The following is a 72,089-nucleotide window of genomic DNA, read 5'->3' on the forward strand; positions in this document are numbered from 1 at the left end:
AAGGAAGGGAAAAGTTGGAACAAATGGTTTTGCAATTGTCAATGCAGAAAAATTACCCATGCATATATCTTGTAAATAAAAAGCTATAATAAAAAAATAAATTAAAAAAAAGATTTGTAAAGCTGTTTACATATATTATCCCATTGGATCCCATTTTTACAGTTGGGGAAACTGGGGTAGGCAATAGTTATATGACTTGATTAAGATCACATAGTGAGGAAATGTCTGAAGCTGGATTGGACTTGGGCTTTCCCAATTCTAGACTTATTTATTGGTCTATCCAACCTAGCTGCTGCCTAAGTTGCTGGTGCTTACAGTTGAAACCTCTGCTCTTGGTTCTTATTTGCAATTGAGATTGTCAAGTTAGCTCAGCATCCCCAGCTTACTTCTCTTTTAGAGAACTTGGGCTATGTTGTGCCAGTACTCTCTGTCCTGATTGTTTTGAAGTAGTTCCTCTAGGCACTTGCCTAGCTATTACAATTGTATCTTTGGGGTTGGTTTCTCTACCCTGACCTTGGACTGACTGACATTTGGACTTATTCCTTAGTAGAAAGTCTTACAACTATGTTCATTGTTTTGTTCAGTTGGGTCTGACTCTTCGTGACCCCATTGGAGATTTTCCTGGCAAAAATATTGGAGTGGTTTGCCATGTCCTTCTCCAGTTCATTGTACAGATGAGGAAATTGACTTGCTCAGGGTCACATAGCTACTAAATGTCTGAGGCTGGATTTGAACTCAGAGATGAGTCCTCCTGACTCCATCCACCGCAGCCTCACCCAGCTGCCTCCACTCCTTTAGCAGAGAACATGATAGAGACTGGAAAGAGGATCTGGAGATAGAACTGGAAGACATTTTTTTGAATCTTGATTCTGCCACTTACTATGAGTGTAATCTTGTGCAAATCAAAGAATCTCAGAGTTGGAAGGAATCTCTGAGGCCATCTAGTACAACCAATCCACTCTACCCCATTCCCAATAATTGCTTATTCCATTTCTGCCCAAAGCTCTCCCATTAGGGCCAGTCCACTACCTTCCAATCAAATGAAAGAGGATATTTAAAGTCTTATATAAATGTTGAAGAGGCAGTGTGGGATGATGAGTAGGGCAGTGGACATGGAATCTGGAATAACTAGGTTCAGATATTCATTGTCTCTGTAACATTGGGCAGGTCATGTGACTTCTCCTATGCCTCAGTTGCTTCATCTCTAAAATAGCCTCTAAGTTACCTTCCAGCTGATCCTAAGATCCCATGTTAGCTATTATTATTACTCCAAGTCAGCTGTCATTGTTAGGGAGGTTCATGAAGTTGACCTTGAGTTTCCCAAAACCATATAAATAATATAAAAAATATATATATTTGTGAATTTCCATAAGGGAAAAAATCTTCTTAGTACTGATTAAATGTAAGAACTAGCAGAGATTTTAGAGTTGTGGAGTTAGTGGGCATATGCTAACAATACCTTTTTCATTTACTAAGTGTGTGACCTAAAGCAAGTAACTTTCCTTCTCCAGGCCTCAGTTTCCTCCCTTGTAAAAATGAAGCAGTTGGATTTGATGACCTCTAAGCTCTGACACTATGATCTTTCTGTTTGTCCTCATTTAGCAGAGAAGGAAATAGAAATCTAGAGATGGAAAGGATCAAATGGGGTGTTGGAGGCTGGAACCCATGTCTACTGGCCCAGGCTGCCTTCTATTCCATGTATACAGTCTGTACAGAAAATGATATCACTGTGGCTCTTGCCTGGTTGGTACGCAAACGATGGGTGCTTAATCCATGAAGCATAAGGCATGGTGCCAGTAAGCGAGATGCTGCCCTTCCCAGAGGCAGGGGGATGGTTTACATGACCTTCCTCCCACTCACCGGGCTGTAGGGGCCAATGAGGTGGCGGTCCCTTTAAGAGCTCTGGCCGCGAGGAGTAGGCGGTCGTTCTACCAGCCAATCCTGGGCCGATTCTGCCGAGTCTCCGCCCCTCTTCCCATGAGCCCTCGGGAGTGGCCGGGGACAACAAACGGCATCTGGTTCGGGGGGCGGATGCAGTGGCATTGGGGCTGGGGGAACCATGGCACTAGGCGCCTGGCGGAGAGCTCCCGTGCGCGGCAGCGGCAGCGGCAGCGGCAGCTCGGGCTCTCGAAGCCCTGCGCGCGGGCGGCTGCTCTGGCTGTTGTTGGCAGTTGGCGCTTGTGGCTGGGCGGGTGCCCAGGACGGTGGCGGAGCCGGAGCTGTAGGGGCCATGGAGGAGGAGATCGTGTCCGAGAAGCAGGCGGAGGCGAGCCACCGGCAAGACAGCGCCAATCTGCTCATCTTCATCTTGCTCCTCACCCTCACCATCCTCACCATATGGCTCTTCAAACACCGACGGGCCCGTTTTCTGCACGAGACTGGCCTGGCTATGATTTACGGCAAGTGCCTCCCTTTGCCCCCCATCCTGCCCTTTGCGACCTCCTCCCCTCCTTTCCTCTCCCTCTCCTGCCACGTCTCCCGTGGGAAGGGGAACCACCCCTTGGTCCGGGACCGCGGCTTCTTGGGGTCCCTGGGGAGGAGGGCTGCCCAAGTGATGGGGTGGGGAGCCGCGCCTCGTAGCTTCTCTGAAATTGTATCGGGGTTCCCTGCCTGGGTGGAGGTCTGGGCTGGAGGAGTCCCCTCGTCAGTTTTGGGGATTCTCTGAAAAACTGATTCGACCTCTACTTGTCTTCTCGCACCCACTCGGCTGTCTGTCCTCGCGGCGGACGAAGGGAACATCTTTTCTCACTCCCGGTGTGGTCAAACTTAAAGCTAAGGGACCTCGGGGAACCGATCTGTTGATCCATAACAATTAGCTGCGGCTCCTTAACAACCTGTTGGCTACATTCTAGTATGAATTTGTTAGAATCCCACGCCGGAGGTTCGGATTGCCCCAAATCAGCTAACGAAAGAGTTAAAAGTTTTCCCAGGATGGTTGTTACTACACAGTGATCAAGACGGTTAATCTAAAACTAATTATAAACACTACACATCTACAGTCGTGAGATTATTAACCCTTTACGAGTGGTTTCGATGGCTTTCTAGTCTGTTGTGTTTTTTCCTTTTCTTTTTGGTTAACGGGAAAGGAGGGAAGTAATGGCAAACAGCCCCCTTGGGAGAAACAGATCTGTCTCGTTCCTAAACTGGTGCCTCTAGAGAGGTTTTGCTGACTGTCTTAATCAAAGATGACTCCACTGAGTGATCACTGTGTCTATGGGTCTTTGTTTATGTCTGAAGAGATCGTTTCCCACAAATAATCCCCTTTACACAGCATACAGGTGAGATTGTTTTTTTTCTCACTTGTGGCTGTGGCAGGGAGCCCGCTAAAGGGAGCCCTTTGCCTCAGACTCGAAGTCAGTTGAAGACTTTGGCTCCCAAAGAGCCACTCCATTCATGAAATGTTTACCTCTGAGTATGTATCTCAACGAGGATAAGAAAAGGTGATTTTTCTGTGAATTTCAGAAAAATGCACAAACCCTTGTCATTTTCCCTCATAAAGTAATGATTTTCTTAGATTGGAGCTCATCATGGTTTTGGAAACTTGGCTAACTTTTCCATCTCTTTTCCTTTATAAAGACTCCTGAGGGCATAATCCCACTGGAGCCTTTGGGTAAAATTGAATATTGGATATTTTGTGCCATTTCACATGCAATCTTTTTATCCAAGTAAATGGTCTAGATATCCCGGTTTGTACATCTTGCTGTAGTTCTCAAGCTCCATTATCATTATTAATATTTGTTGGGTACGTACAGTGTGCTAGACACAGGAAATAACCCCAAACTGGAAGACAGTCTGTAATCCAGTTAGCAGGACAAAATGAAGACACAAACACAAAAATATTAGTGTCATAAGGTTCTGTATGCCAAATGCCAAATTCTTCCTTCCTAGGAGGATTGGGTTTTCCTAGTTTAGGTTGGAAGGAATGCTATAAATGCTCAGTTGTATGTTGGAAGCATAAAATCTTTCTCTGATCGTTTTAAAATGTTGCATTAAAAAACAGGTGGGTCACTGTTAACCTTTGCTAAATGGTTAAATGATTAAGCTTGAAGAGCTAAAAAATTTCAGTTGAAAGGATTAATTATGGTATTCACTGAGGACATAAAATCAGTGAGAAGCAAGGAAAGAACATCTATTCGTCTGTTTTGGGAGGGGGCGTTTTTTCCTCTTGTGTTGCCTGATGTAAGAACATTAATTCATTTTTCATCAACAAGCATTACTCAAAGCTGGGGGAGAGAAAGAAAGAATAGGGCTAGATTTTTACCCTTTTGAAGTTTAGGGGGATACAAGACAGGTTAAAAAAAATCATCATTTGTATTTAAGTATATTGGAGAGGAGCAGAGTGCTGTGAGGGAGCAGGTCCTACTGGGAGGTTCAGGAAAGGCTTCTTGAGGTGCCAGCTAGCCAGGGCCTTAAAAGATGGGGGTCGAGTTCCAATCTGGCCTGAGGCCAGGAGTTCACTCCAAATATAGTAAGGCACTCCACTGACTAGTCCCCCTTGACTGTTGGTTTTTTTCCCCCATTACTCTTAACCTCTCAAGGTTTCTCAAAATGTAAAATGAGGATTAATCGTATTTATCTACTTCTCTGTCTTTAAGGGTTAGTGTGAGCCTGAATGAAAGCTTGCAAAAATTCTTCAAATCCTCAGCACTGCCCAGAGTAAGCTTGGTTTGGGTTTTTCTTTTAATCCAATTGAGCATCTTTCCCAGTTTTTTTCTTGCCCTTCCCATATCATCTTAACTACTGGTACTTTTATTCCCTTCTTGCCTACCCTCCAGCCTTTAAGATTGAAGTCACTGATTGTTTTTTTCTTCCTAGCTCTGAGTTCATTTTTCTATTTGAATCCTAGAAATTCTTTTTAAGTATTTAACTCTTTTCTTTTCTTTTGAAAAAGTAAGGGTATTTTTGGTGAAAACTAGAGTTTATATAACCTAATATGGTTAGTTGGTTGTCCATATTACACTTTAGAAATCTATGCCATTGAGTATTTTGTTCAAATAGCTAGCTTTCTTAAAGAATTTAACATCGTCACAGCCAAAAATTGTTAAGCTAAGTTGAGCTTTAAGTTGATCTTCCACTATGATAATGAATGCTAATTTGCTTATAAATAGTAATAGAAAAGGTCGAAGCATATTTCTCTTTGCCTTAAGCTTCAAGCAACCTAAGGGTCGGTCACTTAGCATGATTCACTGAAAATTGTTCAGAGGGCAACAAAAATGAGGAATTCTGCCTTTTTTCCTGACTGTTCTCTATGTCTGGTGAGACTGTGAGGTCTAATCCAATAGCCTTAAGAGAAATGAACAGATCAAAGGGTTTTTTGTACGTATTTTTTAAAGACTATAAAATGTAATCTGCTTTGGCCATGATTGATGTCTCAGTGATAAGATGTCTCATCATGGGCATCCGAATCTTGATTTCTCCTTCTTCAGACTAGAACAATGAACTGAAGCCAACAGGATGAAATTTAAGAGGGATAAATGTCAATTCCTACATTTTGGATGAACCCCCCCCCAAATGTACAAGTAGAGGAAGGGGGGATGTGTTAAATGAATTATGGGTGGAGGTGGGAAATTAATTTATTTGATTGCATTATGAAATGGGGAAGTGAAGTCGTAGATTCTATGAAAAGATGATTTGTAAGATATTTTCTCATTAGGTAATCTTCCTGCTCTATTACTTATATGCTACTCTAGAAATATTGGGGTTAGTGATCTGTGATATTACACTGGAGAAAATTCCCCATCTGTCCATCCCCTGCTTATGAGGATGTCAGGTTCTCCGATTTAGGAATTGAGCAGTAATTTCAAACATGTTTGTATTTCAGTCTGAGTACTGACTCTTAAGCTCAGGCTTGGCTAACATCATTGATTTTTTTTTTTTTTTTGCATTGAAAACCAATGAAGTTTTTAGGGGATTTAAGAAACTGGTTGATGCCCACAAGGTACTTATAGCATTCTTTCTTTTTAAATTATAGGGCTTTTGGTGGGCTTGGTGCTTCGATATGGCGTTCATGTTCCAAGCGATGTTAATAATGTGACATTAAGCTGTCAAATGCAGACAAGTCCGGCTACCTTATTAGTGAATGTTAGTGGAAAATTTTATGAATATACACTGAAAGGAGAGATCAGTTCACATGAACTCAATAACGTTCAAGACAATGAAATGCTTAGGAAGGTAAGCTTCTAATAAGTTTCTTTTGGATTTTTTTTTTTTATTCTAGCACTAAAGTGTTGCAGAGGGAAAAATGATCAATGTCTTTAACACATTATAAAAGACTCAGTGAACTCTTTTAATATTCATGGTAAAATGTCAATTAACTATAATGCTTGGGAAATTTCATTTTCTGATTAAGGCATAACTCACTAAATATTCTATTTTGAATTGTGTTCCAAATATTTCTGTTTTCCTGCCTTAATCTTTCTCGTATTCAATTGTTGCAATGCTTCAAGGTGCTTAAAAATAATAACTTCTCATGCTGTAGCACTTGACAGTTTATCAAAGAAGTCTCCTTCCAACAACCTTCTGAGGTAGGTAGTAATGTGAGCATTAGCCTCATTTTTCAGATGAGGAAACTGAGGCTCAGGGATGTTAAAGGAGTGCCTTGCCCAAGGTCACATAACAAGTAAGTACCAAAAACTGAGATTTAAATACAGTTCTCTTTTTTAAAAATCCAGTCATTTCCTGATATATTTCTTCCCTCCAACATTGAACCTTCCTTTGGAACAAAGGAAAACAGTTAAGTGCAATTGACTGGCAAAGCAATCACGTCTGGAAATGTAGGCTACATTCTACTGAAAGGAAAGGATGTGTGTTCCATCTTTCCAGCAGTTATTTCACCACATGTACTGCCACATCAGTTCCTGGATAGATGGATTTGGATATATGGATTCTATAGGGGACTGAATTGAATCTCTCTTGTCACTCTCCTCCTCCCCTCCCTCCATGCACACAAACACTCCAGAAGTTACTTGCCTCTGCAGCCATTTCCCATTCCCAACTTGGCATTTTGCTTCTTTTCCCTAGCTTTTCTATGTCACAATTGCTTAGGCTGTTATATTCCTCTCCTCCAACTTCTCTGTCTTCTGCCCTTTGGAAAACAAAATAACTCAATGTCCATAAAAGAAGAATCACCTAGTGCTTGTCATGGATGTTACTTTGAACTCGGTGTCTTCTCAGGTCTTCTCTGTTGGAGACCAGCCAACTCTTGTCCGCCTTAGGTTCTCTCTGTTGAATTTTATTTGTTTTAATGATGAAGTAACACTCCTGTAAGTTGTAATAACATGCTTGCCATCTAATAGTAGAAGTGATTAGGTTTTTTTTATCATTCCGGTAATTTACAGAGTGGCTTAGTGTGAGGTCTTACAAAATATTTTCATTTTAAAGAACTTAAAACCTTTTTTTTTTCTGATTTTTAAACAGGTAACTTTTGATCCTGAAGTATTTTTCAATATCTTACTTCCTCCAATTATATTTTATGCAGGATACAGTCTGAAACGGGTAGGTGCTTCTACATTTGCATGGTCCATAGTGGGTACCAAGTGTTTCTGAATTCATTTGACTTTTCTGTGCACATTGTGTTTGGAAATCTTCATAATGACTAGATCTTTCTATAGTCCCGTCTCATCTTTTTTTTTTTTTTTTTAAATTTTGTTATCTTTTCCTGTGTGGACCTTTGTTGCCTTTTTGCCCTTATCCCTTTTAACCCACATAATGCATTGTATATTAAAACCTGAATCCTGAGTTTTTGTTGTCAGCCAGTATTGGTATGTGTCCTACAAATGTTGGTCAAATTGAGTAACCAAAGACCTTATTTTTTAGAGACATTTCTTCCGCAACCTTGGGTCAATCCTAGCATATGCTTTTCTTGGGACAGCCATTTCTTGTTTTGTGATAGGGTAAGTATTTGTAGCCTGAGATATTTAAGCTGGATTTCAAGATCTCTCTAAGATATATCTATATATCTATATATCTTAGATATATATATATATATATATATATATATATATATATGTTTGTGCATGTGTGTATATATAGCTTGTATAGCATCATATTTCTGAATGCAGCTAGAAATGTTTGCAATTATACATTCACTCATGTTTCTCAAAAGACTGGACATTGCTTCCACGTTCTAACAATGACATGTTTTCAGAGTTGCAATCACTTAGAAGATACCCAACTAGGTTTTCCCCCTGCCTTTTCCACTGTTCTAAAATTCAGCAGCAGTTTGTGTGTGTCTGAGTGGTAAATATTTTTACCGAACAGGTCAATTATGTATGGCTGTGTAACCTTGATGAAAGCAACAGGACAGCTCGGTGGTGATTTCTATTTCACCGACTGCTTATTGTTTGGCGCCATTGTGTCAGCAACCGATCCAGGTATGTCTTCTAAGGAACAGCCTTTTGTGCCTACTTTCCTTTTTTGCAGTGTGGCTTCTGTTTCATTTTATCTTGTAGATTTTCTCAATCCAAGCAGTAAAACCACAGTCTGGGATTCTCTGTGGTTTAAGCATACACGTTGTTTTACTTGTACTTTATTGACCATTAAATTGGATGCTATTTAAGACTCGAAGTTTTTTTTTTGTTTGTTTTGTTTTTTTTAATCTAGGATCATTCGTGATGGTACGTGTCTTTTTACCTGAAAGTGGGAAGTGAGTTAAATATGTTCATTAAATTAGTAACATCTAAACAGTTTTTCCACATCCCTAAGAGAATAGTCACCTAAAATCTTTGCAATTTTTAACTTCTGGCTTTAGAGTTTCCAAATGACAAAGGATGTGAAATGATGGTTCCAAATCATTTGTACCAGGTACAATTTTAACTCTACTGGGTACAGTTTAATTGTGTTGGGAGGCTTTTGTTTGCCTGGCAGAAAAGGTTTCTCCAAGATTGGATTTATGCTTACTAAGTAAGAGGTGTTTAATACAGAAAGGACTGCTTCCCTTGTGCCTTTTGTGTCCACGCTACCAAATGCTAGTGTTGCCAGGTCAGTTTAATTAGAGTGAGCGGGATTGTAGTTCTTTTCCTCAAGCCTAAGTTTAATAGATGGCTACATTCCATTGAAGAATAAAGGAGGCAAGAAAGTACAGAGGCCAAGGCTTTGGCACTCAGTCAGAAGCTCACTCTGCTACACCTTTTGGTCTCAGTTGGAAGAGTCTTGTTCATTTGGCCTTTTGACCTTGTGAATGATAATTAATAATAATTAATATGTGAAAAATCCTAAGGTTACCTCTGAAAAACTCTATGGGCTTTATGGAAAAGGGAGGAAAATGTGTCCTTTTTCTGGTATAAGCTGACCTTAAATTAAAATCAGACAGGATAATGTTTTGAGGCCAGCAGTTGGTATCATTTAGCTTTTAAAGATGGAGCTCAAATGATTTTCTCAAAGCCCTCCAGGGCTTTCTGCTTAATGTTCATATGTACAGGTGTCCATACAAAATTATCTTAGCCCAGGAGGCTCAAACCTTATGGCTGTCTGCAGCCTACAGTTTGGTTCCAATATATTAGCCAGCCAGCTAATATATTGCACAGCCTCCCTTACTGAAAGAGATTTACCCATACTTTTCAAATTCCCGAGGCGGTCAGAGTACTTATTAAAGGTGATCAGTTTAGCCTTGTTGTTTGAACCTCCTATTTTTTCATTTGCTTGCAAAAGATAGCTAGTTAGATGGTGCAAACAAAACTCTTTTTTTCTTGAATCTGCCAAATAGGGGATTTTATGTTTCCTTGAACTAGATAAACATTCTCTCAGTCTTTGCCTTGGACCATGGGGCTAGCTTTGTCATGTTATAGCAGCTCACCTCCAGAGAAGAGAGCCGTAAGTTACTGTTTAATATTCTGGAAGTTACTCTTGTGTCCTCTTGCTTTGCTGTTATGATATCTGTACGTTCCAGTTGAAGTGCTTTACAAGGGAAATTGCATCTTTTCAAAATGCCGGCTTCTCATTTTTAGTTGCCTTTGGAAGAGGTTCTAGCATTTTCGGACTACATTAATCTTTCATGGTAGCCTTGGTTTATGCAGCAAGTGGGCCGTGCATGACTCAGCAGTGGAGGTTATAATACATATGGCTTCAGTCTCTTATTTCTCTAGGGTTTCCATATAACTAATTTTTCATTGTGGGTGAGTTCCTTCTTTCCTGCCTCCCTCCCCCTTGCCCCAAGGTGTCAATGAATCAGTATCATTGACTTCTTTTTATAGTAAACAGCCCACCTGTTATTCTGGCCATTATCCTTGATGGAAGATTTTGACACTAACCAAAAACCAACATTATCCTTGTTTATTGTTCATGAAAAGCATTAGTTTTGATATTTGGGGATCTTATAGAGAAAACAAGCTACAAGGTAAAATCCACAGTGGGGACTGTCTATTTATCTGTCTATCTCTCTCTATTTCTACTAATATATGAACAATATTCTACAACATAGAAGAGAAATGATTACTTTATCTTACAATAAAGCTATGAGTAAGATCTAGATGGAAAAGAAACTGAAGAAGAGATATTTTTGAAGCTCATGTTCTTTGTGTGTTCATACTCAGTCCTCTTGAGTATTAACAAAACTCAAAACCTTTTATTTTAAGCGGCTTTGGAGATGAAAAAAAATTTTTTTGTATGCATACAATCGAGGGAATGGTGTTTTTGATATTATAATAATATAAAAGGAAATGTTGGCACACATCTAAATTTCTGTTATAAATTGTGTTAGAATTTTTTGTGAAGGAGTGAATTTCTGATAACAAAAATCAAGTTCATGTTATGATGATTAAAAAAATCAATTGGGGCAAATGTATTGATAATGACTATTTTTTTTGCAGAAATAGATTTGTATATTCAACTTCAAATCTAATGAAATGATATATATTTTAATTCTATGAGAATGAGGACATCCTTTTTATATTAAAAGATTACTATTAATGAAAAATGTTTTATTATGTTTTGACAATAGGTTTCCTTTCCAGATAATGACTTTTCTTAAAACATAAAAAATTTTTGTCTTTGTCAGTGACTGTTCTTGCCATATTCCACGAACTTCAAGTTGATGTTGAACTCTACGCGCTTCTCTTTGGAGAGAGTGTCCTTAATGATGCTGTTGCTATAGTATTGTCTTCGTAAGTGTTGGGTTTTTGTTTCTTAAAACTTGGGTGTGAAGTATTATGGCATATGAGCCACAAATCCCCTGTCTAATCAAATGCAATCTGAATCAAATTATTTCTAAACTGCAGAATTACTTTGAATAAAATATAAACACGTGGGCATTACCTAAGTTACCTCCTATTGTTATAATTTCTAGATTACAGTTGCTATGCCAGTTGATCTCCTCCCTCCTCCCATAGTAGGTAGCTTAGGAATTTAGGAATTCTGAATTTCCTGCATTACCGAGCAAGTCCCCCAAGGTCCTCTGGACTTGTTCTTTCCATATCTGGGGGTAAAAGAATGGAGAGGACAGAAGCCCCTTATATTTTTTTTCTTTCATTCCCTTTTGTCCTCAAGTTTTGCCTCCTGGGTATAATAGAAGAATGGATTTAACCATCCTAAGTACCCTCTTTTGCCTTGCTATCAAATGAGAAATCATTTTTTGGGTATTGGCTCTCCCGTACTGATTTCATTTCCTCCTCCTGAGTTTTGTCATTTAAGATTTGGTTTGATGTGGCAGTAAGTTGGACCAACAGATTTCAATGAGTATAGTTTTGGAAAGCCTTTTTCCCCATCTCTCATCCTCATCACTGAATTTTCGCAGCTGTTCACAGCTCATATATAGTTAATTCAGGAAATACAGCATAAGACTAATTTCTTACAGAGATTTAAACAATTTCATTCCTTTGGTGAATCTAGATGCAGAGTCAAAACTGTGCACTAATTGGGAGAAGGAAAAAGGAATTACAAGGCTTCTAGCTGTGTTGTTTTCTGAGTTGCTAAAAACAACACATTCCTCCCAACAAATGTTCATTAAAGGACTTGCTGTGGGTGGAAAGCACTGTGCTAGTTGCTGAGGGAGATAAAAAAGTTTAAATAAGCATCCAGCCTCTGTCCTCATGCAGCTTTCAGTCCTATTAAGATCCCAGTTTTCTGGATCATTTGTATATCTTGGCTCACTGCTGCTGATTTCAAAGAAGAAAAGAGTACAGGGGGGAGTTAACTTCTTGGTTTTCTGTGCTCCCTGAAAATGTCCCTGGCAAACAGTCTGTCTTTCTCATTGGCCTCAGGGCTGGAGAGTTGGGGAGGGGGACGATGGTAAAACAACAACCCAAAAACACTTTAGTCCTGGCTCAGATGTGTTCTTGCTTTTTTCCTATTTGAAGTCAGCAATATTATTTTATAAATTTGGATTTTAAAAAATCATCTGGGAAGCTTTAGGTAAATAAATTGTTAAAATTAAATTTAAAATTTAAATTTAATTAATTTAATTTAATTTTTAATTGTTTAAGTGTAAATATTGGTAAAGAATATTTTTTTTTAAATCGACTTGTCATTATTGGCTGGATGCGTCTGAAGATGCCCTCTTTGAAGAACACCAGGTATAATAAGAGCTTAAATTTCTTTAGCACTCTGAGCTTGAGAAGGTACTTCCCTCACCTAGCTCACCCCCCCCTTCTCCTTCCCCCTGGAGTTAAATGCCAGTGTTCTCCCCATTTTATAGATGAGCAGGTTCTATGCCCACTTGCCCATTGAGAGATGAAACTCAAGCTTCCATAAGCCAGTGCTCCTTGCCTCACACCCCACTGCCTTTGGAGAGGCTGCATGATTGTCTTAACCCAGTTGGGTAAATGAATTCCCATCTCCAAGCAGGAAAGAAACAGACCGTGTCAGGGTTTCATTGGCCCCAGGACATTACCAGCTAGAGTGCTTGCTAATGCCTTTAGCAGCACCCTTCATTTGCTTTTTGGATAGTTACAAAAACCCCAAGTCTGGGATGGCTGGGAGTAAAAGAGTTTGTGCCACAAAGTAGTTAAGATGGATTTGCCCCCATCTATCACCCAGCATCCTCTGCATTAGGGAAAGGGGAGCAGGCCCTGGGCCTGAGTTTTAGAAGTAAGAAAAGGTAAGGGAGGCCATTGAGAAAGACTTAGTTTCAGGAGGCTCAAATTATGCCCCTGTGAGATAAGGTGTTGCTTAAGGGTGAAAACCTGAGCTACAGCTTCAGTCTGGAGGCCACTTTTTTTTTTAAATGAATGCAAGCCCTCCATCTGCTTTTAACCTGAGGTTAATCTTCATTTTTCAGTGACATTTTGTTTTGGGTATGAGTATATAGATGAATGATCGGGATGATTCATTCCGATCATCTATACTTTGATAAGGGGAAAGCTGAGGAAGATCAATCTTTTCAAGCCAAATTATAGGTGTTTTATTGGAATCATTACTCTGAAAATATCCCTCGGGAAAGGGAGCAAGCCTTTCTTATCACTGGTTAGCTGTTGTCTATCCTGTTATCATGGGTGTCTCTCTGTAGTAGACAGACCCAGGCCATTTAAAAAAAAAAACTCTTCAAACATTAATTCATTAAAGTTTCAAACATTAATTCAAATAACTATATCAGTCATTTGATCAATATGATGTCTCTCCATCAGAGATATTATGTTACTTTGAAATATTTCACCCACATGTTTACATTTTTCGTTTTGAGTCTGATTATGAAATTTAATATCAATTTTCACTTGCCTTGATTTTTTTATTTAAAGCTTTTTCTTTTCAAAACATATGCATGGATAACTTTTCAACATTGACTCTTGCAAAATCTTGTGTTCCAAATCCCTCCCCCCTTCCTCCCACCCCCTTCCCTAGATTTGCCTTAATTTTTGTATATTTTGTTTGGTTTTAAGCACATTTTATTGACTTAAACTGGTAGATGAGTCTTGTCTATGCAATATACCAAACATGTTTTTATACTTGTAATCAGAAGCATATTGCAGTAACCACGGAGAGGATAAAAGGAACATGTGTTTTGTCTGTTTGGAGGGTTCCCTGGCCATTCCCTTACTTCCCTTTCACCTTTTTTTGATTCTATGATCTGACAGGATTTCTTTTTATACCTCTAGTAACTAATTAACTAAATCCAAAACTGATTTAGGAATAGAGTGTTGTTACTGGGGACCCAGTTTGCTTTTTAAATCTGTGTCTGTTTCAGAGGGTGAGTACTGCCAAAGTCGTGTTCGACCCAGATTTGGGTTAAAAAGTTGAGGTAGGGAAGGCATCCTGTCAAATGTCGGGGGCTTGACTATTACAGAGTGACTTGGGTAGTTAATATTCCAGTGGGGTGGGGGAGAAATGGATTCTGCTGGAGGTGCTGACAAGTGGATTGTTATAACTGCTTGAGCTCAGTGAGCGGTCTCTATGGGTCCTCCTCTCTACAAAATGTTCATTCCCCTGTGTAGCTCTGGGGGTGGTTCTTACGGCTGAAAAGTACTTCAAGCAAACCAGGTTTGCATCTCGAGCAGTGTTGATGTGTTGATGCCTCTGCTCAGAATAAGTGGGCCCAGTTTTCATTATCTTGGTCACATTAGTATGTAGGGTTGTGAGGCACTCAGATGCTAAGAGCGCTCAAACAGAACTTTCTTCCTGCTCCGTGTTCAGATAACTGGCTGGAAGGAGAGAGCTAAAAGCTTAATCCAGTTTTCATATGCAGTACAATGGCATATACATACATACATATATATATGTATGTATGTATATGCCATTGTACTGCGTATGAATATATATATATATATATATATATATATATATATATATTATTTTTAATCTGTAACTAAAATTGCCATTTGAGCCAAAAGCTGAGGTTTTCTTGTATGCACATGGAGATCTGGGCAGGTAGGCTATTTGGCTTGGAGTTACTGAAATTCTTATTTCAGTAACTCCAAGCCAAAATAGCCCCTTTCTCCAGTGCCATCCCCATCTTGAACATTAGTTTTCACATAAGAATTGCAAAGTCTCTTTCTTCACTTCTTAAATAAGTGAAGTCTTTCCCTTTTTCAGTTCTATCGTGGCCTATCAGCCAGCTGGAGACAATAGCCACACATTTGATGTGACAGCCATGTTTAAGTCTATTGGAATCTTCCTGGGGATATTCAGTGGTTCCTTTGCTATGGGAGCTGCCACTGGAGTGGTCACAGCTTTGATATCCTTTCTTTGCTGTCTGGGGAAGGTACTACTGTGTCCAGCATTTATGCTTTGGGATTTGAAATGTAGGTAAAATGTGGGCTTGTCTTATGATTGCTGAATCTCAGTCATTTTTTTTTCTTTCAAAAGACCAGATAACAACTTTGACCAATTTTGCACCAGGGAAAAGATTTTTGTAGTTTTTATATTATTATAGGGGTGAATTTTACAGCAAAAGAGGAATTTGGTATATTTCCACCCCTACTTCTTTTTTTGAAGGTTCCAGAACAAATTAATGTGAATTTATGTACAATTACGGTATTTTCTGTCTTAAAATGCCTCTTAGTTCTTTCCCACCAGAATCACATGTAACTTGGCACTTCGGTTAATGAGAAAAGCATGAGAAAAGTGGCTGTGGTGTCCAATAGGTCACATATATAGCTTGGGTAAGGAGAAATCTGAATAGTTTCATCTTCTCCTACAATGTCAGACCAAGAGGGTGGGAAGGGAATAAGCATTTATTAAGTGCCTACTATGTGCCAAGAACTTTATAAACATTGTCTCATTTGATCCTCACAGCAACCCTGGGAGGTGAGTATTGTATAATCCCCATTTTATAGATAAGGAAATGGAGGCAAACAGGTTAAATGACTTGCCTAGGGTCACACATCTCAGAATTATCTGAGGCTGGATTTGACTCCAGACCCAGTACTCTGACCTTAGAGAGAAGTGTCCAATCCTCTCACTTCTTACATGGGACTAATGGAAGGGACTTGCCCAAGTTCATGTGGCAGATAATTAGTATAGCTGGAATCTCAGTTCTATTAATAATTTACACATTTTGCTTAAGATTTCTCCCAAGATCTTTTAGTTTGCTTTTGTGGGGGAGGTAGTACTCTTTTCTCTTGGAAGGTAAATGAAGAGAACCATTTGAACATCTCACTGTATGGGTAACCAACCAGAAGCAATCGTTTTGGAGGCAAGTTATTTTTGTTCTTCGGTTTCCCCTATGTGTACAATGCTTTGATTACTTCACTGGGCGGTTATAGAATAAGATGAGCTGTGAAAATGCTTTGGAAAATCAAAAAGGCTAATAGAGATATGCAGTTTTAGCTTGGAGACCATCTTGACACATGTGCAAGAGAGCTTAGTTGTAATTTATTCGGATCTGCTGCTCTTGCCTCTACATTCTGTTCTTTTCTCCACAAATTTGGGAGAAGACAATAGAAGACTATAATTGACTTTGACTAAAAAGAATATGGTGACCACAGGTTTGCTTTCTGAAGGAGAAGCTGTGGGTCCCCCTCTCAGTCAGAGTAGGGGCTTCCTACCCTTTGGGATCCTGTACCCCTTGGAGAGGCTTTTAAGACCTTTTCCCAGAACCCTGTTTTTTTTTAAATTCCCAAGAAAATCAATTATAATGAAAAAAATTTTTTTAATCCACTGACTCCCAGGTTAAAAAGCCTTGAGACCCAGGTGAAACTTTTTTTTATTCTTTTTTGTTATGTTAATTAGATTTTGTTTTCATAATGTGGGGGGTGGGGTGAAAAAAGTATATGAGCTTGCCAATTTCTTATGCTGCAATGAAAGTGCATTTCCTCATTTTGAGATCAACCTTAACAGTCTTACGTGACGAAGTTCACCAAACTGCGAGAGTTCCACTTGCTGGAAACAGGCCTGTTCTTCTTGATGTCCTGGAGTACTTTCCTTCTGGCTGAAGCCTGGGGTTTCACTGGTAGGTCATGTTACCTTTGTGATTTTAAACATTGAGAGGGAATGGCTGGGCTGACTCCTCCTCCCTCCCCCTCCATCTTCCTCCGTCCTGTTCCTTCTCTTCTCCCCCCCCCCCTTTCCTCTCCCACCAAAGAAAGTCGGGAAGAGTGAGCCCCTCATCAAATACACAAACACGTTTCTCTAGATAGTGGTTCCCCCCCCCCCTCCATTTTTGCTTTAGAAAGTAAAATTGCTTTTCACATGAAACCATGGGAGAAATGCAGAATTAAGGGGACCAATTGTCAAAAAAAAGTTAGGGAGTTCCTTTTTTGCTAGTATGAGTTTCTTAGCTAAATCTGGACTTTGTCCTCACTGCAGGCGTAGTGGCGGTCTTGTTTTGTGGCATCACACAGGCACACTATACGTACAACAACTTGTCTCCGGATTCTCAGCATAGAACCAAGCAGGTAAGAGAGACCTGGGAACTCATATCAGAATGGTCTGCTTCTTTGCCAAGCAGCGGCCTTTGGATTGGATGCCCAAAGCGCCCACGGCTTGTTTGCCCAGTCTGGCCCCTGACTGTTCCTCCCTTGGGTGGGCGGGAGTGGGGTGGACAGGACCATGAGCTCTCTTGGTCCCTTCAGATGTCTCCATTTGTAGCAGCCTAGAGGAAGGTGACAGGGGCTGCTTCTGGGAGGTCCAGTAAGGACTAACTTGCCTGTCCCCTCTGTTGCTGTCTCATCACTGACATCTCCAGACATGCTGCGGCCATGAGAGCAGTGGTGGCCCAGCTCCTACAGAGGCGTCTTGAGTGATCCCGCAGGCAGGGTATCTGTGAGGATCCGGCAGAGCCCAGACCCTCCAATTTGCAGGCTAATGAGGGAGGGAGGACAGTGGATGAAAAATGTGCCAGATACAAATTTGTACTTGATTACAGCCGTGTGGAAAGAGTAAGTGTTCTCAGGCTGCTTAAGTGATTAGGACCAGGCGGGATTAGTTAGAAAGGCTGCACTGACTATTAGTGAAGCGGCAGCAAAGGCATTTTTCTTGTTAACGAATTGAGTTTGTGGCTCCAAGAGACACTGTTTTTCCTTTCAACTTGGAGACAGAGTACTTTTAATCAAGTGTTTTGTTTTTTAAACCTGGGTTGGCTTTTGTGACAGATTTAGCTCACCTATGAGACCAGTATTTTGCTGGGCACAGTGAAGAGATGTGAAAGAGAGAGACCAAGAAGGGGACAGATGGAGGGAGGAAGAAAAATGCAGGAGAAGGAGAAAGAGAAATAAAGGGCAGAAAGAGAAATAGGAGAGAGGCAGAGAAGGAAAAAAAGAAAAGCAGTGAAGAAGGGGGCAGAAACAGAAAACAAAGGAGAGTGTTAGAGGGATAGGGAGAGACAGAGAAAGGAGCAGAAATGGGGGGAGAGAGGCACTAATGTGAGGGAGAGAGGAGAGTCCTTCATTTTTAGCCCAGGTAGTGAGAAAAGTCTCATACAGGTGTGATCCTGATTGTCCAATACTGACTTGATGTGCAATAATAGGATTCATAGAAGGCAGGGCTCATCATAGTGTGGATGTGTCAGGAATACTTCGTGGAAGAGGGAGAACTTGAATTGGTTCTTGAAGGATGGTAAGATCTGGGACAGGGGATGGAGGGTGGGACGAGGAGTGGGGAATGACAGTGCAAGAAAGTGCCCTATAGGGAGTAAAACAGAAGACCCACGCTAGGGAATGGTAATTACAAAAGTGTCAGCCCAGCCCTTTTCATGCACAACCTTACCTGAAAAAGGTAGAGGATGGAGCTCTCTGTGCCTTGAATTTAGACACTCAAAAATATACATTAGCCACTGTGAAGAATACAAAATAGCCAAAGCTGTGATGGCCTTCCTTCCCGTCTTTCAGGGAGATAATCATATCATTGGAGACTAAGCAGTGTCTCCAGGCCGAGTTTGGCGACATGATAATGAACTTGAACCTTGATCCCGAGCCAACAGGACAGAACCTTTTGAGTGTTAGCCTTAGAATCCAGAGAGTTCTGGATTACAATCCCACCTCTCTCTGACACTTAGTAGGTTGGAACCCATGAACAAAACCCCTGACTTCTTGGAGCCTCAAATTCCTCATCCATAAAATGATTCTACTTCTTCCACTGCCTAGCTCCCAGGATAGTGAGAAAGCAACAGCAAAACATCCCAGCAATCCAAGAAGGTGAAAGGGTTTGGCAGTGAGGAGCCCCGTTTTGAACGGAGTTGTAAATTAATATGAATGGTGGCTTAGGAAAAATTCACTGGGTGGAAGGTAATGGAAGAGTAGCCAGATGATGATGGAGTAACTAGAGAAAAGGAAATCCTTTAGGAAGCTGTTAATGTTAATCAAGGTGAGAGGTAATTGATAGGAGTCTACACTCAAGTCACAGCTTACAATTATGAAAAAATAATCATTATTAGTTTTGCAAGGATGAATGTTGAAAATTATCTGTGCATATATTTTGAAAATAAAAAGGCTTTTAATTTTAAAAAATGATTATTGTGGTCCAAGAAACATTCCCAAGAAAAAAGTATAAAAGTCTTCTCCTTCCTCTAGCCAATTAAGTTCTGTAATGAAGATCCAAGGATGACGAGGAGAATGATGATGCCATTGGGTGACAGAAATAAGGAAGTTGGAAAGGGGGAAGCTGGGTCTTGATCATCAAAGATTGACTCCTGGAAATTTGGGGATTTGGAGTGGGCAGCTGCACATATTTGTCTTCCATCAGTTTTTAGGATATGTGAATGTGTTCTGTGTGATTCAAGCATAGTTGAAGAGAATGGAACTTTATATCTTCCCTAGAAAACATTTTTAAAACCATTTTTTTAGTTGTTTGAGCTTCTCAATTTCTTGGCGGAAAATTTCATCTTCTCGTACATGGGACTGACACTCTTCACTTTCCAGAACCATGTCTTTAACCCAACTTTCGTGGTAGGCGCTTTTGTATCCTTGCTCATCTGGTGGTATTTGGGGAACATTTTGCAATTGCCCTGTTTTGGATTGGGAGGGCAGGAGAATACATTTATAGTATATGTATATACAGTTTTCTTAGGCCAAAAATACTAGGAATTTCCATTCTCCCCTTACCCCCCCCCCCACCTTGTTCTCAAATTTGTTCAAAGAGATAGTGATTTCTAAAGTGTATCTTAAGCCAGAAATTCACTACATTTCACCAAATGGCCAACTGCCCTCGTTACAAAAATGTTAGTCTGTAAAGTCAGCCTGGTTGTGAACAACAAGCACAGGCCTTAAAACAGGTAATGGATTACTAAGGAAGAGGGGAAAATTGCCCACTAAAGAAGCCCACTAAATTAACATGTTTCTAGACCACAAGAAAGACTGGATGAGGTAGGAGCAGGCAACCAAGCTGGAAACAAAAAAACTGAAGAAAATCCTCTCTCTTCAGTGTTGCAGGTTGTCCTTTGATCATCCCAAGGAGTGTTCACTTGGGCATTCTCATTGGCTCCGCTAGACCCCGAGCTTTGCTTTCCCTTGGCCTCTTTGACTTCTGCATTCTTGTCCTATGTAGCAGAGTGACAAAGACAATTCTATAATTAATTTATGAAAATAAGGTGAAATTATTAAGTATCTTTTCCTCTCCCTTGAGTTCTGTGTTCCTTAGGCCTTTAGGAAAGAGATGAGAATACTCTTCTCCCTAAATTTCATCTGCTCACATGGTAAGCCCTTTCTTACCAGCCAAACAGGAGGGCCACACTTGGATCAGGCCCGTTCCAGATCTTAAAAGGGCAAGGTAATTAAGGTTCCCCATTCTGCATCTTGGGGAAGGGATACTTAAGAGGGAATAGAAGTCAGTGCCTAACAAATAGGGCAGAATAACATTTTCATTTTGCCACAGGATTCCTTAGCTATGGCTTGACCAGGCAACAAGCTTGTTCTGAATTCCATAGTTTAGAAACATTGTAGTGAGATTGGATAGCCTTGGAGTCAGCCAGCCTAAGTTTGAATCTATGTGGCCTTACCAAGTCACTCTTCATCTCTCTGAATCTCATTTTCCTCATCTGTAAAATGGGGACAAAAGTACTTATAGGGAAGTGAGAAAAGCCCTTTGAAACCTTATAATTATAAGTTATTATTCTCCATATTACTTAAATCAATTTTCAACTGTTAGCCATCATATTATAATAATCATTGCTAGCTCATGATGAGCTTTTAGTCCAATAGAACCTCCCAGAACTGCTTTTCAGACATGTATCGCCTGTCTTATTTTTGTACAATTGATTTTTCTTTTAACCCAAGTGTTAAGTTAGGGGAATGTCTGCCCTGAGCATGTGAAGCTTTCCATAGCAAAATGAGCAGATGTGAACAGTTTGTTCCAATAGTCACAAAGGCAAAGGAAGCAGGCATTATGGAGTGTTTAGAGCTTGGTCAAACATGGAGGATGCCAAGGTCATCCACTGCATGCCAGGCCAAGACTAGTTGTCTTGCCACTGGATTTCAGGTGACTGGAAGAAAGAGTGAGGCTGATGACTTTGGACAACTCTGCCTCACTTAAATCCAATTCATACACAAGTCAAGATATAATCTCACGATGTGATTGGTCCTCCTAGAAAAGGACAAAACAAGCACCATTTAGCCTATGATTTCAAGCTTTTGCCCTCTTTAGATCCCAATGTATTAACTATCCTTCCCAGCTTTAACTCCTCTACAAATTTGGTAAAGAATGGCATATTTTTCTTTTACCTAAATCCAATAATGCTCAACAAGATGGAGCCCCAGACTAAGATTTGGGTCCAGTTGTCTTTGCTCCATTAATCAGAAAGATTTCTTGGTTCTCATCAGTCATCCCATTTTGAATCCATCTAACTGTACTATAATCCAGGCCACATCTATCCATCTCCACAAGGATATCGTGAAAGATCTCATCTGGCGCCTTGCTGTAATTCAACTGTAGCACCAGCCTTCCCTTAGTCTAATAATCCTGTCAAAAAAGGAAATTAGGTTAGTCTAGAGTGATTTGTTCTGGTGTAACCATGCTGGGGTTTAGTGATTACCTGCTTCCAGGTGTTCACAAACTGTCCCTTTTAATAATTTATCTTGCTTTAGAATTTGAGTTCAGTATCTCAGACTTTCACCCATCACCATTATCATCATTTTAACAATTAAATTTAAACAAGTGAAAGAAATTGATCCTTAACATGTTAATGTGTTTAGCTTGCCATTTTCTTGGGAAGAGCTGCCAATATTTATCCTTTATCCTTTTTACTTAATTTGGGCAGAAGAAATAAGATCGGATCAAATTTCCAACATATGATGATGTTTGCTGGTAAGTATGTGATTCTCTTTTTTTTTTGCCTCCCCAAGCCACCACGCAGAATACAAAATGATCCTCTAAATGGAAATGGCTGCTGGTGACATCAAATCCTTTTAATTATTGAAGTGACAAGAGAGGCAGCTGTGCTGTAGTGGCTTAGAAGTGCTGGGCTTGGAGTCAGGAAGCCCTGCGTTCCAATCTTGCCTCAGATGGGTTGCCATCTGCTTTGAAACTGGAGCACTTTCATGTATTTAGAATTTTATGGTGAAATGTCCAAAAGTCCATTAGATTATAAACTCTTTGAGGGCAAGGACTATTTTTGCCTCTTTTTGTATCTCCAGAGCTTAGAACAGTGCCTGGTGCCTACTAGATACTTAAGAACAGTTGATTGATGGAGGTTATTTTGTGGTGAATTATGCCCCTTTGCCTACTGTGGTTATTTTTCCTCATTTTATCTCTCATTTTCTAGTTTAATTGGATCACATTCAGCAAGCATTTATGAAGTGCCTACTTTGTGTAAAGCACTCGGCCATAGCTATGGATGCAAAGACAAAAACAAGCCAGTCCCTGTTTACAAAAAGCTTTCATTGTACTGGATTTGGAGGAGTGGGAATATATTTCTATGTAGAGGAATGTGTTTTGGCAATAATGTCATTGACCTATTGTAATCAAACCCCACCACATTTTGACACTTAACTGCTCCCTTATAATGTTTTACTTAGTATTGTTAGGTAGGAAATAGGAGAAGAGGACTTGGGAGATGAAGTGGGGAGGAGAAAGATGAATGATGGTTAGCACTGTACTAGACTTTATTTTTTTTTAAAAGGTTATTTTTTATTATTTCCCATTTCTCTGAAATCCTTTGGCTTCTGTGGATTTTTTGGATTAACCTATGGGTTAATCGCATAAAACAATCCCTTTTCCTTTCAGGTCTTCGTGGTGCGATGGCCTTTGCCTTGGCCATTCGGGACACTGCCACCTATGCGAGGCAGATGATGTTCAGCACTACACTCCTGATTGTGTTTTTTACTGTGTGGGTGTTTGGTGGGGGCACCACGGCCATGTTGTCTTGTCTAAACATCCGGTAAGTGCAAACTAGACAGATGCCTTGCTGTTTTGATGTTAAATTACAATTCAGACATTTTGTCAGACAAATTGGGAGTTTGAGGAACAATTTCAGGCTTCACCCAAAAAACAGCATTGTTTGTGACCAAGTACTCCAAGGTTGAAGTTGGGAGACTTTTGTTTTTAATATTTGAAAATGTACTTACTTTGAAAGCTCCCTCTCATCTCCCCAGTCCCACATCTGTTTCTATGGAAACAGCAGCCTGGATTGTCAAAAGCCTTTGTAGGTTTTAACTATGTGTACTAGCTGAGACTTCATAGCCCTAGGAACCTACTGAGCTCCCCAAATCTACAACATTGACTAGAGAAAATAATATGCTTCATTAAAAAAAAAGTCCAATTTAACTCCTTTCCTTTTCTCTTTCTCTTCTTCTTTGGGAAAGGGTCTAAAACCCAGGTGTCCAACCTACCCATACCTGTCTAATCCTGGTGAATTATTTTCTTAATCCAGATCAATCATTGAGGCACCCGCTTTTGTCCGAGACAGTCATTTGTACATAAGTGCAAACGGGAAAAACCTTCAATATTGTTTCAGGTGATAGTGCTTTTAGAAATTAGCAGCCTTAAGCTCTTTTCTTTCTTATGAAAAGCCATAGAGTAAGATGCTAATACTTACTTAAAGAGTTATTACTAAAGGGATAATTATAGTTTCCTAAATTATCTTAAGTTAATTTCTCAGGAGGGTCTTTTTTTTTTTTTTTTTTGAGGGTGGGAGAAGGGTTAAGTCGATGCAAATCATGCAAAAAATGGAGGCTAAACTCTTGCCTGCCTTTATATGGTTCCATTCTCTACCTCTGGTGCCCGAGCATACGATTGAATTGATATGGTCTTGTATTTTCTGTTTCGTGTGTTTTGTTCCCCCAGAGAAGATCTTTAAGGGCAGATTTTAAAACCACTTCCATCCCCTCCCAGGTGCTGAGCCCAGTACTGTGTCCCCTATATGTATTTACTGCCTGTGGGATTGTTTGGAGCCACTGAACTCTGTGCAATGACTCTCCTGGACCACTAGGTGTCACTTTACATTTGTAGATTATGCGTAGAATCTGCTATTAATATGCAGATTATGGCCAGCCTTTTGACATTTTTAAACCACAAACTGTGAGCTTCTGACCACACCTTTGTTAAGACTCCATTCCGTCTGAACCATCTTTTTCTTCCTCCCGGCTTTGCTTTAGTCACACAATAGCACATGGAACTGTCATTTTTCTGTGGTGTTAGCCATCATTTTGAACACATCCTAGAAAGTCGGAAATGACCACCGAGTCTTGCAGCCGACTGTCCATTAGCCTTTTGACAGAGCCCTAGATGTTTTTCTCTTGCAGCATCTGATGATGGTGGAAATGATCTTGAGAGGCGAGAAAGAAACCTACCTTCCCGAAATACTTTTCTTTGTGGTGTTTTTTTTCCCCTGTCTTTGGAATAGTACCATAAAAATAGCCTCTTTTAAAGGGGAGACAGCAAAATCCCTTTTTCCAAACCTATATATGGCAGTATTGTAATTTCCATGGAAGAAACGTCATTTTGTAATTAGTGTTAAAGATTGAGAAGCATAACGAGATACTATCTGTAAAGCACTTAGCACAGTGCCTGGTGCATGGTGGGTGCCTAACAAATACTTATTCCCTTCTTTTCCCTAATGAGATTGGCAATCCAAATTTGGAATCCAAGCTATTTTTATTAATGATGGCTTCACAATAAGGGCTGACATTTCACTTTTTTTTTTTTTCATCTTGATCCCATAAAAACTCTTTGAAAATGTATAGCTTGGTATTTTGGCTTTGAAGTCAGAGTTTGGGGTTCAAGAACGTCCTGCCTCTGACACAGCCTTACTGTATAACCCTCAAGGTAAATTCTCACTAGCCCACCCAAGTCTCCAAAACTAAGTTACCTGCCTTCGTGAGTGGAAGGAGTTTCCATACGGAGTTTCCCATTCGAGGCAAATTAGAAGTATAGACTGAAAAGTATAACAAAATAATAAAGCTCATTAAAATTGCCATCTGCTTCATTGGAAGGGTTTCCCACCCTGAGAGTTCCCCACACCAATGAAATCAGTTTAGTTGAGTACTAGGTTGAGCTGCGGAGTTACAAAGACAAAAATGAACCTGTCCCAGGCCTTGAGGTGCCACCATTTTCCTGGGGGAATAAAACATGTGGACAGATGCCTTAATAGAAGCCAATTTGAGGAGACAAAGTATACCACAAGCTGGAAAAGAGGAATCAGGGAAAGTCAAACCCAAATCTAGGTAAAAACCAAAATTTAGAGAAAAGGAAACTGATTCCCACAGAGGTTGTGACTTCAGGTGCCACAGGTGGCAAGCAGGGGGCAGAGCTAGGACTCCAGCTGGGAGTCCTAGTGCCAGAAAGTCTAGCACTCTCTCCATTACATACTGTCATATTATTTGTGTTTTTAAAAGTGCTAACGTGACAAATATGGAAATAGGTTTAAAAGAATTGCATGTTTTTAACCTTGTCGTGGGGAGGGAAGGAGAAAAATTTGGACATGAAGTCTTACAAAAAAGAATATTGAAAAGTTCCTTGGTGTGTGTTTGGAAAATAAAATACTATTGGAGATTTAAAAATGTGCTGCCACAGGTTTAAAAGCCCCAATTCTCATCTGCCATTTGGGTTTCCTCCTTTAGCGTTGGAGTTGATTCAGATCAAGATCAACTGGTAAGTACCCTTGGATGTTTCTATCTGATGTGAAGTTGCTTGTAATGAAAGTCAGTAAAAAGCTCGCTTTTTTGCTATTTTTTTTTTAAAACAAAGCTGTTCTTTCCAGAGCATAGCTGGTTTCATGGTATCCAAGGTGATGGTTCTTCTATCTTGAGGGTTCTTGCATTTCCAAGTGACCACTCTGACAAGGGGGGCCTTTTTCCACTTGGGTTTGCACACAAAGGCTGGACTCTAATGGAAGCCTTCCTTTGGCTGGCTGGCTGCCCTCGCTTCTAAACTTGGTGACCGGCAACAGCCCTTCAGAATTACCCAGAAATCGTTGAGCCTACCTGTTTAAAGGATGCCAGAATTTGTTTGCCCTATGTCCTACCCTTGTCCTAATGCCACCCACATTTCTGAGGTACAGGAATAAATCTGTAAAGTCTCATTTCAGTTAAAAACCCTGCTTTCTAACAGAATTGCTTCTTTCTGGTGTTTGTTTATTTCCTATTTAACAAATCTCATCAGCCAGTGCAGAGTCCCATATCTCTTCTCTTTTTGGGACTACTTGAATGTCTGGATGGCAGGTGCAAAATATTACATTACATAGCGCATATAGTAATTATTCATAAAGAATCAGAAGAATTTAGATGGTTTGTGTTGTATTTAGTTTCTTTTTTTTTAATTATAGCTTTTTATTTACAAGATATATGCATGGGTAATTTTTCAGCATTGACAATTGCCAAACCTTTTGTTCCAATTTTTCCCCTCCTTCCCCCCATCCCCTCCCCGAGATGGCAGGTTGACCAATACATGTTAAATATGTTAAAGTACAAATTAATGTATTTAGTTTCAAAAGACATTTCTTGGTTTGTTTCCTTCCATGGTAGGATGAAAAGAAATCACTTAACTTCACCTTGCTAACTGATAAACAAGCCAGCTATTGAGACTGTAATTTCTCTGACTTGACCTAGCTCCCTAGAGCAGACAGGGCAATCCTCGTGGCAGGCTGCTGGCCACATTTGCTAGGAGTTGGGTAGATCAGAGCTTTTTCCCTGGGTGGAGAGGGCTGCAACTCAGCAGGTTGCAGTGGGGATAGCACAGGGATGTCAGGTGACATCCACATGACCCTTCAAAATAGCCCAGGGTATGTGACTTTTTCCCTTGAATCTTTGAGAGGACATGGGTATCCATAACCTGTTGTTCCATTGGCCTAATCTCCTTCTCCTCTCGTTACACAGAGTTTCCCGGAAAATGAAAGAAGGAACACCAAAGCTGAAAGTGCTTGGCTTTTCAGGATGTGGTACAACTTTGACCATAAGTATCCTTAAATCGAGGAGGATATGGAGGGTGGGCAATGAGAATTCCGACTTGGCTGCTCTCAGGTTTGTGCTTCTCCTCCTTTGAGGAGAGAGCAAGATCTAGTTCTTCTTAGCTAAGTGGGTCTCGAGGCACTAAAAGCAAAAGTTGCCAACAATGGAAAGATGGTTTTCCCTTTTCTTTGTAAGTGTTCTCATCTGTTATTGACAACAGTGCTGGGAGAGGTTGTCATTACCCACTTTACAGATGAGAAAACTGGAGGCTCCTTGAGGGAAAATAGCTTGCCCATCATCACACAGGGAGCCATGAGCAAGCCCAGCTTGCTTGACTCCAGAACCACCAATCTACATTGACATCTTTCCCCATTGCTATTGAGTTTGATTCTCCTGAGCTCAGGATCTTCCATGACATTCATAGATAAGTAGCTTTACAGAAATGATATTAAAGTAGGATTTTGTGACAGTGAACAGTTTGGGATCATTGGGATCTGTTCAGTTTCCTGAATGTAGTGAACCATCTGTCCAAAGGGATGTGTGTGTGTGTGTGTGTGTGTGTGTGTATACTTAAACAGACACACATAGCATATAATTGAGCAGTATGCAGTTTTCATTGACTTTTTTCATTGTGGATATCATTTGGGAAACTTTTTGTTGGTCAGGGTTCAAAAATAGAGGATGATGAAGAAACCTTTAAGAGTTTGGTTTATCAACAGTGCACATGCCTTTCCCAAAGGAATAGCTACTAGCATAGCAGTATAATGTAGCAGAGCCCTGGATTGGGGTTTGAGGGCAAGAGCCCTTGTCCATTATTAGCTTTGTTAAGCCGGGTCCGTCCCTTTTCCTCCCTGTGCCTCTGTTTTCTCTTCTGTAAAATGAGGGGGTTGAATTCCATCATTTTTAAGCACCCTTCTAGCACTAACTCTTATGTTCCACATGAGCCTTATTTTCTAGCTGCGATAGCTCCCATAGTGACCATTTTAATTATTTCCTAGGGTTTTAACCTGTGTGCCCCACCTCCCCCCCCACACACACACACACTACAGTCCTTCCTAGACATATTTTTGACAGTGTTGCTCCTTTATGGACTGCTAAAACCATGTGTCTAAAGTGAGTCCCTTATTAATATTGATTAAAATTAATTTCCTGCATATTAAGCTGACAATTGAACAGAGGGAAAGATCATAAAATTCACTCTCATTATTGGGTTTTTCAAGTCTTCTTTATCAGAACTGGTATTATCTTGCATTTAGAAATACCTAGGAAATATGTAAACATATCAAATATCCCCCATCCTTTCTGTGCATGAGAGACTATCCAGTCCACCCCTTTCATCTTACAGATGAGGAAACTGAGGTCTTGAAAGGTGAAATGGCTTTCCAAGGTCTCCCAGGTAGCACGTAACAATACTGGGATTCAAAGCAGGCTGGGATTTTAACTAAATTCCTCTGGCTTGAAATCCAGCCTTCACAGATTGAACTGAAGTTTTCCCTCTTTTTGATCCTTGGACCACGTGGACACGCTGGTGAAGCCTGTGGACCATTTCTTAAAATCATGTTTGTAAATGCATAAGATGACATATGTGGGACCAAATGAAGAAACCAAAGATTATTAAAAAGAAAGATGTTGTTTTTTCCCCATCCAAGTTCATAGATCCCCTTTAATTCCCTCCAAAGAGGTCCCAGGTTAAGAACCCCTGAGTTAAACAATGAAAGCTTTGAAAAGAAAATGAACACTCATCTTTTCCCCTTGTGCATTTGGTTAAGAGCCTACAGTATGTTAGAACATAATGGACTCTCGCTTCTAAAGCAACTCTCTACAAGAAGCAAGAACATATAAGTTCTTGTGGTGCATTAAGGCTTCCATTAGGGAGAGAGCCGAGTCTTTGCGAAATTGCTTAATGTTAATTAAATCAGAAGCAGCAATTTTACCAGCATTTGGGACATGAGACCCTTCTGGATCTTTGATGTTTTTCATCCATTTTACTTCATTGAACAAATATTTGAGTGCCCTTTGTGTAAATCTTATTTTTTAACCAAAGTATGCGCTCTGGATAATGTGTGATATGAAATAACAGAATCATCTTCATGTAAAGACATGTTTAAAAGGACAGCATATTCTTCCATGGGTGCCACCCACTTCTTCCCACATCTAATGAGTAGCAAGACTTGAGGCCCCTCAGTAGTACCAAGTAGACTAGTGACAGTTGAAGATTGACTTGTGCAGCTTTCTATTTTTTTTTTCTTGGCTTTCCTGAAATTGAATGTCCATTCCCCCCCCCCCGCCCCCCCAATAAATCTAGTAGCACCTTCCTCCTCCCTTCTCCTTGTGGGAAACCCAGGAGATCTGGACAAGAAACCCAGAGTATGGGTGCAGTGAATGACGTGTGATTTTCATCACAGGTGGGGAATGACCATTTTGATAAGAACAGAGATCTGTGGGGGGTTTTAAATCAATGGGTAAATTTTACCAGCATTTGACAGTTTCTACCTTAGGTTTATAATCCTAATAGTTATGAACAGATAATTCAGCACCTTTCATGTGGCAGGCCTTGTGTTGGGAAACCAAGACAGGTGAGACTGGCTCGCCTGCCCTGGGAGATTTAGAGTTTATTTTAAAAACTTGGCTTTTTTGCTCTGAAGAATAGGTAGCCATCATCTTATTTGTTTGCCTTTGGGGGAGAGGTACAGTATTCTAGCTGGGAATTTTAAAGGTCACTTACTATCTCAACCTGTTGCATTTTTATGCAAATACTAATAGGTATTAGCTTGTTTCTTGGGATTAGTCATGATAAAGAGTGGCATAATGATCAAGTTATTTCTGAATGCTGGGTCATTGATAAGTGATTTAGAGGGGGTGGGCTTGAGGCAATGCTGCTTCTTCCTACTTTATACCATCATTTCCTTTTCTGGGCTACTCATTGTCTCATGATAGTTTGCTCATTTTTTTTTGGTGGGAATAAGTAAATATTGAAGCTAGACTAGTGATGGAAGTATGTATTTTTTTTTTCAAAATAACAATTTAGAGAGGTCTTTGGAATTAGGACGGTTCCCTTTGACAATTTTTTGAGCAATAATTCTAAGGCTTTCACTTGGAGATTTTGATGGAGAACTTACTTTCACTACCACTACTTTAAGTCACATGATTCAAGCTGTCTGATGAATTGATTAGCAGAACCTTTCCCTCTCTCTTCCTAAGTTAATTAAGGAGTGACTTTAACATGATTCGGGCTCTCTAACTTGATATTGATTTCTTTCATTAAATAAGTTGGGCCTTTTGGTGTGATTAACAAGGACTTTTGAGGTTCTTTCTCCCTTAACAAGCACAGCTATCTGAAGCCACTCCTGACCCACAGCGGGCCTCCTCTTACTTCAACGCTCCCTAGTTTCTGCGGACCCCTTGCGAGATGCCTGACCAGCCCCCAAGCTTATGAAGTAAGTAGTCCTCCTCCGACAACTGTGCTTGACCTAACTTCAGCTTGTCTGGTCCCTGGATTTCTTTGTTGTTGTTGTTGCTGTTGTTGTTTCTTTAAGCCACCAAAGCATGCATGGGCTTTAAGGAAGTGAGCATCTTTTACTTAGCCATTGGGCCATTTGAGCATGCCCAGAAACCTTTGCGTGTGATTCTGAGTGAAAGTCTGACAGGCAGTACCAAGTACTGTCTTTGGAGCACCTGGAGTTTTCTAGTGGCACTGGATTGGTCCCTGGCTTTGCAGTATGTGGCCGGGGCTAGGCCTTTTCTAAATCTTCCCCCACGAAGTGGCAGGAGGATCTCAGTCTGTGTTTGTGCAACTCCTGTGAGTAGTGGAGGACATGTGGTGGTGTGCGCTTTTATTTTTGTGGACCTTAGACACAACTTCTCTCTTCCCTCTTGTTGGAGCCATGAGCATGTCAAGGCATCATCTAGATCCCCTCTTTCTTTCTTTAGCTTCCAGTTTGGGGTTTGTGAGTCCTTGCATTCACTTCTAAGCATTAGAGCTTAGGTGACTGATGCATGGACCAGACTTAGGAAAGAAGTCTGAGTTTGAAATAGTTTGATTTTTCACATCTGAAACCCAACCTTCTAATCCCAGACCTACCCTCTAAAAAGAATCCATGGAATAGCATATTTATCTCAGCTGTTTCGGGACAAGAATTTCCCAACTGTGGAAGAAACGGAGGGTATCATCTCAGCCAAGATGGATGTGGTCAAATATTGATGGTAATAACTCATACCTGGGTTTGCAAAGTGTCTTTCTCCCCTGAGGCATTGCATGCCTCTAGAGGATTGTGTGTTGGTACTGGCTACCACATTTTTGGGAGACGTTGATGTCCAGAGGATGGTGACCAGGATGGCAAGATGGCTGACAACTATGACTTAGAAAAATCAGTCCAAAGAATTGGGGCTGTTTAGCCTAAAGAAGGGAAGATTAGGGGGTGGAGGGATGACAAAAGCAGTAGGCATCTGGAGGAGGGCTTAGCATTGTTTTGCTTGGCCCCAGAGGGCAGAACTGGGAAAGGTGGGGAGGGAAGATACTGGGGGGTGGGGCAAACTGATTCTTAGCCCCAGGAATTCTGTTTATTTATTTATTCATTCATTGGTTTGTTGCCATTTTTTTCTCTGCTATGGGGGACTTACTCATTGCAAAACAATTTACAGTTAAAGAGAGTTATCATTAGAACCTTCTGTTGGTGACCTGAGAGATCAATGGTCTGGTGCTGAGGCTGCCTGCTGTTCATTGTCGTCTCTTCAGAATTAAGTATATCAGGGGATAACTTATTTCTAGGTATTGCTTATATGAAAGTAAATAATATTTTTCATGGACCTAGCTCACCTGTGACACTTACATTTTGGTCTCCTTATAAGAAAATTGTCTTGAAAGTAACATTTGTTTTATCTGTTTGTTTAGAATCAGGAACAGCTGAAAGATGATGATTCCGATCTTATCTTGAACGATGGCGACATTAGCTTGACGTATGGCGATTCTACCGTTAGCACCGACTCGATGTCAGCCAGTGCTCCCAGAAGGCAGATGGGAAACCCTTCTGAAGATGTCCTGGATCGAGAACTTGCCTTTGGGGACCATGAACTCGTGATTCGGGGAACCCGCCTGGTTCTTCCAATGGATGATTCGGAGCCCCCGTTAAATATGTTAGATAATGCACGGCATGGGCCAGCTTAATATTTCTTTTGCTCACTAACCCGATTGTAAAATCCTCATACGCAATTGTGAAGAAATGTGTACTACCTACCAAGTCCAATGCATGTATCTGACCGTTTAAGCTGTATAAATCCTGTTTATATGGCATAGCAAGAATGTATGTGTTCTGTATAGGACAGATTGTGAACAAGCAATTCTTTAACTAAAAATATCCCCTGTTTGCCTGCACTTTGTGGAGTTGTATTGTTTCCAGCCCCCTGCATAGTGATAGTATGGGTCCTGCTGCCTTTTTCAACCCAGTACAAAAAGAGGCCAAGTTATTCATTTTTCTAGTTACTCGATACTTAATCAAAATACCAAATTTTGGGACTAAGGTTTAGTTTGAGATGGGAAAGGGGTGATTTTCTTTCCCAGAAAGATTTGGGAGCAGGATCTATTTCCGATAATAAGATTTCAACAACACTCCATGGGTCCTGCTTTGCTGTGCCATTACTAGTGGCCTATTTCAGGTCCAGAGCCTGATTGCAGAATTGTACTGACCAGCTTTAGCTCTGATTATGTTTCACCCCTGGGTGAGGGTGGGGGGGTTGATGTTGGCAAGGAAGGATGGGGTAGGGAAGTCACATGTTTCCCTGGACCAGAAAGAGCCAGGCTGATGAGCACAATGCAGTGCCCTTTGTAAAAGATGGAGGAGGGAAGTGACTGAAAAAATTTTTTTAAATTCCTCCTGCTCAATAAGTAATTCCTCTTTGTTCGTACTGAAAGATATAGTACAGCACATTCTTTGGGGGAGACTAGGGGTGGGAGGGTGGTCATAATAGGATGGGGATTTCAGAGGCCTCTCTTGAAACATAAAAATATTCTGCCTCACATACGATTACCTTTAGATGCTAAATTGCTGCTTAAGTTTTGGTCATATGTGATGCATAAAACAAACTTTGTGGTTGGGCCCTTTCTCTTTTTGGCATTATTTAAGCCGCTTTTCTCACTGTAAGCAGTAGACGTAGCACTCTTTTGAGTCGACCGCTTCTAAGTGTCATTTGTGTAATAGTGTAGTTGATAATGAAAATTAATTTATAGACCTATTATCGCACTTGTGCCCACTCCCAGCATCCAATGGAAACCCAACTGCTTTTGGGTAAACTGGAACATGGCTTTATCTCCGAGTCATGTTTCCAAAATCGATTGCAAACTGAAAGGGAGAAGAATGTTGCCTTTTCAGTAGTTAAAAAACATTGCACTTTGAGAACTCCTTAGCATGCTTTGTGGCTAATTGTCTTTGTTTCTCTATTTCTTTTTAACATGAAATACTTGAGCTGCCATATGTATTGGAACTTTTTTGTTTTGTTTTTTTTTTCCTAGGAAGAGCACAGAACAAAATTTACAATTTTGCTTTTAGTTTATTGTGATGGAAATTATTTGAGATGCAGTGAATACTGAGGACTCTTTTTTTTTTTTTTTTCTCCCTCTCTTCCTTTTTTTCAAATGCAAATACTGACTACTTATGTTTCAGGAAAAACAATTCAATGGTTTTTTTTTTTTTTGTTTTGTTTTGTTTTCTTGGATCAGAGTAATCTTGCCTTAAATTGTTTTATCCCTGGCTAGAACTGATCTCTTTGGTGTTGTAGTTTGTTCCCAGCAAGCTGCTCTTTTGTGTAGTGTATAGGTTCACACTACGTTTATGGCAGTTTTAGCTTTAGCCGGAGTCTTTGGTACGATAGTGCCATGTAGGAATTCTGTGGCGTGCTCATTTCTCTGATGTGCTTCTTCATGTAGTCCAAGATTTTGTCATTGTATGTTTTGAGGTGCTGTATCGCTTCTCCATACTATTATACGTGTTTCAAAAGGATATTCAATAAAGTTCTACCACTTTTTTATGCTGTCAGGTGACCGAGTTCGTTTTCTGAATTGTTAGACTTCTGTCAAATGGTAGTTCCCACTAAGCTGGTTCTTGCCCTTTTGGGGTGGGCAGACACCTGAGACCTATTTAATGAACTCATCACTTTTTAGTTGGGCAGATCTACTTTCTAGCTTGTATGGAGGGGGAGAAGGGAAGCTTGCTCCATGGTAGCCAGACCCCTATACCTCAGCAGAAGGTTTTTTACTGTACATCAGCCCTCCACTGAGCTGGCGATAGATGAGGCCTTCCAAACTGGGAGAGAAGGAAGAGCAGACTGCAGATGTTGGGCTTTCCTTTGGGGTAGAGTGTGAGGGGTTCATCTGATAGACTGCTTTTAGATTGTTCCCTTTTGAATGTAGGACACAACATTTTCCTCTGGGAAAGGATTGTTGAAGGGTCAATGGGGTCTTACCTTAGTTTGTGTTTGCCCAAGTAGGGTGATTGGTTTTTGATATTCATACTCCCTCAATTATCCCTCACAAAACTTATGCCAGTGTTCTAGGATCTTCTCTTAGAAAAGGCTGTCATTTAAGGGGAAAAAAAAAACCAGCCTTGCAAAGCCATTTCTTCTTAGTGAGAAAGAACAAGTGCTACCTTCCTTTTAAATTTTCTGCCATTCTTTATTTTTGCACCTTTGGGAAGAGGGCTGATTAAGCAGACAAAAACAGGAAGATGAAACTCGTGAACCGGCAAATGTCTGATATGTATTTGTACATCAGGGAGTGTCTACTTATGCACACAGCGGAGCCGTTTAAGAAATAGGGCTCAAAGCAATTGACGGATTGATTTAGGGGCCAGCTTGGCAAACACTTTGATTTTAATTTCAGGAGAGATGAAATTCCATACCCAGGCAGGTACAAAAAGCACTGTTTTTAAGCATAGCTGAGACAACAAATATATTTTTTGCTCTTTGCATATATGAAAATGTTGGTGCAATTAAAATTTTAGTAGTGTACTTATCTAGTCTAATAGAAATGTGCAAACTGGTGTGGTTTGCCATAGCTACTGAGCATCATTGCAACTCTATTCACATTGATTATTTTGTGGCCCTGTGAAATAACAAGCTCATTTCATAAATCTTGTATCATTTCCTGATTTGTAGTCATCTCCCCCCCCCCCCCAAAAAAAAGTCTGAAATAGATTTCAGAAACTAAATGATTCCCTTGCTGTGAAAGGAAAAGTTATGAGCCCAGTATGGTTGTTGGCAAGAATGGCTCTGGTAACCTCGGGCAAAAATGTTCAATATCAATGGTAAAAGGCATAGTTATCTACCACCTAGACAAAGCTGGCATCTTTGGCGTTTTTGTTTCTTCGCTTTAGACATTGGACAGTTTTTGTAGAAAATATACTCATCAATATCTTTTTAAACCAGTCATTTCTGGAAAGCCCACTCCTAACCCTAAACTTCTAATAAAATCCCAAACTTGTAATACACACACACACACACACACACACACACACACACACGATATTCTTTCCAAAAGCATCTGCTCTTCAAGGCAGGTACATTTTACTAAGAGTTCTCTGGGATCATACATTGGTTTTTCAATTATAGGAAAATTGGCTCTCCATCTCCTGATTTCTTTGATTTTTGTTCCTGCTTGGGATATGGCAAGTGGGACTTAGGCCAGAGAGCCCAGGCCACTTTTCTACTGGTGAGTCCCAGGAAGGTCACTGAGGGAAATCATCAGACCACAGATTAAAGCACCACCAAAAGCATCTGGTCAGGCAGCCTCATTTTATAGAGAAAAACAAGCCACAACTCAAAGAAATGAAATGATGCAGACATTGGCGTGACACGGGCAATAATGATTGGTGGGAATGGGATGGGGTGGGAGGAGAGGATTAGAACTCAGGTTCTTGGATTCCAGATCCAACGCTTCTTTTCACTGTAGCGCTGTCTTGCTTCAAGAGACCTGGGTGTCTGACCAGATTCAAACAAGAATTTGTTAAAACACCTCCTATATGCCAAGTGTTGGGAGTACAGGCAATTCTGACTTTACAGGAGTTTACATTCTATTGGTATACAGCATGTGTGTCTGCTGTGTGAAGTTGTAGAGATATATATATAGTTATATACTACCTAAAAACATACATAGAGTACACATAGATGCTATGTATCTATATATGTATATATGTATATACATGTATATACGTATATATGTATGTATATCTATACCCACCAAATAAATACAAAGTAATTAGGGAGGGAAGGCATAGCAGATGAGATCAGGAAAAAGGTTCCTGAAGAAGATGGGGCTTGAACTGCATCTTGAAAGAGAAAGAGGATGCTGAGGCAGAGGAGAGGAGGAAGTCCATTCCAGACGCAGGATGAAACGTTTTTGTGGCCATGAGCTGTATACTGTGATCATTTCTGGGGATGGAACGTTCTTTGTCAGTAACACCCATACCCATGACCCCCTAGACCTCCCTCCTCCTAGACCTCCAAACCGACTTAACAAGCTTTCATCATGTGCTTTTGTTGAATGCTTTGCTAAAATCTAGGTGACGTTTCTAATCTACAAGTCAAGATCATTAAAGCTGGAAGGGGCCTCAAAGGCCATCTAGTCCAACTCCTAATTTGACAGAGGAGGAAACTGAGGCCCAGGGAAATGAATTTGCCCAAGGTCACACAGCTAAACATCAGAGCCACCATTCGTACCCAGGTCTCCTGACTGCAAATCTAGCACTTTTGCTAAGTCTAGAAACACTGTCAGAAAAGGAGATGAGATTAGTGTGGCGTGACCTGCACTGGAGGAGGGCCACCTATCATGGCTGCATGTTCCCTAAGCAATCCTTCAAATTAGTTGATCAAATTTTTGCCAAGAGTCAAAATCAACCTCATTGGCCTAGAGTCTGGGGACTCCATTCTTTTTTTTCATTTCTCTTTTTCAAAACAGAAACAATTGATGTTAGGAGTCCATCAACAAGGTAGTCCCTGGGATGTGGGCACTCTCATTGCGGAAGCTCATGCCTTTGCCATGGATAGTGAGCAAAAATCTCCAGCTGAAGGATCCATCACTGGCTGGTGATAATGAGCCACAGAGCTGGCTCCCAGATGACAATGATACACTCTGTATTTGAACCCTCTCCCAGCTAGGGAATAGTTTAATAGTTTGTCAACACACGTTTTATGAAGTGCTTGCTATGTGTCAAGTACTAGGGATAGGACAGGTAAAAATACCCTCTGCCTTCAAAGAGCTTCTACTCTAATGAGGGAAAGAACATGTAAATAACTAGATACATTCAAAATGCACCTTAAGCACCTGAAAGGCCGTGGTGGTTGTTTGTCCTTTGTTCTCAAAGAGACACCAGAGAGGGGATGCCGTGTCACGCAAGTGAATTGGGAGGACTGGGCAAGGTCACCCATCTCACTTTCCCCTCCAGTGCCATCTGGGTCCAGGGGCAACATATAGATCAGGATGACTGGAGATGGCCCTGGATATCATGAGAGGAGGAGAGGAGAGGAGAAGGAAGAAGAGAGGAACAAAAAGAAAGGGGTAAGAGAAGCTGTGGTGTCCAATTGGCCAGCTTTTTTTTCCTTTGAGGCAATTGGGGTTAAGTGGGCTGGTGCCCCAAGTTGGTTAGATCTTATTGGCTCCTAATTCTTACTACTCACAGGGGCAGCTAGATGGCGCAGTGGATAGAGCACCGGCCCTGAAGTCAGGAGGATCTGAGTTCAAATTTGACCCCAGACACTTAACACATCCCGGCTGTGTGACCCTGGGCAAGTCACTTAACCCCAATGGCCTCAGGAAAAAAAAGGTGAGGTCCTTCTGCCTTGAAGGAAGCCAGGGGGAAGTAAGAGGAAGCACTGAGGGGGAGTAGGGCACTCTAGGAATGGAGAACAAAGTTGTGGAGTCAGGAGGTGAAATATGAATCCCATTTGAAAAACTGCAAGTAGATGGGCCTTCTTGGATTGCAGAATACTTGATAGATAGCAAAGTCCTGGAAGACTAGAAAGGCAGGAAGGGGCCAGCTGGCAAAGAGCTTTCCATGCCCAACAGTTTCAATTTATTCCCAGAGGTACTAGGGAGCCACTGGATTTAGGGAGCCAGGTGGTGGATGACATGGTCAGATCTGTAATATAGGAAAATCTGCTTGGCTGCTGAGTGGATGGTTTGGAGGAGGGAGAAAGTTGAGGCAGGGAGGCCAATTAGGCTGCTATCAAAAGAGTCCAGGTGCATGTATACTTGTATTTAATTTATACTTGACCATATATAACATGTATTGGTCTATTGGTCTACCTGCTATCTGGGGGAAAGGGTGGGAGGAAGGAGGGGAAAAATTGGAAGAGAAGGTCTGGCAATTGTCAATGATGTAAAATTACCCATGCATATATCTTGTAAATAAAAAGCTAATTAAAAGAAAAAGAGTCCAGGTGAAAAGACTTAAAAGACTACAATGGTGGCTGTGAGGAGAGAGAGAGAGAGAGAGAGAGAGAGAGAGAGAGAGAAAAGGGAGGATGGGAAGGTTAAAAACGGCCAGATTTTCTGGGAAGATGGCAGAGTAGGTTGGTAAATTTCAAGCTCTCCAGATTTTTCCCCCCAAACAGAAAAAAAATTGTGCCTCAGGGTGGCCATGGACCAGTGAAAAATCAAGAAGACTGAGGCAGGACAGGGGTCCTTCAGGCACAATCCAAGTAGACTGGAAAAAAGACCCCAGGTGTTTCCAGGCTAGCTCTGCACAAACACCAAATGAGGAGCCCAGGGCCTGCCAGTGTGGCTGGAGCCTCAGCCTGAGCCACAGAAACTGTTACCTCCTGGACGTGTGAGGGGTTGGGACTCGGAGTCCGGGCAGACCGAAGGAACCTCCCCTGATTGGGCACAGCCAGGGCCAGCTATGCTGCAAGGCCCCAGCCCTGGCAGGAAAGAAAGCAGTACCTCTGGTAAGCGCGACGCCATGGGGCTGGGACACTGCTGACTAAACGCACTTGCAGGAGGGCGAAGCTTTTGGTTTGGGGTTCCGGGTCAGAGGGGAGAGCTGAAGTGAAGGCCGAAGCACCGTCCTCCCCACTCGTGAAGTAAAAAAAAAACACTGGAATTTTTAAAAGCTGCTTTTGCAGACACCCTTCAGATAAAGAAATTAATTCTGACGAAGAAATTAAAGCCATTTCTAGTCATGAAAAACGCTCTAAGTCACTACTGAGCAGAGAAATGCAAATTAAGATAACTCTGAGGTACCACCTCACACCTGTCAGATTGGCTAAGATGACAGGAAAAGATAATGCTGAATGTTGGAGGGGAGGTGGGAAAACAGGGACACTGATGCATTGCTGGTGGGGTTGTGAACTGATTCAACCATTCTGGAGAGCAATCTGGAGCTATGTCCAAAGGGCTACAAAACTGTGCAAACCTTTTGATCCAGCAGTGTTTCTATTGGGCCTGTATTCCAAAGAGATCTTTTTTTTTTTAATTAAAGCTTTTTATTTTCAAAACATATGCATGGGTAATTTTTCCAACATTGACCCTTGCAAAACCTTCTGTTGCAACTTTTCCCTTCCTTCCCTCCACCCCCTCCCCTAGATGGCAGGTAGTCCCATACATGTTAAATCCAATATATGTATACATATTTATACGGTCATCTTGCTGAACAAGAAAAATCAGATCAAGAAGGAAGGAAAAGAAAAACTGAGAAAGAAAATAAAATGCAAGCAAATAACAGAGAGAATGAGAATGCTATGCTGTGGTTCACACTCTGTTCCCATGGTTCTCTTTCTTTGGGTGTAGATGGCTCTCTTCATCACTGAACAAGTGGAAATTGAATCATCGCATTGCTGGAGAGGGCCACGTCCATCAGAATTGATCATCATATAGTATTGAAGTATCTCATGATCTCCTGGTCCTGCTCATTTCACTCAGCATCAGTTCGTGTAAGTCTCTCCAGGCCTTTCTGAAATCATCCTGCTGGTCATTTCTTACAGAACAATAATCTTCCATAATGCTCATATACCACAACTTATTCAATCATTCTCCAACTGATGGGCATCCACTCAGTTTCCAGTTTCTTGCCACTGCACAAAGGGCTGCCACAAACATTTTTTTACATATGGGTCCCTTTCCCTTCTTTAAGATCTCTTTGGGATATAAGCCCAGTAGTAACACTGCTGGGTCAAAGGGGATGCACAGTTTGATAACTTTTTGAGCATAGTTCCAAATTGCTCTCCAGAATGGCTGGATCCATTCACAACTCCAGAAACAATGCATCAATGTCCCAGTTTCCCCGCATCTCCTCCAACATTCCTCATTATCTTTTCCTGTCATCCTAGCCAATCTGACAGGTGTGTAGTGGTATCTCAGAGTTGTCTTAATTTGCATTTCTCTGATCAATAGTGATATAGAGCACCTTTTCACATGACTAGAAATAGTTTCAATTTCTTCATCTGGAAATTGTCTGTTCATATCCTTTGACCATTTATCAAATGGAGAATGTCTTGAACTATTATAAATTTCAGTCAAATCTCTATATATTTTGGAAATGAGACCTTTATCAGATCCTTTGGATGTAAAAATGTTTTCCAAGTTTATTGCTTCCCTTCTAATCTTGTCTGCATTAGTTTTGTTTGTGCAAAAACTTTTTAACTTAATATAATCAAAATTATCTATTTTATGATCAATTAACAATCTCTAATTCTTCTTTGGTCACAAATTCCTTCTTCCTCCACAGATCTGAGAGGTAAAGTGTCCTATGTTCTTCTAATTGGTTTATAATCTCATTCTTTATGTCTAGATCATAAACCCATTTCAACCTTGTCTTGGTATATGGTGTTAGGTGTGGGTCTATGCCTTACTTTCTGCAATACTAGTTTCCAATTTTCCCAGCAGTTTTTGTCAAATAGTAAATTCTTATCCCAAAAGCTGGGGTCTTTGGGTTTGTCAAATACTAGATTGTTATAATCATTGGCTGTTTTGTTCTGTGGACCTAACCTATTCCATGGTCAACTTCTCTATTTCTTAGCCAGTAGCAAATGGTTTTGGTGACCGCTGCTTTATAACATAGTTTTAGATCTGGTACAGCTAGGCCACCTTCATATATTTTTCTCTTCCTTAATTCCTTTGAAATTCTTGCCCTTTTGTTCTTCCAGATGAATGTTGTTATTTTTTTCTTGGTCAGTAAAATAGTTTATTGGGAGTTTGGTATAGCACTAAATAAATAGATTACTGTAGGGAGTATTGTCATCTTCATTATATTCGCTCAGCCTATCCACGGGCACTTGATATTTTTCCAATTGCTTAGATCTGACTTAATTTGTGTGGAAAGTGTTTTATAATTTTGCTTATATAGTTCCTGACTTTCCGTTGGCAGATTAAAAAAAATTAAGGTCTGCCTTTAGGGTGGGGTAGGTTTTTCAAGTGGCCTTGGCTGTGCTGGGTCACTGCTGATTCACACCTGGTTCTGGGGGGACATGGCCAGGTCCCGAGAGATTCTGGCATTTTGGGATTCACTGTTGATCTTTTGTGTTTGTGTTGGATGTTTTATAACTTCTCTGCTGATCTGTTGGCTTGCAGACAGGGCAGAGTGGCCAACACTGCTGTAGTTTCCTCCTTATAGATTCTCTGCCATGCTGAGTCTGTACCACCCCACAGAGTCCACACCACCCATGGAGTCTGCACCACCCCAAGACTCTGCGTTGATTGTGCTGGTGTTTGTGCTCAGCTAGTTGCACTTCACTGCCTCATTTCCAATTGAAACAAACCTTTTCTGGAGATCTTTGAAATGATCTTCTGCTGGTAATTTGTCGCACTCCCAATATTTATGGGTTCTGCCAGTCCAGAGCTAATTCAGAGGCTGGATTTGCTAATTAGACTGAGGGTTGTAGAGAAGGGCAGAGAGTAACAAATGTCATCTCTACCATCTTGCTTCCACCCCCAGAAGTCCCAAAGAGATCTTAAAGAAGGGAAAGGGTCTCATATATGCAAAAATGTTTGTGGCGGCCCCCTTTGTAGTGGCAAGACATTGGAAACTGAGTGGATGCCCATCAGTTGGAGAATGGCTAAATAAGTTGTGGTATACGAATGTGATGGAATATTATTGTTCTGTAAGAAATGACCAGCAGGATGATTTCAGAGAGGTCTGATGCTAAGTGAAATGAGCAGAACTAGGAGATCATTGTACACAGCAATAATAAGACTATATGATGATCAACTCTGGATTTGACTCTTCAACAATGAGATGATTCAGAGCAGTTCCAATGGTCTTGTGATGAAGAAACATACAGAGAGGGGAACTGTGGGAACAGAGTGTGGATCCCAACATAGCATTTTCACCCTTTTTGTTGTTTGCTTGCTTTTTCTTATTTTTTTTTACTTGATTTTTCTTGTGCAGCATGATAAATGTGGAAATATGTTTAGAAGAATTGCATATGTTTAACCTATATAGAATTACTTGCTGTCTGGGGGTGGGGGAAGGAGAGAGGTTTGGCAGGGGTGAATGTTGAAAATTATCTCTGCACGTATTTTGAAAATAAAAAGCTATTTTTTAAAAGTTGTTTCTACCCCAAAGAGTAATGTAAAATAACTCTCTGTCCAGAGAGAATTTATAGAACTCAAAAACAAATTTAAAAATCAAATGAGAGACATTGAGGAAAAACCAAAAGAAAAAGAAAAACCATGCAAGAAAAACAAGATTATGAAAAAAATAATTAACCAACTAGAAAAGTTGATAGTCTTTTTTAAAAAAATAATAGCTTTTTATTTTCAAAATACATGGAAAGATAATTTTCAACATTTACCCTTGCAAAACCTTGTGTTCCAGATTTTCTCTTTCCCTCCCTACCTCCCACCCACCTCCCCTACATAGCAAGTAATCCAATATAGGTTAAACATGTGCAATTCTTTTAAACATTTCCATATTTATCATGCTGCACAAGAAAAATCAGATAAAAAAATGAGAAAGAAAAAAAGCAAGCAAACAACAACAAAAAGGGTGAAAACACTATGTTGTGATCCAAAATTCAGTCCCATAGGAGAGAGAGTCTTAAAGATAAAAATAGTTGTTTGAAAATTAGAATTGGGCAAGGAAAATCCAGTGAAGCTATAAGAGATAAAGAAATAACAAAATAGTTTTAATATAAAAATGAAAAAAATAAAATAGAATGTGAAACATCTTATAACAAAAATAACAGACTGGAGAACAGATCAAGAAGAGAAAATATAAGAATAATTCTACTACCTGAAAGCTGTGATCAAAAAAAGAACCTTGACACAAAAATATAAGAAATAATCCAAGAAATAGAAAAGTAGAAAAAGAGAAATAGAAATAGAAAAAACCCACCGATTACAATATCAAAGAGATTTTTTTTGTGGGAAACACAAAGGAATATTTTTGCAAGATTTCAAAATCCCTAGGTCAAAGAGAAAATCTTGCAAGAAACAAGAAAAAAAATTCAAATATGCTGGGAAAAAATTGGCCAGATATGACAATAGATTAGATATGTGAGATTAATGAAGATGACCTCTCCCCCCCCAAAAAGCCCCCCCCCCAAAATTCATGTGCCTGGGTAACTGGGAGAATGGTGGGAAGAGGGGAGGATTTTCAGGGGGAAATGCTGAATTCTCTTTTGGACTTACGGAGATGCCAGTGTGCCATCTAGTTTGCAATAGCCAAGATGTAATTGCTGATGCAGGACAACTATGGGAAAGAGTAGGGAGATGGCTATAGAGATCTGGGAGTCAAATCATATGATTCAATGTCATATGGATTATAAAGGGAGAAGAAAAGAAGGCGTTGGGGGACAGCCATGGACAAGACTCGAATGAAGATCCAGCCAAGGAGACTGCCTGAGAAGGAACAGTCAGAAAGGTCGGAGGAGAGACCGAAGGGAGCCATGTCACAACGACCTGGAGAGGAGGGAAGAATCCAGAAGACAAGGTGAGCACCAGTGGGAAAAAGAGGCCGTTAAATTGGGCAATTCAAAGAGCCCCTTTTGTTCTGATCCCAGGCATTTCCAGACATACCTTCCCTTCCTCACATCCCCTCCTCCCAATAAACAAAATCAACAGTTCAGCTCTGACCACATCTGGTAGCCTTGGAAACATTTCATACCTATGTCTTCTAACACAGCAGAAAGGAGTGTTTCTCTATCTCTTTGACAGGACCGATATTGGCCATCAAGATTTCAACACATCCAGCTTTATTTTCTTGTGCTTTTCATTCAAGTCCTCATGTACTTTGTTCTCTTGATTCTATTCACTTCCTTCTACCACAGGCCAGACAGGTCCGTGTTTCTCTGGTACAAGCATTCTCCCCATTTTCGTAGAAACTGAGGCCTGGAGAAGGAAATGATTTGACCAAAGCCACATAGTGTCAGAGCCTGTGTTCTTTCTGCCATACCACATTCTTCGGTTTGCCTGTCCAGCCATCGGGAAATCCTGGGTCACCTCTGTATCATGACAAGTCATTGGAGGAGTCTTATGTAGCTGATGGGAATTTTGCCCAGACCTCTGAGAGTCTTTAAAAAGGGAGAAACTTAATTTCTCCACATGTATTTCCAGAAAGATAGGTTACCCCGTGTTTGCCTAATCCTAAAGAGATAAGGGGATGGGACCTGGACTTGGGATTTCATTGATTTAGAGAACTGAGGAATGAGAAAACTCCCTCTACCAATGTAGCTGGGTACTTGCTCTCCATCTTGGAGACGGAGATTAAATGACTTGCCCAAGATGATGCGGTTAATACATAGTCCCAAAAAAGGACTTGCAATAATCTTGGCTCTAAGCAAGGCTTTGAAGGGTATACAAATCAGTAGTCTAACTTATTTTTTTTTTTTAATGGGGGCCTCCTGATTTAGTGCTATGAAGTAGCTGCCTAGAAAACAAGATGATCCAGGATTCAAATCCCCATGGGGCTTCATTTTCTACTGTTACCCAATTTTTAAAAATCTTCAAATTTAATTTTTCCTTCTACTTTGATTTCTGTGATATACCCCATGTATTTTCTTAATTTGACACTTCCTTACAGCTGTGATTTTATGCAATTTGGGCAGAATATTCTGACTACTTTTGTCTTCAGAGGCCAGAAGATCCCTGTCTAAATAAGAGAAACGGCTCAATTTTTGGAATCATGTCGATGCTGTAACAGAGGAAGGTTGGGGACTGTCTGTACCCCAGTGTTCTGGCATGAAATTTACCCTGTAAACATTTCCCAGGTAATAATCCCATCTGCAATAAAAGCTCACTTATCTGTCATGTTGGAGCGTACTAATTAAAAAAAATAAATTCCACTGCACTGAGTTATATTAGCATGGGCTTATATATGACATTTGGAAAATCTCTGCTGGAGTCCTATGGCTTAGAAGAGGCTGTGATAGAAATGTAAATCTCATGTTGCTTTTGGGTCACTGTCATCCAGAGATGAGCCAGACCCCAGAACAAAGAGACAGGATGAAGGCTTCAAAGACAGACCCTGAGTTTGGGGACATGAGAAGTTAGAAAATGCTACTGGCTTTTAACTACAGGCTTTGCCTTGGACTAATGCTGGGACAAAGTAGGAAGCAAAGACAGTTGGGCTTTGGGGAAGGAGAGATCCCAGGGCAAAGAGTGGGGGCTGTGGGCAGTAAGGGGGGATTCCAGGGGCTATGAGGGAGGGAACTTCTTTGGCCACATCAGAATCACAACTGCTATTTATCAAGTGCCTTACTTTGGCAAACACTTTCCATACGTGCATCATTCGGGGCCCACCTCCAAAGTCATAAATTATTTCAGGATCTGGGGACTAAGGTGAGGATTACAGACCCTGCTGAGAAAAAGTGATGGAAAGCATCTGTCTGCTGCGGGGAAGGAAAAAGATCAGGGAGCCACCCCAGCCCATCCACAACTGGTAGTTTCTTATTTTAACTAATTCTTATTGCTAAACTAGATAGTAAGCTCTGCTGCTTCTTCTTCCTTGTGGAAAGATTATAAGTCTGTAGTCTTCCAGCTCTCTCATTACCATCTTTTCCATTTTACAGATGCAAAAATGGAGAATGGGAGGAGGAAGAGCCTTGTCCAGGATGATACAACTAAGTAAGTGGGATTTTTCCACAGGCCTTCGGGCTTCCATGTTCCATCACTTTCTCCACTAGTCAAAAGACACTTTGACTTGAGTCGGGGGATAAGTTCAGGGCTTGCCTAAATTTTTGTTTTCTGGAAGTCTTTTTTCAAAAAAAAATTATTTCTTGGTAGAATTTTTTTTTAGCTTTTATTTTTATTTTTTAAAAGCTTTTTATTTTCAAAATTTATACATAGCATTCACCCTTGTAAAAACTTGTGTTCCAAATTTTTTTCTCCCTCCCTTCTACCCCCTTCCCTTAGATGGCAAGTAATCCAATATATATGAAACACATGCAATTCTATGCATATTTCCACAATTATCATGCTGCATAAGAAAAATCAGATCAAAAAGAAAAAAATTGAGAAAGAAAGCAAAAAGCAAGTAAAGAACAACAAAAAAGTGAAAATCCTAGTTTGTGATCCACACTCAGTTCCCACGGTCCTCTCTCTGAGTGCAGATGGGTAACCTTTATTTTTATATCACCTTCATTTGCAGAACTAACCAGCAAACCATGATTTGTAACAAAGCATTAAAAAAAGAAAGAAGAAAAAAAGTTTAAAATAAATGAACAAAAGAAGAGGAAAAACTCCCAGTTTGGTAAAACCATCTCTCACATCTACCATATAGGACTGTATGTGCTATATCCTGCATCCATTGGTCCCCATGTGTACATCTGCCAAGAGAGGTAAGGGGGAGCATATTTTAAGCATCTGTCTTTTCATTGGGGATGTCTCCCCAGTTTATCCAGCCACTGTTTCCAAAATGAAGATTTTGCTTTGCCTACCTACCTCAAATGAACGACACATTCAAGTTTGAGACCTGGTTCCACTACTTACCTGTGTGACTCTGGGTAAGTTGCTGAACCTCAGTTTCCTCCTCTGTAAAATGAGGGTCCTTGGGATCTATGAGACTGAATCTATGAGCTTTACTGGATCAACTGCTTCTGGCTTGGGGCGCTATCCCCCAAGCCAGACAGCAACTTGGCCATACTTTTGAGTAACCACCAAGGGAAGGGGTGGGATTGTAACAGAATCAAATGGGCAGAGGTGAGGAGAAAAGGGGTGCTGCCCATTTCAGTGACCACCTATTGTGAGCTATATTGCTAGACTCATATGTCCTTCTGGGGAGATATGACAGGTTTTGCTGCCACCAGGTTTGAACTAACCTGTTTGGAGAAAGGCAGCCTACCTGGAGCCCCGTCCTTCTCGTGATACCCCTACAGGTGCCTAGAAACCTCAGTTATTTCCCTCGGCTGCCTTGTGTCTAAAGTTTGACAGATTTTAAAAGGCTCTATGGAAATGGAGGAAAAGCAGAAGGGCATGCTTAGTTGGGAGGCTGGAAGTCAATAGCAACAGCTGCTATTTACGTAACCACTTTTAAGTTTGCAAAGTGCTTTTCCCAAGTCTGTTCCTTGAGCCTCCCAACAACCCTGGGGATGGGGAAGGTTTAATACAGGCATTTTTACCCCTGTGGGACAGATGAAGAAACAGACTAAGCAAGATTCACAGAATTGTAGATTAAATTGTAGATTTTTCATCGAAATTCAGTTTGAAAAAAGCATCAATTTACACATGAGGAAACTGAGACCCACAGGGGTGAAGTGATTTGACCAAAGTCAAACATAAGATAATAGAACTAATATTAGAAGAGGCCTCAGGTCATCTAGTTTGATCCCTTCTTCTAAGGAGCTTGTACTAGATGGTATCTGAAGTCCCTTCCAGCTCTAGAACTTGGTTTCTTTGTGTGATTTTATACAAGCACCTTATTTTCCAGAGGAGGTTCAGGGAGGGGAAGAAATTTGTCCAGAGTGTCACAAGTGACAGGAAACCCATCCAGAATTTGATTCTAATCCCAAATCCATCTTAAATCAAGTGGAGGAACCTTGTAAGGAAAAACAAAAGGCAATCTACTATAGCCAGTAAGTGATCCAAGTGGGATTTGAATCCAGGCTTTCAGGAGCCAAAATCTAGTACTCCACTCTTCCTCTTTCAGTTTCCAATCTGCTCTTGTTCCCGCACTGGGTCACAATCACTGGCCAAGGCGGCGTAGTGTCATTCCAAAAGGTGCTAGACTGGGCATCCAAAGTCTGCCTTGAACCCTACTTCCTTCGCGTCTTAGATGTGTGGCCTTAGGTGAGTCTCTCCCCTCACTGAGCCTTAGTTTCTCCATTTTAAACTAGAGCAGCCTAAATGACATGTCACACAGCTGTTAGGATGACTAAAGGAAAACCTGCTCAGAAAGTGCTTTGAAAAACTGAAGTTATAGAAATGTCAATTAGTACAATCATGTGTTAGTTTGTGAAAGCTGCCATGTTCCTAGTGCTCCTCTGCTCCTCCATTAGATAGTACAGAGCAGGTCTCCGACCAAAAGACCGGGCTCTCTGAACTCATTGTCTATTATAGCTAACGTTATCTACCAGACAGTGGTCATTTCAGGAAATGAGAAAATATCTGAGGGCTTTGGAAACATTCTCTAAATCAGAGTCGCCTTGAAAAATCAATGAAAAAAATCTTTGCTGAGAATATCTCTGAAAAAGACCAAATTGGCAAGATATATGGAGAATGCATACAAATATATAAAACCAAGAGTCATTTCCTGATATAGATTAGTGGTTGAAGGATATGAATAGCCAGTTGTCAAATAAAGAAACAGAAGCTATCAGCAACTATATGAAAGGTCGTTCCCATTCACTAATAATAAGAAAAATGCAAATCCGAACAGCGCTGAGATCCCATCTCACACCGGCAAATTGACCAAGATAGCAAGAGATGAAAATGATGGTGTTGGAGCAGTGGTGGTGAAGGGGGCAGACTTACTGGGGCAGGACTGTGAGTTGGCCCCGCTCTTTTGTAGCGCGATTTGGAACCATACCCCAAAGTCACTAAACTGTGCCTCCCCTTTGATTCTGTCAATATTGCTACTAGGTATATAGACTCCAAAGAGATCATCGAGACAGAGGGAAAAGACCGTCACAGAACAACTCTTTGTAGCATCTCTTTTGGTGGTGGCAAAGAACTGGTGATCTGAGTCCCAATCTGGCTCTCCACCGCTGCCACTTTCTAGCTATGTCGCCCTGAGCAAACTTCTTTCTCTGTTTATATAGAGCTGTTGTGGGTGCTTGACTCCCCAAGACTGTGGGTGAGAATTAACATGAGGATCAGGAAGTGGGGGCAGGGATGGGGAACTGCTTTGTTCCCCTAGACAATCGAGGGTATCAGAAACAGAATTTAGGATTGAGAGCAATTAATAATCCAGCAATAAACATTAATTATGTACTAGGTCATGTGGTAGATAGAACTCTGGGCCTGGAGTCAAGAAGCCCGGAGTTCAAATTTGACCTCAAACATACTTACTAGCTGACTTTGGGCTAGTCATTTAACCCTCTTTCTCTCAGTTTCCATATCTATAAAAATGAGCCAGAGAAGGAAATGGCAAAAACCAATCCACTATCTTTGCCCAGAAAACCTCAAATGGGGTTCCAGAGAGTCAGATATAACTGAAATGACTGAGCAACACTAGGTCATTGTGCTAAGCACCAGGGATACAAACCTTCTGGGACAGGAGCTCAGGGAATTCTAGGTTTGAGAGCCAAAAGGTCATCAAACTCTTTATCTTCTAGAGGAGGAAACTGAGGCCTAGGGATGGGAAAGACATTCCCATAGGTCATACGCCTCATAACAGAATCAAAAGCCGTGTTCTCTGGTCCTCTCCATGCTGCTGATCCAACTGTGGAACTGGGAAGTTAACAGAAGCTGAGACAAGCTTTCTTTTGGACACCTCGTGGGAGCAAAAGCTGTTAAGTCTTTCTGGGGCCCGCACGATTGCTGGCTCACCCTTCTGCCTTAATCTTTTCCTAGCAGCAGGCTGATAAGTTGTTCTTTCTTTTTTCTTCTTTCTTTCTTTCTAAATAACAGAGGTTTTACAAGCCTTATACATATTTGTAATAGGGTTTGTTTTTATTCATTTTTTCAACTCCAAACTCTCTCTCTCTGTCCCCCCTTTCCCCCACTCAGTGAGCAGGCAAACAAAAGCTATTACAAATATGCATAGCCGTATAAAAAAAAATTCCTGCACTAGCTGTGTGCCAAAAAAAAGAAAGATAGGAAGAAAAAAATAGGCTTCAGTTCACTCTGAGGTCATTACTTCTCAGTCTGTTTCATCATTAGTCCTTTGGAATTATGGTGGGTCGTGATGTCGATCAGAGATAGTAAGTCTTTCAAAATTGATTATTGTCCCAGTGTTGTGATTATTGTGTACATTAGCCTCCTGGTTCTGCTCATTTCACTTGACACAAGTTCATACGTGTGTTCCCAGGTTTTTCTGAAACCATTCTCCTCATTTCTTACAGCACAGTCGTATCCCATCACATTCATACACCACAAGTTGTTTTGATGATTACAGCTTTGTAGCATAGTTTGAGATCTGGTACCACTTGGCCTCCTTCCTTCTATATATTTTTTTCATTTATTCCTTTGATCTTCCTGCTCTTTGGTTCCTTCAGATGAATTTTATTTTTGTTGTTTTCTAGCTCCAGAAAGTAATTTATCAGTAGTTTGGTAGGTACGGAATCAAATAAGTAAAATAAAGTAATATGGTCATCTTCATTACATTGGCTCAGCCTACCCATGAACAATGAACATTTCTCCAGTTATTCGATGTGATAAAGTTGATGATTCTTAAATCTATCTATCCGGCCCTATCATCTCTGCTGGTCTCCAGTCTCGCACCTCCCACTGTACCTATTGTAGGTTCAGTGTACCTATTGGACATCTCAAACTGAATATCTCCTAAACATCATAAATTCAACATGTTCAACTGCACTCGTCATCTCCCTCTGCCCAGACTCTTTCCCCTCCCAAATTTTTCTGTTGCTATTGAGCATATTACCATCCTCCCAGTCATCCGGTCTCACAGCTGAGGTATAACCCTAGACTCCCTGTTTTCTGAGCTCCTATATCCAATCTGGTACCAAATCCTATGTTTCCTTCTCTTATCCGATGCTGGACCACCATTATGTGGGACCTCATCACCTCAGTCTTAGTCTATTACAAGAACTTCCTAGTTGCTCTCCCTGCCTCAAGTGTTCCCCCCACTCCGGTTCATCCTCCACTCAGTGGAGTTCCTAAACATGTTCCTAAAACTCATGTCATCCCCACCCTATCCAATAAACTCCAGTGGCTCTCTATCACCTTCTAGATCATATATAAACTCCTCTGTTTGATGTTTAAAGCCCTTCACAACCTGCCACCCATTTCCCAGTTTTCATACACTTTACAATGTACCCTGGAATCCAGTTAATAATGACCTCCTTGCAATTCCTCACACAAAACATTGTTTCCAGAATCCAGGCCTTTTCCCTGGCTGTGCCCCCGTCTAATATGTGCTCTCCCTCTGCCCCTGTCTCACGCCCTCACTGGCTTCCTTCACATCCCGGCTAAAATGTCACCTTCTACTAGAAGCCTCTCCTAATCCCTCTGCGCTTATCCCCGATCGATCCTGTCTGCAGCCTGTTTGTACAAAGTTGTTTCATGTTTGTCTACCCCACTGGACTGTCAGCTCCTCGAGAGCAGGGGCTATCTCTTGTCCCAGCCCTTAGCCTGGCACAGTAGTTGCTTAATAAATGTTTAGTGACTGCTTGAGTTGGATGAGCTCCCTTCTGGATCCAGCTGTGGATCTTAGGATGCTGTGACTCCTGACTCTTGGAAGAGTATACTTTCTACCATAGCATGCCGTGATGGAAATCCACACCTAAATGAATCTAATTTAATCCATACACAGACATTCAGTGTCCTCTTCTGTACTTTATTGCTTGATAAGTTTTATTATCCTCTCTAATTTTATATCACAATTATTTCCAGAAATACACTCTCTCACAGATCAATCACCCTTAACCCTCCCCCCCCTGCTGCCCCCACCATTGTTTGCACCGTTTAGACCTGGGAGTTTCCCGCCTCTGTCTTGAGAGATGGGAGGTCGACTTCATTATCTACCTTCTGGGATCTGTACTAGTATTTTCAGTTGCTCAGAAATGGGCTTCCTCTTGGTGACCTTTTCATTTTATATCATTATAGTTGCTGCATTATCGTGTTCTTTTGGTTCTCTGACATCAGTTCATCTCCCCCACGTTTTAAACATCCTCCCATACCTCCAGCCTGCCTTTATAGGGCTTCCAATGAGTTCTCTAGCTCTCAAACTTTCTAACCCCAAATTACCCGAAGCTCATTAATCCCCACAGCTTCCTTCCTCGTGAGGGGTAGATGAACACCATATGCTTTTGCTCCCCAGATGAGCCGCTTCCACTCGTCAAGGAGGCAGGCTCCTCTCCTCTGCCGTCACCCTTAGTCTCTCCCGCCCCGTTGGAAGCAGAAAGGCAATGGGCTTCCAGCTGACAGCATTAACTTGGAAAGGTCCAGGCCTTGTTGTTTGACAAACCTTCCAGCATCTTTACGTGGGAGACAGGAGGCAGGAGGCCAGGGCCACCAGCAGAGTCAAGCAAAGGCCAGCTGGGGAATGAAATGGCTGTACTACTTTTGTTTGGGGACTGGAATTTTCCAGCTCCTGTCCATTTCCTTCGGTCCACAGCATCATTAGGAATCCTGGGTGCCCCACAAGGGCTATGTGAGTGATTGATGGGTGTACTTCTCTCAGAGAAACCACTGGTATGGGAGAACTCCTTTTACGAATGCTGATCAGCACCTCATATAAATTTGACTAGGGCATGGAGACCTTAAGCAACTTGCCCGGTCAGTACCCCTCAAAGGCAGAATTTGAATCCAGTTCTCTGTCTGCTATTCCAGTCTCAGTGGGACCACCTATCGAATCAGTGGTGAAGAGCAGCAACAGTTAGTCTTTCTCCCTTGGCTGATACTTCATTTTTATTTTGCTGAGGAAATTGAGGTTAAGTGACTTGCCCAGCATCACCCAGCTAGGATGTGTAAAGTGTCTGAGGCCAGATTCGACTCCGGTCCTCCTAACTTCAAGGCTGATGCTTTATCCACTGCACCATCAAGCTGCCCAAATGTTTTATTTTTTTAAAGAAATTTTTACTCATCTGTTTTGTTTTGAAATCACCTAGATTTTAACATTTCTTAATGTTCCCTTCTCTCTCCACCTCCCAAAGAGCTCTTCCTTATAACAAAGAACTAAAAAAAAAAAATTCAGTAGTTCATTGAAAGTAACTAAGTTATGGAAAAGTCTGCCTTTGTACACAGCGTTCCATGCTCATGGCCCTCCTCCGTTCCATGCTCATGATCCTCGTCTCTATTGAGAAGCAGTAGGGAGGTGCATCCTTATACCTTAATAGCAAGCTTGGTCATTTAATTTCAATTGTTTCAAAAGTCTCAGACTTTTCCTGGGTCTGCTGACTGCATTTTATACCAGGTGCTAGGTCTTCCTATGCTTTCTATCATCCTCACGTCTCATTTCTTACAACACAATAATAGTCCATGGTGTTCCTAGATCACAGCTGTTTACCCATATTCCCTAATCAATGGGCATCTAATAACTTTGTTTCCTGGAAGGTAATAAGGTAATAATATAGCACCTACTGTGTGCCAGTCACTGTGCTAAGTGCTTTATAAATGTTATCTCATTTGATCCCCTTACCAACCCTGCCTGCTAGGTGTTATTATGATCCCTATTTTACAAATAAGGAAACTGAGGCACAAAGAAGTGAAGTGACTTGTCCAGGGTGCCACTGCTGTTAAGAATCTGAACCTGGATTGGAATTCAGATCTTCCTGATTCCAGAACAGCAATGTGACAGTGATGTCCTTGGAGGCAGAAGGAATCCCCTTCCCGAGTCCCAATCCAGCCTCAGATACTTGCTAGCCTCTTGCCTCAGTTTCCTCATCTGGAAAATAGGCTGGAGAAGGAAATGGCTAACCGCTCCAGTATCTCTGCCAACAAAATCCCAAGCGGGGTCACGGAGATCCAGACACGACTGAAAAACACCTGAATAGCAACAAACTTCCTGTCTGCAGACCTCCAGCTCCATTCACTGCAGCACCACTTAATTGCCTTCCGTCTGTGGCCCCTAGGCTCAGATACATTAAAAAAAGTTTTAGGGATGTTCATTTTTCATCTCCACATCCCAGTTATTTCCTGGTGCCTTCCCCTGCCCCAAGAGGGACACCTCCCTTGCAACAAGTAAGTCCAATTGATGCATTGTTGGTGGAGTTGTGAACGAATCCAACCATTTTGGAGAGTAGTTTGGAACTATGCTCAAAAAGTTATCAAGCTGTGCATACCCTTTGATCCAGCAGTGTTACTACTGGGATTATATCCCAAAGAGATTATAAAGAAGGGAAAGGGACCTGTATGTGCACGAATGTTTGTGGCAGCCCTTTTCGTAGTGGCTAAAAACTGGAAACTGAATGGATGTCCATCAGTTGGAGAATGGCTGAATAAATTGTGGTATATGAAAATTATGGAATATTACTGTTCTGTAAGAAATGACCAACAGGATAATTTCAGAAAGGCCTGGAGAGACTTACATGAACTGATGCTGAGTGAAATGAGCAGGACCAGGAGATCAATATACTTCAACAACAATACTAGATGATGACCAGTTCTGATGGATCAGGCCATCCTCAGCAACGAGATCAACCAAATCATTTCTAATGGAGCAGTAATGAACTGAACCAGCTACGCCCAGAAAAAGAACTCTGGGAGATGACTAAAAACCATTACATTGAATTCCCAATCCCTGTATTTATGCCCACCTGCAGTTTTGATTTCCTTCACAAGCTAATTGTACAATATTTCAGAGTCTGATTCTTTTTCTACAGCAAAATAACGTTTTGGTCAGGTATACTTATTGTGTATCTAATTTATATTTTAATATATTTAACATCTACTGGTCATCCTGCCATCTAGGGGAGGGAGTGGGGGGGGTAAGAGGTGAAAAATTGGAACAAGAGGTTTGGCAATTGTTAATGCTGTAAAGTTACCCATGTATATATCCTGTAAATAAAAGGCTATTAAATTTAAAACAAACAAACAAACAAACAAAAAAAACAAGTAGGTCCAGGCGAGCAAAACAAACAAATGCACTGATCACGTCTAACACCCTATGCCTCGTTCCACATCTTTGGACCCCCTCCTTTCTATTGAGAGATGAGATGCATGATTTCCCATCAGGCCTTTCATGGTGTGCCTGGTCAGACTCAGATACTTCTCAATATAGTTCCCTCCATCTGGAGTTGGAAAGCCTGGGTTTGAATGGCTTGTGACCTTGGACAGGTCCTTTCCCTCTCTAAGCTCATTTCCTTTTCTGATCAATGTGGGGGTTGAGTCTAATGGTCTCTGAGCTCCCTTCCCAGCTCTAAGACCTCTGGCTTTTCTCATAGGTTAGCATTCAAGACCCATTCAGTCTCCATGACAGCAGTAACTGGGCTGGATCTGTCTTTGTGTCCTTGGCACCAAGGACAGGGCGTTATGACCAGTAGCTGATATTTATACAGCACTTCAAGGTTTTGTATACGCTATTTCATTTGATCCTCCCAATGGTTCTGTGAGGTGGGCCCTCTAATTATTTCGATTTTACAGATGAGGAAACTGAGGCTTAGAGAGCGCTGGGCCTGGAGTCAGGAATTTTCCTCTTCTCATTTCACATGCAGTCTCAAATGCTGACTAGTTGTATGACCACGAGTCATTTCACTCTGTTTGCCTCAGTTTCCTCATCTGTAACATGAGCTAAAGAAGGAAATGGCAAACTCCTCTTTACCAAGAAAGCCCCAGGGTCCCAGAGTATCTGATGTGACCGAAAATGATGGAATAAATACAGACTTCCTGATTTGGAGTCTGGTGCTCTAATCCTTCAGCCACACTGCCTCGCACTTCTCAGACACCAAATTGAATGTGGCACCTTTATATCCTTAGATGTTTGGATCCAGGGGCCGAGGGGGAGGGGGGGCAATCCCTGGAGTCTCCCATCAATGTTTAGCTGGAAGCGTAGGTGGCGGCTTTGAGGTTATTTATGGACAAAGACCTCCTGAAAAAGGTTCTGTTGGCCTTCTCTGAGAGGTGCCAAACTGTCTCTGGCTGAGAGATGCTGTGTGGCCCAGGGAGCCGCATGCAGGGCCTTTTATGGGCAAAAGCTCCCGAGTGGGCAAGTCACACTGCATGGTCCGGCCATATCCGCTTTTAAGGTTATTTGTGAACAGTCATTGTCTTCCTGTTTGCGTAAGCTGGGAGGAATGCAGCTTTGACAGACTGAAAAAGCACATGGCTGGCTGGCTTGGATTTGGCCATCGTTTCTCCCTCCCGGGTCAGAGAGAGGGGATGATGTTCTTGCCAGGATTAGGGGGTTGGGGCTGGCTGCAAGAGGGGGGGCTTGCTTCTTTGAAAGCTTTTTGCTAAAAACGCCTTCTCAAATGGGTTCAGGGGGCCTAAGTGTATAGGGATATTTAAGAGCTTCTCTCTTAAATATAAATAGTCCCAAATAGGCAGCCTCATCAAGACTTCTCACATTTGAACACAGACCAAGGGCGGAGGGATTTTTAAGAATTTTTCTTGCTTATGAACAGAGGGCCGGCTGAGGAGAGGTCTTTGACATTTCCCTCCTCCCATGGAAAATAGTGCCTTAAGGCGGAGCACTATGTTACAGCTCCACTGGATGTAACTATGTTACAGTTACTTCGGGCCTAAGTGTGTAGGGATATTTAAGAGCTTCTCTCATGCCCGAAGGGAATACCCTAGTGCTGAGGGATTGTGAGCATTTACTTCTCAAACTGGAAAATAGTGCCTGGATGTGGAGAGCCTAGGAAGACAGACCCCAGGTGCGGAAGGATCAGTAAACAGTGTCTGAAATTTGTATCCTGCCGCCAAGTGCGGAACGATCTTTAAGACCTCTTCTCACATAAGAACAGAGTGCGCTAGTGAGGAGGGATCTTGGAGTATACTCTGCTCACATTGTAAAATAGTCCCAAATAGGCAACCTCATCAAGACTTCTCACATTTGAACACAGACCAAGGGCGGAGGGATTTTAAAGAATTTTTCTCGCTTATGAACACAGGGCCGGCTGAGGAGAGGTCTTTGACATGTCCCTCCTCCCATGGAAAATAGTGCCTTAAGGCAGAGCATTATGTTACAGCTCCACTGGATGTAACTATGTTACAGTTACTTCGGGCCTAAGTGTGTAGGGATATTTAAGAGCTTCTCTCACGCCCGAAGGGAATACCCTAGTGCAGAGGGATTGTGAGAATTTGCTTCTCACACTGGAAAATAGTGCCTGGATGTGGAGGGCCTAGGAAGACAGACCCCCAGGTGCGGAAGGATCAGTAAACAGTCTCTGAAATTTGTATCCTGCCGCCAAGTGCGGAAGGATCATTAAGACCTCTTCTCACATAAGAACAGAGTGCGCTAGTGAGGAGGGATCTTGGAGTATACTCTGCTCACATTGTAAAATAGTCCCAAATAGGCAACCTCATCAAGACTTCTCACATTTGAACACAGACCAAGGGCGGAGGGATTTTTAAGAATTTTTCTCGCTTATGAACACAGGGCCGGCTGAGGAGAAATCTTTGACATTTCTCTACTCACATGAAAAATAGTGCCCTAAGGTGGAGCGCTATGATACAGCTCTTCTATGAACACAGAATCTTGGTATGAAAGGATTTGTGTAACCCTCGGTGACATGGAGAGAGGAACTTGAGAGCCAGGTGGGAGTATAGGTCCCATCTGGTCCAGTCTCTCTCATTTGATGAAGCCTGGAGAGGGGAAAGGGCTGGTCCAAGGTCACACAGCAGATTGATGGCAAAGCTGATACTAGAATCCCTTGCCCTTGGGCTCCCAACTGCCTAGCTTCCAGAAAGTGTGGGACTTTTTGCACTGTGAAAAATGGGTTCAGCTAGCCCAGACAGCTGGAAAAGTATTCCAGTTCTAGTGGAGGAACTCTCCTCCCTATGCCCTAATCTGAGAGACCAAGTCACAGGCTTTTCCAACTGGAAAGGCCTTTAGAAGTCATCTAGACCAGGGTCCTTTAACCTTTTCCACATCCCAGACCTCACTTTCAGTCTGCTCGGTAGAGCTACCCTGCCTTCTCAGAATAGGGTTTAATCATTGAAGGGAATGCTACATTTCAGTTAGAAGTCAGCAAAATGGAAGACGCCATTGTTTCCATCCCAATTCTTAGCCAGCCTGAGATCCGCCCATGGTCTCCCATGGGGACTAAGCTGCATCTGTTCTAATCTCTTCATCAGAGAAGGAAAATGAAACCTAGAAAGAGAGACTTATCCAAGATCACATAGCCAATTGACAGCTGAGCTGAGAATCTCCAGGCCAGTACTGTTGGTTTTGTTTCAGTTCATGTCCCCCAATTGTCTCAGAGTCCCGCTTTGCCCTAATGGACGGGTGAAAAGCTAGGTAACATCCAAGGTGGGGAGGGTGGCGGTTGCCCTATCGCCTGATGTCAGCCGGCAACCAGCAAGGCTTGTTGGCCAGCTTTCCTTCTCGCCAAGGTACGGTGAGAGGAGCAGAGCAGCAGAGGGGGCTAATGGGACCCTCTGGCCACTGGCAGGACTGGATGGAGAACACATCCCTCAACAAGAAGTGGCAACTTCCCATGCGGCTTGTTAGACAGGAGAGATCTGCGGTCCAATCCCACCTCTGACACTAATTTTCTGACTCTGAGAAAGTCTCTTCCCTGATCTACCCTCAGTATAAAGTTTTATCTCCATCATTCTTTATCTCATTCGATTCCCACAACAGTTCTGTGGGGCAGATTCAATTATAATCACTCCCATTTTACAGATGAGGAACAGAGGTCCAGTGGATTGCGTAAAATAACATAGCTAATACATGTTTGAGTTGGGATCAGAAGCCTCTTCCTGATATCAGGTTAGTGCCAAAGGAGTTGGGGTCCGTAAAAAGAAGGTTTGTAAACCTGAAAACACCTTCTTCCCCCTTTGATTGAGTGACTCTGCTGTACTCCTGGGCCATCTCTGATTTACTAGGTTTGGGATCAAACCTCTATATGAGATCATCTACGACTTGGAGTCAGATTTCATTGGTACATGAGTAAGGAACTTCTCAAGCAAGGAAGGTCCCATCACTAAGCACATACTTAAAGCCCCCCTCCTTTTGCTTGGAGACTCGGCCAGAGATCATGGTCCATTGGCCCAGAATCCAAAGGAACCCGTGGTCCTCTGCAAGTCGAGAAAAGACATCTGGGATGACTTTCATGATGGACAGAAGAGGCAAAAACATTGTAAAGCTGTCAGTGGGACAGTTGCGGGGGGCAGAAAGGGGAGCAGGAAGGAAGGAGAGAGTCCAAGGGTCAACAGCTACAGTTGGTGATCAATTTTATAGGAGGGCTGAGAACAGCTGTTTCATCTTTCTGTGCTTCTGAGAGCACTTTGGGTAAGTGTCCATCTTGTCTGAACTGTATTGTGGAAAGAGCCCACTGGATCTGGAGAAGGAAGCTCTGAGTTTAAATCTTAGCTCTGACAGCAGCTGTGTAACTGAGCAAGTCACATTTTCTGGAATATCCACTGAAGGGCCCTGGGAATGTCCAGCTGGAGGAAGAGAAGATTTAGAAAGGCACAGGGTTCTCCAATGGAAGGTGGTTTGGCTTTTTTCTTCTTGGCCCCAGAAGGCAGAATCAGAAACCCTAGCTGAGGAAGGGGCAGATTCAGGCTCTCTATAGAAGTAGAACTTCTGCACAAGATGAGCTGCCCTAAAATGGAAAGGGATGCTTTGAAAGACATCTCATTGGTGGTCTTTAAGCAAAGGCTGGAGGCCACTCAGCAGGAATGCTGGCGGGGGGGATTCTGGGTCAGGAATGAGTCGGATTCGATGCCATGGAGTCTCTTCCCAGTCCAGAGATGCTGCACTTCTCTGAATTGCTTTCTATTTGAATGGCTTTGCTCTGCTGGAGCCAAGATGAGCTGGAATCTGCATACTTTAGGAGTTGAGTGTCACATTTTGCTCTGAGTCATGTAACCTTGTCAGTGACCCAGGGTATTTCTGGATGACTTCATGGGATTGAGCTGCAGAAGCTTTATGGGAGGCTGGAGAAAAGTGTTTGTTTGAGGAGAGGTTTCTGGGACTGTATCTCCTCCCTTTAGTAAACTGCCTTGTTTTTTCATAGAATCTCACCACTTCCAGATGAGCAGTCCCATTATGCCATAGTCTTCCCTTCTCTGCCTCTGAAGGTTACAATAGGGGGAATGCTTGGACAGTAGGGTAGAGCTGAGCTACTGGATCAGAATGGAAGATGTGAGTTCGTCTCTTGTTTCATGTGTGACTATAGGCAAATCACTGCACTCAAATGAAACCCCCACACACACACATTGCTACTCAAGGTACTTACTATGGGTGCCTTTCATTTTTATATTATAATCATTTCTACAGCCGCTCTCATGGATTCTCTCTTGCTTTTAAAAAGCTAAAGAAAATCATTTGACAAGCAACTACATCCGATACTGTGTGCAACGTTCTGCACCCATAGCTGCCTAATTCTCTGGGCCAAGCTGGGTAATGATTCAGTTTTGGGTTCCATTTTAGTGTTATATTTATTGTTGTAGTCAAGCAGTCCATCTATAGGCACTCATTAAATGCCTACTTTGTATCAGGCATTGCGGCTGCTTTGTGTATGCGATTTTGGCTGAGTTTGTTCCTCTCTGAGACAATTTATACAAATCTCCTTGTGGTTCCTTAAATTCTTCTAGTGACTGTTTCGTATGCTGGAGTCATTACATTGCATCCATACTCCACAATTTGTTTGGCTAATAAGTGGGAATCCACATTGTTCCCTGTTCTTTGAGGGCCTCACATTATGGAGGAAAAAACCTTTGTCTCTGAACCTTAGGGTATGAAAATAGTGCCCAAGTGAGGAGGGATTTTCAAGAGCTCTTCTCACATATGAACACAGGGCCCCAGGGCAGAGGAATCTTTAAGAATTCTCTTGTCAGATTGGAAAAGAGTCCCTGAATATGGAGGGATCTGTAAGTATTATCAGACTATACAAGTCACAGGAGGGATATCTAAGAGCTCTTCTCAAACTTGAACACAGAGCCCAAGTGCAGAGGGATCTTTAAGAACTCTTTTCATATATGAACACAGGGCCCAAATGTGAAAGGATCTTTAGGAATTCTCTTCCGAGACTGAAAAATAGACCTTGAATGTGCAGAAAACTAAGAGTTCTCATATATGAACAGAATCCAAGGGCAGAGGGATCTCTAAGAACTCTTCTCATATATGAACATAGGAAAGAACAAAAAAAATATATATATATATATATATAAACACAGGGCCCTAGTGCAAAGGGATCTTTGAATTATTTTCTAATCTGAGAAGAGAATTCTTAGACATCCCTTCACACTGTGTTCATATGTGAAAAGAGCTCTTAAAAAGCACTTCACCACGGGGCACAATGTTTATGTATGAAAACTCTTAAGTATCCCTCCACATTCAGGGACTATTTTCTAATCTGAGAAAAGAATTCTTAAAGATCCCTCCATGGTTAGTCACTGTGTTCTGATGGGAGTAGAATTCTGCAAGATCAAGATCCCTCTGCCCTTGGGTGCTCTGTTAAAATCTGAGAACTTTTAAAGATCACATACACACACACCTTGGACTCTGTGTTCATATGTGACAACTCTTAGAGATCCCTGCACTTTCAGGGACTATTTTCCAATTTGAGGAAAGTATTCTTAAAGATCCTTCCCCACTAAGGGACTGTGTTCATATGTGATAAATTTAAAAGATCCCTCAAAATTCAAGGATTATGTTCCAATGGGAAAAAAGAATTCTTAAAGCTCCCTCTGTACTAGAGCACTGTATCCATATGTGAAAAGCTCTTAAAAATCCCTCCACCCTTAGGCAGAGTATTCATATGTGAGAAGTCTTAAAGATCCCTTCACATTCAGCACCATTTTCAAGTCTGAGGAGAGAATTCATAAAGATCCTACATAGTACCGCACTAGGTGCATATGTGAGAAGAACAGTTAAATATCCCTACACTGTTAGGCCTTGTGTATAAATGTGAGAAGACTTTTTAAAGATCCTTCTACACATGTGTTCTCTGTTCATATGTGAAAACTCTTAATATTCCTTCTCATTCAGGTCTATTTTCCAATCTGAGGAGAGAAGTCTCAAAAGTTTCATCCACTAGGTCACTGTGTTCAAATGTGAGAAGAACCCTCAAAAATCCTTTCACCCTTGGGCTATGTGCTCATAGAAAACAATTCTTAAATATCCTTCCACATTCAGGCACTATTATACAATCTGAGGAGATAATTCTGAAAGACCCCCCGGCAATAGGGCACTGTGTTGATATGTGAAAATAGTTAAAGAACCCTGCACATTCAGGAACTATTTGCCAATCTGAGAAGAGCATTCTCAAAGATCACTCCCCAATAGGGTACTGTGTCCATATGCGGAAAGAGCTCTTAAATATCTCTCTGTACTAGTCCCCAGTGTACAAATTTGAAAGGACATTTGAATGATCCTTCCACACCTAGACTCTGGGTTCATATGTGAGAATTCTTAAATAAACCTCCACATTCAAGCACTATTCCCCATTTGAGGAAAGAAATCTCAAAAATCCTTTGCAGGAGGGTCCATTGTTCATAAGTAAGAAGGTCTTAAAAATTCTTCTGTCCTGTTGCTGTGTGTTCAAATGTAACAATGCTTAATGATTCCTAAGTTTTCAGGTACTACTTTCGTTTTTTTTATTATAACTTTTTATTTACAAGACATATGCATAGGTAATTTTACAGAATTGACAACTGCAAAACCTTTTGTTGCAACTTTTTCCCTACTTCCCTCTACCTCATCCCCCAGATGGCAGGTAGACCAATACATATTAAATATGTTAAAGTATGTGTTAAATACAATATATGTAGATAAATCCATACAGTTATTTTGCAGCACAAGAAGAATCAGACTTTGAAATAATATACACTTAACCTATAGGGAAATAAAAAATGCAGGCAGACAAAAATAGAGGAATTGGGAATTCTATGTAGGGGTTCACACTCATTTCCCAGAGTTCTTTCCCTGGATGTACCTCGTTCTATTCATTATTGAACAAATGGAACTGATTTGGTTCATCTCATTGTTGAAGAGAGCCACATTCAGGTACTATTTTCAAATTTGAGAAAATAATTTTTAAAATCCCTCCAAACTTGGGTTCTGTATTTATATGTGAGAACCCATAAAGATCCCTGCACATTCAGCAACTATGTTCCAATCTGACAAGTAAATTCTCAAAGATCCCTCAGCAATTGGGCACAATGCTCATATGTGAGAAGAGGTCTAAAAGATCCTCTGCACTTGGCGGCAGGATACAAATTTCAGAGACTTTTTACTGATCCTTCCGCACCTGGGGGGTCTGTTTTCCTAGGCATCCAGGCACTATTTTCCAGTTTAAGAAGAAAATTCCCACAAACCCTCAGGGCTAGGGTATTCCCTTTGGGCGTGAGAGAAGCTCTTAAATATCCCTACACACTTAGGCCCCCTGAACCTATTTGAGAAGACGTGTTAGCAATCCTTTGATACTGGGATTCTGTGTTCATAGGCGAGCTGTAACATAGAGTCTGCCTTAGGGCACTATTTTCCATGTGGGGAGAGAAATGTCAAAGATCTCTCTTCAACCGGGCCCCGTGTTCATAAGTGAGACAAATTCTCAAAAATCCCTCCGCCCTTGGTCTGTGGCAAATGTGAGAAGTCTTAATGAGGCTGCCTACTTGGGACTATTTTACAATGTGAGCAGAGTATTCCCCAAGATCCCTCCTCACTAGCGCATTCTGTTCTTATGTGAGAAGAAGTCTTAAAGATCCTTCTGCACTTGGCGGCAGGATACAAATTTCAGAGACATTTTACTGATCCTTCCGCACCTGGGGGGGGTCTGTCTTCCTAGGCCCTCCACATCCAGTCACTATTTTCCAATTTGAGAAGGAAATTCTCACAAACCCTCAGCACTAGGGTATTCCCTTGGGAAATGAGAGAAGCTCTTAAATATCCCTACACACTTAGGCCCCAAGTAACTGTAACATAGTTACATCCAGTGGAGCTGTAACTTAGCGCTCTGCCTTAAGGCACTATTTTCCAAGTGAGGAGAGAAATGTCAAAGATCTCTCCTCAGAAGGGCCCTGTGTTCATAAGAGAGAAAAATGCTTTCTTTCTTTTTTAATAATTATAACTTTTTATTGACAGAACCCATGCCGGGGTAATATTTTCAAACATTATCCCTTACACTCACTTCTGTTCCGACTTTTCCCTTCCCTCCTTCCACCCCCTCCCCGAGATGGCAAGCAGTCCTATACATGTTAAATAGGTCACTGTATATCCTAGGTACAACATATGTGTGTAGAACCCAACAGTTCTCTTGTTGCACTGGATTCAGAAGATAAAAATAACCCGGGAAGGAGAACCAAAATGCAAACGGTTTCCATTCATTTCCCAGTGTTCTTTCTTTGGGTGTAGCTGCTTCTGTCCCTCGTTGATCAATTGAAGCTGAGTTAGATCTTCTCTTTGTCAAAGAAATCCACTTCCATCAGAATACATGCTCATACAGTTATTGTTATTGACGTGTATAAGGATCTCCTGGTTCTCCTCATTTCACTCAGCATCAGTTCATGTCAGTCTCTCCAAGCCTCTCTGCATTCATCCTGCTGGTCTTTTGTTACAGAACAATAATATTCCATACCATTCATATAGCACAATTTACCCAGCCATTCTCCACTTAATGGGCATCCACTCATTTTCCAGTTTCTGGCCACTACAAACAGGGCTGCCACAAACATTTTGGCACATACAGGTCCCTTTCCCTTCTTTAGTATCTCCTTGGGGTATAAGCCCAGTAGTAGCACTGCTGGGTCAAAGGGTATGCACAGTTTGATAACTTTTTGGGCAGAATTCCAGATTGCTCTCCAGAATGGTTGGATCCGTTCACAGTTCCACCACCAATGCATCAGTGTCCCAGTTTTCCCACATCCCCTCCAACATTGTCATTATTTTTTCCTCTCATCTTAGCCAATCTGACAGGTGTGTAGTGGTATCTCAGAGTTGTCTTAATTTGCATTCTCTGATTAACAATGACTTGGAGCATCTTTTCATAGGGCTAGAAATAGTTTCAATTTCATCATCTGAAAATTGTCTGTTCCTATCTTTGACCATTTATCAATTGGAGAATGGCTTGATTTCTTATAAATTGAGTCAATTCACTATATATTTTGGAAATGAGGCCTTTATCAGAAGCTTTAACTGTGAAAATGTTTTCCCAGTTTGTTGCTTCCCTTCTGATCTTGTTTGCATTCCTTTAGTTTGTACAAAGGTTTTTAATTTGATGTAATCCAAATTTTCTATTTGGTGATCAATAATGATCTCTATTTCTTCTCTGGTCACAAATTTCTTCCTCCTCCACAAGTCTGAGAGATAAACTATCCTATGTTCCTCTAATTGATCCATAATCTCGTTCTTTATGCCTAAATCATGGACGCATTTTGATCTTATCTTGGTATACGGTGTTAAGTGTGGGTCCGTGCCCAATTTCTGCCATACTAATTTCCAGTTATCCCAGCAGTTTTTGTCAAATAATGAATTCTTATCCCAAAAGTTAGGATCTTTGGGTTTGTCAACCACTAGATTGTTATAGTTGACTATTTTGTCTTGTGAACCTAACCTGTTCCACTGATCAAGTCATCTGTTTCTTAGCCCATACCAAATAGTTTTGGTGACTGCTGCTTTATATTATAATTTCAGATCAGGCACAGCTAGGCCACCTTCATTTGATTTTTTTTTCAATGATTCCCTTGAGATTCTCAACCTTTTGTTCTTCCATATGAATTTTGTTATCATTTTTTCTAGATCATTAAAATATTTTCTTGGGAGTCTGATTGGTATAGCACTAAATAAATAGATTAGTTGAGGGAGTATTGTCATCTTTATTATATTTGCTCGGCCTATCCAGGAGCACTTGATATTTTTCCAATTATTTAAACCTGACTTTATTTGTGTGGAAAATTTTTTGTAATTTTTCTTATATAATTCCTGACTTTCCTTTGGTAGATTCCCAAATATTTTTTGCTATTGACAGTTATTTTGAAAGGAAATTGTCTTTGCTGCATGTCTTGCTGTTGGATTTTGTTGGCGGTGTATAAAAATGCTGAGGATTTATGGGGATTTATTTTGTATCCTGCAACTTTGCTAAAGTTATGAATTATTTCTAATACCTTTTTAGTAGAACCTCTGGGGTGCGAGAAAAATTTTTAAAAATCCCTTCACCCTTGGTCTGTGTCAAATGTGAGAAGTCTCACTGAGGGCTGCCTATTTGGGACTATTTTACAATGTGAGCAGAGTATTCCCCAAGATCCTTCCTCAGTAGCACTGTCTGTTCTTATGTGAGAAGAGGTCTTAAAGATCCTTCCGCACTTGGCGGCAGGATGCAAATTTCAGAGACTTTTTACTGATCCTTCCGCACCTGAGGGGGGGTCTCTCTTCCTAGGCCCTCCACATCCAGGCAATATTTTCCAGTTTGAGAAGCAAATGCCCACAATCCCTCAGCACTAGGATATTACCTTGGGAAGTGAGAGAAGCTCTTAAATATCCCTATACACTTAGGGCCCCTGAACCTATTTGAGAAGACATTTTAGCAGTCCTTTGATACCGGGATTCTGTGTTCATAGGAGAGCAGTAACAGCGCTCCACCTTAAGGCACTATTTTCCATGGGAGGAGAGAAATGTCAAAGATCTCTCCCTTGTCAGAATGGAGAAATATTCTTAAAAGTCTCACCACCCTTGGTCTGTGTCAAATGTTTGATGTCTTAATGGGGCTGCCCATTTGGGACTATTCTACAATGTGAGCAGAGTATTCCCCAAGATCCCTCCTCACTAGCGCACCCTGTTCTTATGTGAGAAGAAGTCTTAAAGATCCTTCCGCACTTGGCGGCAGGATACAAATTTCAGAGACATTTTACTGATCCTTCCGCACCTGGGGTCTGTCTTCCTAGGCCCTCCCCATCCAGGCACTATTTTCCAGTGTGAGAAGCAAATACCCACAATCCCTCAGCACTAGGGTATTCCCTTGGAAAGTGAGAGAACCTCTTCAATATCCCTACACACTTAGGCCCCCTGAACCTATTTGAGAAGACATTTTAGCAGTCCTTTGGTACCGGGATTCTGCGTTCATAGGGGAGCGGTAACATAGCGCTCCGCCTTAAGGCGCTATTTTCCATGTGAGGAGAGAAATGTCAAAGATCTCTCTTCAGCCCGGCCCTGTGTTCATAAGAGAGAAAAATGCTTTCTTTCTTTCTTTCTTTTTTAATAATTATAACTTTTTATTGACAGAACCCATGCCGGGGTAATATTTTCCAACATTATCCCTTGCACTCACTTCTGTTCCGAATTTTCCCTTCCCTCCTTCCACCCCCCTCCCCCAGATGGCAAGCAGTCCTATACATGTTAAATAGGTCACTGTATATCCTAGGTACAACATATGTGTGTAGAACCCAACAGTTCTCTTGTTGCACTGGATTCAGAAGATAAAAATAACCCGGGAAGGAGAAACAAAATGCAAACGGTTTCCATTCATTTCCCAGTGTTCTTTCTTTGGGTGTAGCTGCTTCTGTCCCTCGTTGATCAATTGAAGCTGAGTTAGATCTTTCTTTGTCAAAGAAATCCACTTCCATCAGAATACATGCTCATACAGTTGTTATTACGGTATAAGGATCTCCTGGTTTCCTCATTTCACTCAGCATCAGTTCATGTCAGTCTCCAAGCCTCTCTGCATTCATCCTGCTGGTCTTTGTTACAGAACAATAATTTTCCATACCATTCATATAGACAATTTACTCAGCCATTCTCCACTTAATGGGCATCCACTCATTTTCCAGTTTCTGCCACTACAAACAGGGTGCCAAACATTTTGGCACATACAGGTCCTTTCCTTCTTTAGTATCTCCTTGGGTATAAGCCAGTAAGTAGCACTGTTGGGTCAAAGTGTACACAGTTTGATAACTTTTGGGCAGAATTCAGATTGCTCTCCAGAATGGTTGGATCCGTTCAGTTCCACCACCAATGCATCAGTGTCCCAGTTTTCCCACATCCCCTCCAACATTGTCATTATTTTTTCCTCTCATCTTAGCCAATCTGACAGGTGTGTAGTGGTATCTCAGAGTTGTCTTAATTTGCATTCTCTGATTAACAATGACTTGGAGCATCTTTTCATAGGGCTGAAATAGTTTCAATTTCATCTGAAAATTGTCTGTTCCTATCTTTGACCATTTATCAATTGGAGAATGGCTTGATTTCTTATAAATTGGCAATTCACTATATATTTTGGAAATGAGGCCTTTATCGAAGCTTTAACTGTGAAAATGTTTTCCAGTTTGTTGCTTCCCTTCTGATCTTGTTTGCATTCCTTTAGTTTGTACAAAGGTTTTAATTTGATGTAATCCAAATTTTCTATTTGGTGATCAATAATGATCTCTATTTCTTCTCTGGTCCAAATTTCTTCCTCCTCCACAAGTCTGAGAGATAAACTATCCTATGTTCCCTATTGATCCATAATCTCGTTCTTAATGCCTAAATCATGGGCCATTTTGATCTTATCTTGGTATACGGTGTTAAGTGTGGGTCCGTGCCCAATTTCTGCCATACTAATTTCCAGTTATCCCAGCAGTTTTTGTCAAATAATGAATTCTTATCCCAAAAGTTAGGATCTTTGGGTTTGTCAACCACTAGATTGTTATAGTTGACTATTTTGTCTGTAGAACCCTAACTGTTCCATGATCAAGTCATCTGTTTCTAGCCCATACCAAATAGTTTTGGTGATCTGTTTATATTATAATTTCAGATCAGGCACAGCTAGGCCACCTTCATTTGATTTTTTTTTCAATGATTCCCTTGAGATTCTCAACCTTTTGTTCTGCCATATGAATTTTGTTATTATTTTTTCTAGATCATTAAAATATTTTCTTGGGAGTCTGATTGGTATAGCACTAAATAAATAGATTAGTTGAGGGAGTATTGTCATCTTTATTATATTTGCTTGGCCTATCCAGGAGCACTTGATATTTTCCCAATTATTTAAACGTGACTTTATTTGTGTGGAAAATTTTTTGTAATTTTTCTTATATAATTCCTGACTTTCCTTTGGTAGATTCCCAAATATTTTTTGCTATTGACAGTTATTTTGAAAGGAAATTGTCTTTGCTGCATGTCTTGCTGTTGGATTTTGTTGGCGGTGTATAAAAATGCTGAGGATTTATGGGGATTTATTTTGTATCCTGCAACTTTGCTAAAGTTATGAATTATTTCTAATACCTTTTTAGTAGAACCTCTGGGGTGCGAGAAAAATTTTTAAAAATCCCTTCACCCTTGGTCTGTGTCAAATGTGAGAAGTCTCACTGAGGGCTGCCTATTTGGGACTATTTTACAATGTGAGCAGAGTATTCCCCAAGATCCTTCCTCAGTAGCACTGTCTGTTCTTATGTGAGAAGAGGTCTTAAAGATCCTTCCGCACTTGGCGGCAGGATGCAAATTTCAGAGACTTTTTACTGATCCTTCCGCACCTGGGGTCTCTCTTCCTAGGCCTTCCACATCCAGGCACTATTTTCCAGTGTGAGAAGCAAATGCTCACAATCCCTCAGCACTAGGGTATTCCCTTGGGAAGTGAGAGAAGCTCTTAAATATCCCTACACACTTAGGCCCCAAGTAACTGTAACATAGTTACATCCAGTGGAGCGGTAACATAGCGCTCCGCCTTAAGGCACTATTTTCCATGGGAGGAGGAAAATGTCAAAGATCTCTCCTCAGCTGGCCCTGTGTTCATAAGGGAGACAAATTCTTAAAAATCCCTCCACCCTTGGTCTATGTTCAAATGTGAGAAGTGTTAATGAGGGCAGTGTATTTGGGACTATTTTACAATGTGAGCAGAGTATTCCCCAAGATCCCTCCTCACTAGCGCACTCTGTTCTTATGTGAGAAGAGGTCTAAAAGATCCTCCGCACTTGGCGGCAGGATACAAATTTCAGAGACTTTTTACTGATCCTTCCGCACCTGGGGGTCTCTCTTCCTAGGCCCTCCCCGTCCAGGCACTATTTTCCAGTGTGAGAAAAAAATTCTCACAATCCCTCAGCACTAGGGTATTCCCTTGGGAAGTGAGAGAAGCTCTTAAATATCCCTACATACTTAGGGCCCCTGAACCTATTTTAGAAGACGTTTTAGCAAGCCTTTGATACCGGGATTCTGTGGTCATAGGAGAGCGGTAATATAGCGCTCCGCCTTAAGGTACTATTTTCCATATGCGGAGGGAAATGTCAAAGATCTCTCTTCAGCCGGGCCCCGTGTTCACAAGCGAGAAAAATTCTTAAAAATCCCTCTACCCTTGGTCTGTTTTCAAATGTGAGAAGTCTTAATGGGGCTGCCTATTTGGGACTATTTTACAATGTGAGCAGAGTATTCCCCAAGATCCCTCCTCATTAGCGTACTCTGTTCTTATGTGAGAAGAAGTCCTAATGATCCCTGCGCACCTAGGCCATATGCACAAAATTGACAAGAGTTTTTAAGGGTCCTTCTGCCACTGGGCTCTCTGTTCATATGTGAAAATTCTTTTATTATTATTAGTATTAGTATTATAACTTTTTATTGACAGAGCATATGCCTGCGTAATTTTTTACAACATCACCCCTTGCATTCACTTCTGTTCTTACTTTTCCCTTCTCTCTCTCTACCTCCTCCCCTACCTGGCAGGCAGTCTTATATATGTTAAATAAGTTATAGTATATCCTAGGTACAATATGTGTGTACATAACTGAACAGTTCTCTTGTTGCACAGGACGAATTGGATTCAGATGGTGGAAACAGTTCACACACAACTCCCAGTGTTCTTTCTCTGGGTGTAGCTTATAATGTCCATCAATGATCAATTGGAATTGAATTAGATCTTCTCTTTGTTGAAGTTATCCACTTCCATAAAGTATCGTTGCTGAAGTATATAATAATCTCCTGGTTCTGCTCATTTCACTCAGTATCAGTTCATGTCAGTCTCTCCAGACCTTTCTGAAATCATCCTGCTGGTCATTTCTTACAGAACAATAATATTCCATAATATTCATATACCACAATTTATTCATCCATTCTCCAATTGATGGGCATCCCCTCATTTTACCTTTTCTGGAAACATTTCTGCCAAACATTTTGGCACATACAGGTCCCTTTCCTTTCTTTAGTAGGAGAAAAGAATTCTTAACGATCCCTCCACATTAAGGCCCGGTGTACAAATTTGATAAGACTTTTTAACGATCCTTCTGCACTTGGGCTCTGTCTCCAAATGTGAGAACTCTTAAATGTGCCTCCATATTCAGGCTCCATTTTCCATCTAAGGAGAAAAATCTCAAAGATCCCTCTGCAAGGGCCCTGTGTTCATATGCGAGAAGAGCTCTTAAAGATCCTTCTGCCCTGTGACTCTATGTTCATATGTGAGACCTTTTAGTGTTACCTCCATATTCAGGGTCTATTTTCCTATTGGAGAAAAGAATTCTTATAAATCCCTCCATACTAAAGTGCTGTGTTCTTAAGTGGGAAGAGCTGTTAAATATCCTTATGCTTTTTAGGCCTCAATTTACAAATTTGAGAAGACTTTATAATTATCCTTCCCCACTTAGCCTCTGTGTTCATATGTGAGAACTCTTAAATATCCCTCTATATTCAGGGACTATTTTCCAAAGTGAGGGGAGAATTCTCAAAGATCCTTCTGTGGGAGGGCTCTGTGTTCTTATGCTAGAAGAGCTCTTAAAGATCCCTCCAAGCTTGTATAATGTAATATGTGAGAAAAGAGCTCTTAAATATCCCTCCACATTTAGTCCCAGTATACAAATTTGAGAAGATT

At 41.2% G+C, this 72,089-nt stretch overlaps 1 protein-coding gene across 1 annotated transcript; it reads left to right on the top strand.

Moving 5' to 3' along the window:
* The first annotated feature begins 2,059 nt into the window (after positions 1-2,059).
* Positions 2,060-34,207, top strand: SLC9A6 (solute carrier family 9 member A6). Its single transcript, XM_012553491.3, has 16 exons — positions 2,060-2,399; positions 5,972-6,171; positions 7,417-7,494; positions 7,816-7,892; positions 8,260-8,372; positions 10,994-11,099; positions 14,959-15,100; positions 16,711-16,816; positions 17,173-17,261; positions 19,647-19,760; positions 21,990-22,101; positions 23,020-23,173; positions 25,854-25,884; positions 27,108-27,187; positions 30,511-30,616; positions 32,071-34,207. The coding sequence occupies exons 1-16, from the start codon at positions 2,060-2,062 to the stop codon at positions 32,341-32,343; spliced, it is 2,121 nt and encodes a 706-aa protein (XP_012408945.3). The 3' UTR covers positions 32,344-34,207.
* Positions 34,208-72,089: the final 37,882 nt, after the last annotated feature.

The sequence above is a fragment of the Sarcophilus harrisii genome, chromosome X (assembly GCF_902635505.1).
Source record: "Sarcophilus harrisii chromosome X, mSarHar1.11, whole genome shotgun sequence".
Classification (NCBI taxonomy): domain Eukaryota; kingdom Metazoa; phylum Chordata; class Mammalia; order Dasyuromorphia; family Dasyuridae; genus Sarcophilus; species Sarcophilus harrisii.

Coding starts and splice junctions, on each gene's coding strand:
- SLC9A6 (XM_012553491.3), top strand. CDS start 2,060: ATGGCACTAGGCGCCTGGCGGAGAGCTCCCGTGCGCGGCAGCGGCAGC. Junction 8,373..10,993: donor TGTGTCAGCAACCGATCCAG/GTATGTCTTCTA, acceptor TGTCTTTGTCAG/TGACTGTTCTTGCCATATTC. Junction 15,101..16,710: donor CTGGAGTGGTCACAGCTTTG/ATATCCTTTCTT, acceptor TAACAGTCTTAC/GTGACGAAGTTCACCAAACT.